General features: G+C 52.0%; 3 protein-coding genes across 3 annotated transcripts in view; 1 reads left to right on the top strand and 2 right to left on the bottom strand.

Moving 5' to 3' along the window:
* The first annotated feature begins 18,545 nt into the window (after positions 1–18,545).
* On the top strand, positions 18,546–43,988 carry LOC132321815 (syntabulin-like). Its single transcript, XM_059835245.1, is given in 9 exon segments — positions 18,546–18,657; positions 31,799–31,920; positions 33,571–33,670; positions 34,108–34,227; positions 36,384–36,486; positions 38,406–38,613; positions 39,536–39,717; positions 42,806–43,720; positions 43,722–43,988. Coding segments are annotated over 9 exon segments (2,016 nt in total). The 3' UTR covers positions 43,876–43,988.
* An 11,153-nt stretch (positions 43,989–55,141) lies between these two features.
* LOC132321814 (proline-rich protein 22-like) lies at positions 55,142–55,906 on the bottom strand. Its single transcript, XM_059835244.1, has one exon. It carries the CDS (start codon positions 55,904–55,906, stop codon positions 55,142–55,144), a length of 765 nt encoding a protein of 254 aa, XP_059691227.1.
* Positions 55,907–67,321: 11,415 nt separating this feature from the next.
* LOC132321813 (maestro heat-like repeat-containing protein family member 2B) overlaps positions 67,322–70,060 on the bottom strand; it is a 5,509-nt gene continuing 2,770 nt past the window's right edge. The window contains exons 6-11 of the mRNA XM_059835243.1: positions 69,550–69,695; positions 69,140–69,302; positions 68,647–68,843; positions 67,894–68,031; positions 67,591–67,702; positions 67,322–67,435 (exon numbers count right to left, since the gene is read on the bottom strand). Coding sequence (XP_059691226.1) covers positions 67,397–67,435; positions 67,591–67,702; positions 67,894–68,031; positions 68,647–68,843; positions 69,140–69,302; positions 69,550–69,695 — 795 coding nt within the window. The 3' untranslated portion in view covers positions 67,322–67,396. The remainder of the gene's footprint in view (positions 67,436–67,590; positions 67,703–67,893; positions 68,032–68,646; positions 68,844–69,139; positions 69,303–69,549; positions 69,696–70,060) is intronic.

The raw sequence follows: 70,060 nt of genomic DNA, 5'->3' as shown, positions 1-70,060 counted from the left end.
TCAGGAAGGGAGTCAGACGTCTTGAGACATCCTATTATCAACTCTACTCAGCAAATAACTAAAACTATGCAAGTAAAGCTTTTATGTATGACAGTAGGGTCTCAGCCAGGGACCGTCAGTGATTTAACCCTTCATTCAGTAGCAGATGACAAGATGACTCTTGTCTTCTCAAGGGACTGGAATTAAGCAGGCGGAGCAGATTTTTAAATTATTTAGAAGTGTACAAAAACCAAGGCAAGGGCCTATCATGCATTTTAAGGCTCACCAAACTGGACGAACCCCACGAGAAAGAGGCAATCAATTGGCCAATGGAACCGCTTGTAAGGTTGCAGGAAAGGGTAAAGGGATATATATTGGCGATAATACCTGAAAAGAAAATAGAATTAGGAGAATCCCCTAACTACGATAGTCAGGATAAGAATTTAATTAAGACGTTAAGAGCTGAAATACAGAAAAGTGGATGGGCTCTTACTGCCACGGGGAAGGTGATTCTAACCCCAGTTTTGATGCATGAAATAGTAAAGAAAGAATATAACAGTGTTGAGTGGGGAACTGAGAATTTACTGAAACATCTGCAGAAGTCAGTGGTGAGTCGTAATATGATAGAAATTACAAGGTCCGTAGTTGAAAGGTGTGAAACATGCCTTAGGAATAATCCAAAGACACAGAATAAAATTCAGTTTGGATTGACAAAACCAGGAAACATCCCAGGAGAACATTGGCAGAGAGATTCCACTGAACTGCCAAGGAAAGGAGGGCTGAGATATCTATTAGTATTGGTGGATACTTTCACAGGATGGCTTGAAGCCTTCCCATGTCGCACCAACAAAGCCTGATGGGGGGGCCACAATCTAGTGGATCAAACCTTAAAAATGCAATTGAGTAAGTTACTAAAGGTAGTACCTCCTGGGGTTTTGAAGAAATCTGGAATACTCTTACTTCTTAGCTTCCTAATTGGTCGTGGTTGAAAAGGCTGTTTTTATCAGTGATTTTTATTATCACAGTTTGTATTCTTGCCTGTATAATGGTTCAATGCTGTACCAACCTTGGTTCAAGATACAGTAAGTTTGTATAGTGAGGAACTGCAGCATGTAAGCTACAACTCCTCAAAAAGAAAAGGAGGGATTGATACCTGTACCAATGCAGGCAGTCAGGCAGTTAGAGCTGTTACTCACTAGATGTAACCAAAAGAAAAGGGGAATCTTTGTAACTTGGAAATAGTTAGAACAGTTGTAAGATAGGGAGCTCCGGAGTAATCTCACTTTAGGCAGCTCGGCCTTGGAAGAACAGATGCACGGAACCATAAAAATACGAAAGTTGCAAGATGAGTACAAAGCCAGCATTGAAGGACATGGTATACGTCATCCCAGGACTGAGCTTGCACAGAAATAGAGGTCACTTGGCAAACCCAGTGAAGAAGAGTACGAGCCTTCATCCGAATACCCCCGACGACCACCCAGAGGCACCAACAAGCATGCGCAAAGGGTATTAGCATATGCTAATGAGTTCTTGGAAATCCCTGAATATGACATGTAATTCTTGGAAATATAATGAGTATGTATGTAAACATAGTATAAAAACTCAGTAGTTTTGTCTTTGGGTATGCACGCTGGGTGGAATTATCCCCCGTGCATCCGGCGCCACAATAAAGAATGCCTGCTTTCTGAAACGTCACAACTAAGTTTTAGAGAGTGAATTATTTTGCCACCTTCCGGTAACAAAACCTCCGCTGGCGCAACTTGAGGCCATTCCCTCTGGTCCTATCACTTGTCACTTGGGAGAAAAGACCAACACCCACCTCTCTGCAATCCCCTTTCAGGTAATTGTAAAGAGCGAAAGGTCTCCCCTCAGCCTCCTCTTCTCCAGACTGGACAACCCCAGCTCCCTCAGCCGCTCCTCACAAGACTTGTGCTCCAGACCCCTCACCAGCTCCGTCGCCCTTCTCTGGACACGCTCCAGCACCTCAAGGTCCTTCTTGGAGTGGGGGGCCCCAAACTGAACACAGCATTCGAGGGGCGGCCTCACCAGCACCGAGTACAGGGGCACGATCACCTCCCTGCTCCTGCTGGCCACACCATTTCTGATACAGGCCAGGATGCCGTTGGCCTTCTTGGCCACCTGGGCACACTGCTGGCTCATCTTCAGCCGGCTGTCGATCAAAATCCCCAGGTCCTTTTCCGCCAGGCAGCTTTCCAGCCACTGGTCCCCAAGCCTGCAGCGTTGCCTGGGGTTGTTGTGACCCAAGTGCAGGACCCGGCACTTGGCCTTGTTGGACCTCATACAGTTGGCTTCGGCCCATTGATCCAGCCTGTCCAGATCCCTCTGCAGAGCCTTCCGACCCTCCAGCAGATCAACACTCCCGCCCAACTTGGTGTCATCTGCAACCCTTTTACAGGAAAGAATTTACATGATTCAGATGTATTTGAAGACTCTACTACCCTATTTGCACAACTACCAGGGCAATACTGGATAGGTGAGGAAAGGGCATTTGAGGATTTACCCTCAACCTGAGCTGAGAAGTGTATTCTAAGTGCACTAAGACCATGCACACAGGTTAGAGCCAGTATGTCTTCTGCCTCTGTAGCTCCTAGCTACTGATAGCTACAGGAGAAAGTGTTACAGCCCTCTGACAGAACGGGGCACTAAGTTCCACCTGTCTGTAACAGCTTTTACCCACAGTTAGGGGTTGCAAAACCGGAAAGAGCTATTGCAAATGTGTCCAGAGAATTAGAAAAAGCCATTAATGAAAGCGCAGATAGTATCACAGCCCTACAGGAAGAAATCAAATCCTTATCACAAATGGTAATATAGACTCGATTAGCCCTAGACCACCTTTTAGAAGTACAAGACAGAGTATGTGCATGATCGAATAACAGCTGCTGGGGGGGTTATTTAAATCAAGACCAGAAAAATGAAACTGAGAGAAACAAGAGAAAGACTCGTTGAACAATATTACATGAAGTAAGGCAGGGATCTCCCCTAAATCTATTTGGGTGGCTAACCTCTTGGCTCCCAGACTTAGGCAGAGGACCGTGAACTACAAGGATTTGCGTTGCTGTAGTCGTTCGCTTGTTTTGCTTTGTAATTCTATAGGTGTGTTTACAGTGTTGTATTACCTTATGAACTCGACTTACGACCTAAATAATGAAGAGTACAGTGTGAGCCTGATGGTCATAAGAAAAGGAGTGACTGTTAGGAAAATCTCATTCCCTAACTATGCTACCAATTAGGCTTAAGAGCATGACATTGTATAAACATAGGATATGCATCCCAGCCCCTCCGACACCTCTGGGAAACCCTCCCAACATCTGGCATCAGGGATACAGAACTGCAGCGAGACCGACTCCAGGGATGTCTAGATCAAGAAAGAAGCAGATGGATGATGACGCCGTAGAATTAGAGTTGCTTTGCAAAACAGCAGCGCGTGTGTGTGTGCGTGTGCGTGTGTATGTTAGGTAGTGATTGGTCAAATTGCTTTGTACTTGAATGCCTGGAAGGCATAAGAATCATGTGCAAAACCACCTTCGGGGTGCCCCAGTTGGAATGGGACACCTCATGTCCATGAATAAAGAATTACTTTTTTAAATCTACACTTTGTGCCCTAGCCTCTCTCCTTGGGCAGTACAGGCCAGTTGCTAAATTTTCCTGACAGCTCCCCATCTTGGCCCCAAGGTACCGGTACCGTCTCCGGTCCCACCACAGTTGGGAGCAGCAGTTGCCCCTCCGGGGCAGAGAGGGGGAGCACAAAAAAACCCCAAAAGCACCCCGACCCCCACCATCCCCACCACCGGGGCTGGATGGGGCAGCACACACAGGTTGGCATCGCAGGGCCTCTAGTGCTGGCCCCATCCCTTCCCCTTGGACAGGAAATTGAGCTCCTTGCAAAAACCATGCTTGGCATGGGAAATCGTGGGGGTGCGAGACCGTTGGCATAGGAAACCCTCACAGGGCTGAGAAATCGCTGTTGGGCTGGGAAACCACCGTGGGGATGGGAAATGATCATTGAGGATGGGAAATGATCATTGAGGATGGGAAATCACTGACATGGGAAGTTGTTGTGGTATGGAAAATCTGGCTGGTTGAAGCAGGTGCTGGCGGAATGATCGCCATGGGGACGGAAGCCCCAACAAACCCCACCCTGAGCAACCGCCATGGCAGGTACAGCAGCCGGCTCCCGCTCCTCCTGCTGTTCCTGCCCTCCAGGTAACCCCCCAGCCGGCGCTGCCTGCCAATATCTCACCTTATCACCCCTCTTTGCCTCCCCCAACAGAGAGGTTCCCTCTCCGGCTGCCAACGGCATCGGAGGTGCCCGGTGTGAGCTTCACCGTTCCGGCCATGCCACCACCGGTTGCTGCCTCTGTGCTGCCTTCTGTCCCGGGGCTGCCGGTGTCCTCTGAGCTTGCCCAGGTCCACCCCATCACCTTCCAGCTGGCGCCGGCCAGCGTCTGGCATGGGGTGCCAGGGCCCCTGGGGACCCCAGGGCAGCTGGTGCAGGTCCCCTCCATGGTGCAGCTCCCCCGGGGGGTGCAGCTCCCCTCTGTGCTGCAGCTCCCTTGCGGGGTGCAGCTTCCCCCTGGGGCGCAGCTCCCCCACGGGGCGCAGCCTTCACGTGGGGTGCAGCTCCCTTGCGTGCCTGCTCCCTGTCCCCCTGCCTATGGCTGGGGACAGCAGGTGGTGATGGGGACGCTGCTGCCCCAACAGCCCATGGGGCTGGGGCTGGGAGCCGTGGTCCAGGGCCAGCCCCTGTACCCCACGGGCTCCCACCTGCTGCACATCCCTGCCTACCCTGGCCCCCCACAACCCTGCTGCGCCGCAGCTCAGCATTGGGTGCAGGGCCCCCCTGTGCTCCACACCCTTCCTGGCAGCACCCAGAAGCCATCGGAGGCCTCCAACAAGGACGGGGCAGCCATCAAGGACAGCATCCCTGCCGCCAGCCCCCGCCAGCCCGCCTTGGCTTCGCCGACCGGCACAATCACAACAAAGGCCAAAGGTGTGTTTTGGGGGGTGCCAGAGCTCGCAGGTGGGCGGCCAAGCTGAGGAAAGCTTGCATCGCCACGGGGTTGGGTTGGCTTTTTTGCTTTTTCAGCAGCGGTGACCACCCTGGCGGCCCCGGGGAAGCCCTCCAATCTGCCCGAGCAGGGGCCAGCCGCCTTGGCCCAGGCCTTTCCTGAGCAGGCAGAGGACACCACTGTCAACCATACGCTCGCCTGGCTCGACACCGCAGACGGCGAGGACACCGTCCCTGATGTCCCCGACAGCCCCAGCTTGGCCTCCTTCCTCCACGAGCTCCCCGACCTCTCCGAGGACGTGGCGGAGGGCGACTGCCCCAAGGAGCGAGTGGCAGTGGTGGGGCTGGGGGACAGCAAGGACACCGTCCCTGATGTCCCCAACTTGACTGCCTTCCTCGATGAGATCCCTGACTTCTCCGAGTACGTGGTGGAGGATGGCTGCCCCAAGGAGCGAGTGGTGGCGGCAGGGCTGGGGGACAGCAAGGACACCTTCCCTGATGTCCTTCATTTGCCCAACAGCCTCGCCAGAGCCGCTTTCCTCAGTGAGAACCACGACTTCTCGGAGTACGTGGCGGACGGCGACTGCCCCCAGGACCAAGCGGTGGTGGCACGACCAGGGCACAGCGAAGGCGCCATCTTGACCGCCAGTGTCCCCAGCTTGACCGCCCAGGTCCTCGATGAGCTCCCCGACCTCTCCGGGTACGTGTCAGAGGGTGGCTGCCCCAAGGAGCGAGCAGTGGCGGCGGGGCTGGGGGATAGCGAGGACACTGTCCCCGATGTCCCCAACCTGACCACCTCCCTCAACAAGCTTCCTCACCTCTTGGACTACAGGGCAGAGGGCAGCTCCGACAAGGAGCAAGTGGCGGTGCTCATGCTGCTGGACGGCGAAAACACCTTCCCTGATGTCCACGACAGCCTTGCCAGCAGTGCCTCCTTCAACGAAGTCTCCGACTTCTTGGAGGACGGGGTGGAAGGTGACTGCCCTGAGGACCGCCTGGCGGCGGCGATGCTGGGGGACACCGACCCCTTCTGGGGGGTGGCGGCCTCCCCCTTGCAGGACCCCGAGGTGAAGCAGGGCGGACTTGCGGCAGACCTCCCCACCTGGCTGTCACTGTCTCCCTTGGAGACTTCCGAGGACAGCTCTCCACAGAGTTCTCTGGAGACTTCACAGGAGACTGCAGAGGACACTCCTGTGGAGAGTCCCTGGCAGGATCCGCTCAAGGCTCCTCCGGAGAGTGCCCTGCTGAGCCCCCTGCAGATCCCGCTGCCGAGTCCCCCGGCTGCCCGTCCGCGTCATCCACCTTGCATGGCCCAGCTGGTGGAGGAGGCGCTGCGGAGGCAGCCACAGGTAGTTATGACCCGCTTGCCGCTGCTGCCGGGCGTCATCTCCTGCCAGGCGGTGGCCAGATCGGGAGAGGCGGGCAGCAAGAAGGCCAAGCGCCCCGCACCAGCCAGCACCCCCAAGGCGCAGGAGACCACCCGCACCACTCAGACACAGTCAAAAACTCTCTGGCAGGGGAAGCTGGCTGGGGACGGCACAGCGGCGGGCAGCAGCGGGCAGCAGGCAGGAAGCAGCAAGCGGAGAGCATCCACCAACAACAAGGTGCTCTCCAAGCGACCTAGAACCTGGGGAGATGCCATGGGGCAAAGGTCCTTCATGCAGCCGGACGGGACAGGTTTTATGCAGCCGGTCCACCGTAACCCCACAGCACGGAGGCATTAAACCGCTGGACGGGGGCTCCGTCCCCACGCCCAGCCCAGCAACCTTCGCCCGCCGCAGTCCCCTGGCCCCCCGCGCTTTAAGCTATGGCTCCCCGCTGCCCAGGGACTGCGATATATGTTCAATGGAAGAGGCAGCACAGCGATGCCAGCTGCCAACACCGACAGTGTCAGGGCCTGGCTGGGCCCGCGGCTCCCGGCAGCACTGGGCCGCACACCGCTGCAGCGACCAGGGGCAGCCCCGGGAGGCCCCGGACCGGGAGGAAGCCGCCACTTCCGCTTCTGCCACCTCAGCCCCGCGCCCTCACCGGCCTTGCCCCCGGAGAGGTGGCCATGCCCCCTGCCTGGCACAGGCTGCAGCCGTGGCTCCACCTCGCCGGTACAAAAAGGAACAACTGATACGGATCCAGCGTCCCCACCCTGGCCTGGCACCAGCACCCCTGGTACCGCCGTCTCTCCCCCATCCTGCTACTGGCAGCCCCACCACCGGCAGCCCCACCTCAGCCTGGTACCGGCCTCCCCACAACAGCATCCCCGCCCTGGGGCTGAGGACGCCCCGCACCAACCTGAGGGTGTACTTGCTCAACTCCATCCAGAGTTTCCACCCACTGGGGCAAAGACTGATGGTGGTGGGGCCGGTGCGCCCACGGCCCAACCCGGAGCCCCAGGCCGGCCCCAGTGTGCCCCCCAGGGTCCCCAGTGCCCTGCTGGTGGCCTCGAGACCCAGCGCGGGGTCGGCTGCCTCCAAGGCCCCGGCTGATGGCAAGAAGGAGACGGCACCGGCAGCGGCATCGAGCAGCAAGGCGCGCACCAGGGAGTGTGCCAAAGCCAAGCAGCCGAGCTGGCTGCGCCTGTCACCCACGGGGGGCCAAACCCCATGTGAGGGGCTGCCGCAGCAGCTGCACGTGCCGCCGTGGCTGCCGCGACCTTCTGAAGAGTCTGTGCTACCCCTCGGGCCTTGGGGTCCTCACGGCTGCACCCACCCCACTGGAGGAGCAGGAGGAGTCGGTGCCCATCACACCTGAGCAGCGGCCCTAGCGCAGCGCATGAAGAAGCTGGCCCAGGAGAAGTGGGAGCGGGCGGCCCTGCAGAAGTCACTGGGCCAGCGGCAGTTTTTTGTGCAGAGGGAGACCAACATGGAGACAGCCAGCGAGTACGGTACCCATAACCCGCCACTCTGGCACCGTCCCCCGTAGCACCCGCATGCAGAGGACATCTGGAGGCAGAGACCTGCACCCACATGCTCCAGCCCCAGCCCTCTCCCAGATCCCCCTTTTTGGCTTAATTCATTAAAAGAGTTGGCTCTTTGCTTTGTAGTGCCTCTCTCTGCTGGCGGTCATTTGCACAGCGGGAGGGGGGATGGGGGGGTTAATGCAGCCCCTGCCCACCCCGCGGGTGGCTGAGCTGGGCTGGGGATGGCCACCGAGAGGATGGGTAGATGGAGCATTGCTCCGGGTGGCGGGCACCCGTGGGAGACATCACTCTGATCAGCATCAATGCCAGGAGGACAGAGGCCTCCATCGCTGCCCCAGTACCAGCATCACCGCCCCGGTACTGGCATCACTATCACTGCCCCAGCACCAGCATCACTGCCAGCGAGCTGGATCTGACCCTGGGAAGGAGCTGCGGGAGCCCCGGGGGAGCAGGCAGGGACTGGCTGAGTGCAGAAGACTCAGCTGGCACCTAGCTGGCGAGGGGGCATCACTGCCCGGGGCTAACACGCCGAGATCCCGGAGCTGCCCAGCTCTCTCCAGCCCCTCTACGGCCTTGGCCGGCACTGCTTGGACCTCGTCTGGCAAAATGCCCTGCCCACAGGTGAGCCCCGAGCCCCATTTGCTTGCAGTAAGCACACTGATCTTTCAGGAGGGCTTGATTTCCCCTAAGTGGGGCACTTACACCGCTTCTCATGGCCCCCCTCCCTCCAACAGTGTTGTTTCTTGATGGGTTCTGAGGGGGTACCTGGCCCCCCGTGGTACGTAAGGCAGCCACTGTAGCATTGGCAATTGTTTTGCTCATTACTCTTTCTTTCTGACTATCCCTATTCCGATACACTTGCCAGGCAGCCTCCAACAATTTCTCTAAATCTCTCATATCTGTCCCTTGCACTTTCTGTAACTTTCTCCTGATATCATCCACCGACTGTCCCAAAAGCAGGAATGTCAAATGACCCTTTCCCTCCTGAGAGGTAGGGTCTAAAGGGGTATATTTCTGCATTCCTTCTTTTAATCGGTTCAAAAAATCAGCAGGGGATTCTTTTCTATCTTGTTTAATTTCATACAATTTAGACCACTTCACTGATTTTGGGACAGCATTTCTCATTCCATAAGCAATCCATTCCCTGTACCGCGCTAACAAATTCCGGGCTCCCGTCTGATTAGGGGCCCAACCAGGATTAGTAATCGGAACATGGTTATCCACTGTTCCGGGCAGAGTTCCAGCCAAAACCAGAGCCTGTACCTGGGTTCTAGCCGCTCTCACAACCATCTGCTTCTCTGACTCACTAAACACCGCATCCAACATTGCATCCACATCTTCCCAATCAGGGCCCTGGGTTTTAACAATCAATTCAAAGCCTTTAGCAACCTTTTCGGGGTCATCCCGGTAATCACCTGCAGTAGCTCGCCATCCCTCTAAATCTGCTAAAGCGAAAGGTACTTTAATTCTGACAGGTCCTCCCATTGCCTGTCTTAGTGGAGCCTGTATGATAGGTCCCACTTTACTTTGCATTCTGGTAATGATGGGAGAAAACTTAACATTAATCTCTTCCCTTTCCCTTGCCTCTGATTCTTCACCCCCAACAGTGCCAGCATCTCCTTCTCTATCACCTTCTCCTTCTGGTGGAGGCAAGCAATCCTCTAATCTCTCATTCTGTGAACCAATCTTTAAACATCTTTGCCCAATGCTGCAAGCCGAGCAGCATCTTTTTAGCTTCCTATTTTGCTTCTTGTTCTCTTTTTCTATCGCCAGGACCATAGGGTCCTGGGGTGCTAAATTGATTCCGCATTCTTTTTGCCATTCAGGGTGATTTCGCAAAGTGAAAAACGTATCTGCATAAACCCCTTCATCCCATTTTCCTTCTCGGCGCAGAAATAACATAAGCTGCAACCAAGTGTTGTACCTTAAAGTTCCGTTAAAAGGCCATTTTTCTCCATCATCTAGCTTGTCTAAAGGCCACCACTGGTTACAATATTTAATGAAGGTCTCACGATTTACAGTCCCTCCAGGTGGTCCCCCGATATCTTTCTAAAGTGGTCTAAAATGCAGCCCAAAGGGCTCTTTTTCAACACTCCGCCTTGTTGGTTCCCCATTCTGAATTTATAGGACACAAGGACAGGGGTCGGGGCACGAACACTACACACAACTAACAATTACTATCACAGGTAAAATAACAACCATTAACTCCAACCATTAATTACCAGAGGTCCTTGTCTGCCCCCGCGAGGATCCGCCGAACCGGTGAGTCCCTCCAGAGAATTCTCCGGGGCCGGCCTAGGGAGTCGCCGACTCAGAGGTTCCTGCAGCCGGACAGAGATTGTCCCATCGGGGTCGCCGAAACTGAAACAACAAAGTAACTCAGTAACAACTAGTTGGTTATTAAGCAAGCATCCTTTAATGCAGCGCTGGGCAGCACTGGGGATTGTCCACCACGAGTGCTCCAACGGGTTAGCAAAGCACCTCAGTTCAGATACAGAAACATCATACATATTCATCAGGATTCTAAAAAGGGCTGTCTCATGTGGATGAGTTCCCGGAATTCATTTGCATAGTCCAAGCATGCGCAGTAAAATTAGGGTTAGGGTCTTTTCACCCTCCGGTGGTCGTTCATAGCCTTCCTCACACCGTCTGCTCGTTGAACTTCGGGCTTCCTTTGTCCATACATGGTCATGGAATTGGCCCATCCATCCTTTGGCCTCGGAATGTTACAAAAGGGTCACTTTGAACTAGTTCTTTGGCACTTATCTTGACACAAACGTCCCGAGTCCCTGTCATCAAGGATATACTCAGGAGGCATAATGAGCTACCTCAAGGCCCATTTGATCTTGTCAGGAAGGGAGTCAGACGTCTTGAGACATCCTATTATCAACTCTACTCAGCAAATAACTAAAACTATGCAAGTAAAGCTTTTATGTATGACAGTAGGGTCTCAGCCAGGGACCGTCAGTGATTTAACCCTTCATTCAGTAGCAGATGACAAGATGACTCTTGTCTTCTCAAGGGACTGGAATTAAGCAGGCGGAGCAGATTTTTAAATTATTTAGAAGTGTACAAAAACCAAGGCAAGGGCCTATCATGCATTTTAAGGCTCACCAAACTGGACGAACCCCACGAGAAAGAGGCAATCAATTGGCCAATGGAACCGCTTGTAAGGTTGCAGGAAAGGGTAAAGGGATATATATTGGCGATAATACCTGAAAAGAAAATAGAATTAGGAGAATCCCCTAACTACGATAGTCAGGATAAGAATTTAATTAAGACGTTAAGAGCTGAAATACAGAAAAGTGGATGGGCTCTTACTGCCACGGGGAAGGTGATTCTAACCCCAGTTTTGATGCATGAAATAGTAAAGAAAGAATATAACAGTGTTGAGTGGGGAACTGAGAATTTACTGAAACATCTGCAGAAGTCAGTGGTGAGTCGTAATATGATAGAAATTACAAGGTCCGTAGTTGAAAGGTGTGAAACATGCCTTAGGAATAATCCAAAGACACAGAATAAAATTCAGTTTGGATTGACAAAACCAGGAAACATCCCAGGAGAACATTGGCAGAGAGATTCCACTGAACTGCCAAGGAAAGGAGGGCTGAGATATCTATTAGTATTGGTGGATACTTTCACAGGATGGCTTGAAGCCTTCCCATGTCGCACCAACAAAGCCTGATGGGGGGGCCACAATCTAGTGGATCAAACCTTAAAAATGCAATTGAGTAAGTTACTAAAGGTAGTACCTCCTGGGGTTTTGAAGAAATCTGGAATACTCTTACTTCTTAGCTTCCTAATTGGTCGTGGTTGAAAAGGCTGTTTTTATCAGTGATTTTTATTATCACAGTTTGTATTCTTGCCTGTATAATGGTTCAATGCTGTACCAACCTTGGTTCAAGATACAGTAAGTTTGTATAGTGAGGAACTGCAGCATGTAAGCTACAACTCCTCAAAAAGAAAAGGAGGGATTGATACCTGTACCAATGCAGGCAGTCAGGCAGTTAGAGCTGTTACTCACTAGATGTAACCAAAAGAAAAGGGGAATCTTTGTAACTTGGAAATAGTTAGAACAGTTGTAAGATAGGGAGCTCCGGAGTAATCTCACTTTAGGCAGCTCGGCCTTGGAAGAACAGATGCACGGAACCATAAAAATACGAAAGTTGCAAGATGAGTACAAAGCCAGCATTGAAGGACATGGTATACGTCATCCCAGGACTGAGCTTGCACAGAAATAGAGGTCACTTGGCAAACCCAGTGAAGAAGAGTACGAGCCTTCATCTGAATACCCCCGACGACCACCCAGAGGCACCAACAAGCATGCGCAAAGGGTATTAGCATATGCTAATGAGTTCTTGGAAATCCCTGAATATGACATGTAATTCTTGGAAATATAATGAGTATGTATGTAAACATAGTATAAAAACTCAGTAGTTTTGTCTTTGGGTATGCACGCTGGGTGGAATTATCCCCCGTGCATCCGGCGCCACAATAAAGAATGCCTGCTTTCTGAAACGTCACAACTAAGTTTTAGAGAGTGAATTATTTTGCCACCTTCCGGTAACAAAACCTCCGCTGGCGCAACTTGAGGCCATTCCCTCTGGTCCTGTCGCTAGTCACTTGGGAGAAAAGACCAACACCCACCTCTCTGCAATCCCCTTTCAGGTAATTGTAAAGAGCGAAAGGTCTCCCCTCAGCCTCCTCTTCTCCAGACTGGACAACCCCAGCTCCCTCAGCCGCTCCTCACAAGACTTGTGCTCCAGACCCCTCACCAGCTCCGTCGCCCTTCTCTGGACACGCTCCAGCACCTCAATGTCCTTCTTGTAGTGGGGGGCCCCAAACTGAACACAGCATTCGAGGGGCGGCCTCACCAGCACCGAGTACAGGGGCACGATCACCTCCCTGCTCCTGCTGGCCACACTGTTTCTGATACAGGCCAGGATGCCATTGGCCTTCTTGGCCACCTGGGCACACTGCTGGCTCATCTTCAGCCGGCTGTCGATCAAAATCCCCAGGTCCTTTTCCGCCAGGCAGCTTTCCAGCCACTGGTCCCCAAGCCTGCAGCGTTGCCTGGGGTTGTTGTGACCCAAGTGCAGGACCCGGCACTTGGCCTTGTTGAACCTCATACAGTTGGCTTCGGCCCATTGATCCAGCCTGTCCAGATCCCTCTGCAGAGCCTTCCGACCCTCCAGCAGATCAACACTCCCGCCCAACTTGGTGTCATCTGCAACCCTTTTACAGGAAAGAATTTACATGATTCAGATGTATTTGAAGACTCTACTACCCTATTTGCACAACTACCAGGGCAATACTGGATAGGTGAGGAAAGGGCATTTGAGGATTTACCCTCAACCTGAGCTGAGAAGTGTATTCTAAGTGCACTAAGACCATGCACACAGGTTAGAGCCAGTATGTCTTCTGCCTCTGTAGCTCCTAGCTACTGATAGCTACAGGAGAAAGTGTTACAGCCCTCTGACAGAACGGGGCACTAAGTTCCACCTGTCTGTAACAGCTTTTACCCACAGTTAGGGGTTGCAAAACCGGAAAGAGCTATTGCAAATGTGTCCAGAGAATTAGAAAAAGCCATTAATGAAAGCGCAGATAGTATCACAGCCCTACAGGAAGAAATCAAATCCTTATCACAAATGGTAATATAGACTCGATTAGCCCTAGACCACCTTTTAGAAGTACAAGACAGAGTATGTGCATGATCGAATAACAGCTGCTGGGGGGGTTATTTAAATCAAGACCAGAAAAATGAAACTGAGAGAAACAAGAGAAAGACTCGTTGAACAATATTACATGAAGTAAGGCAGGGATCTCCCCTAAATCTATTTGGGTGGCTAACCTCTTGGCTCCCAGACTTAGGCAGAGGACCGTGAACTACAAGGATTTGCGTTGCTGTAGTCGTTCGCTTGTTTTGCTTTGTAATTCTATAGGTGTGTTTACAGTGTTGTATTACCTTATGAACTCGACTTACGACCTAAATAATGAAGAGTACAGTGTGAGCCTGATGGTCATAAGAAAAGGAGTGACTGTTAGGAAAATCTCATTCCCTAACTATGCTACCAATTAGGCTTAAGAGCATGACATTGTATAAACATAGGATATGCATCCCAGCCCCTCCGACACCTCTGGGAAACCCTCCCAACATCTGGCATCAGGGATACAGAACTGCAGCGAGACCGACTCCAGGGATGTCTAGATCAAGAAAGAAGCAGATGGATGATGACGCCGTAGAATTAGAGTTGCTTTGCAAAACAGCAGCGCGTGTGTGTGTGCGTGTGCGTGTGTATGTTAGGTAGTGATTGGTCAAATTGCTTTGTACTTGAATGCCTGGAAGGCATAAGAATCATGTGCAAAACCACCTTCGGGGTGCCCCAGTTGGATTGGGACACCTCATGTCCATGAATAAAGAATTACTTTTTTAAATCTACACTTTGTGCCCTAGCCTCTCTCCTTGGGCAGTACAGGCCAGTTGCTAAATTTTCCTGACAGCTCCCCATCTTGGCCCCAAGGTACCGGTACCGTCTCCGGTCCCACCACAGTTGGGAGCAGCAGTTGCCCCTCCGGGGCAGAGAGGGGGAGCACAAAAAAACCCCAAAAGCACCCCGACCCCCACCATCCCCACCACCGGGGCTGGATGGGGCAGCACACACAGGTTGGCATCGCAGGGCCTCTAGTGCTGGCCCCATCCCTTCCCCTTGGACAGGAAATTGAGCTCCTTGCAAAAACCATGCTTGGCATGGGAAATCGTGGGGGTGCGAGACCGTTGGCATAGGAAACCCTCACAGGGCTGAGAAATCACTGTTGGGCTGGGAAACCACCGTGGGGATGGGAAATGATCATTGAGGATGGGAAATGATCATTGAGGATGGGAAATCACTGACATGGGAAGTTGTTGTGGTATGGAAAATCTGGCTGGTTGAAGCAGGTGCTGGCGGAATGATCGCCATGGGGACGGAAGCCCCAACAAACCCCACCCTGAGCAACCGCCATGGCAGGTACAGCAGCCGGCTCCCGCTCCTCCTGCTGTTCCTGCCCTCCAGGTAACCCCCCAGCCGGCGCTGCCTGCCAATATCTCACCTTATCACCCCTCTTTGCCTCCCCCAACAGAGAGGTTCCCTCTCCGGCTGCCAACGGCATCGGAGGTGCCCGGTGTGAGCTTCACCGTTCCGGCCATGCCACCACCGGTTGCTGCCTCTGTGCTGCCTTCTGTCCCGGGGCTGCCGGTGTCCTCTGAGCTTGCCCAGGTCCACCCCATCACCTTCCAGCTGGCGCCGGCCAGCGTCTGGCATGGGGTGCCAGGGCCCCTGGGGACCCCAGGGCAGCTGGTGCAGGTCCCCTCCATGGTGCAGCTCCCCCGGGGGGTGCAGCTCCCCTCTGTGCTGCAGCTCCCTTGCGGGGTGCAGCTTCCCCCTGGGGCGCAGCTCCCCCACGGGGCGCAGCCTTCACGTGGGGTGCAGCTCCCTTGCGTGCCTGCTCCCTGTCCCCCTGCCTATGGCTGGGGACAGCAGGTGGTGATGGGGACGCTGCTGCCCCAACAGCCCATGGGGCTGGGGCTGGGAGCCGTGGTCCAGGGCCAGCCCCTGTACCCCACGGGCTCCCACCTGCTGCACATCCCTGCCTACCCTGGCCCCCCACAACCCTGCTGCGCCGCAGCTCAGCATTGGGTGCAGGGCCCCCCTGTGCTCCACACCCTTCCTGGCAGCACCCAGAAGCCATCGGAGGCCTCCAACAAGGACGGGGCAGCCATCAAGGACAGCATCCCTGCCGCCAGCCCCCGCCAGCCCGCCTTGGCTTCGCCGACCGGCACAATCACAACAAAGGCCAAAGGTGTGTTTTGGGGGGTGCCAGAGCTCGCAGGTGGGCGGCCAAGCTGAGGAAAGCTTGCATCGCCACGGGGTTGGGTTGGCTTTTTTGCTTTTTCAGCAGCGGTGACCACCCTGGCGGCCCCGGGGAAGCCCTCCAATCTGCCCGAGCAGGGGCCAGCCGCCTTGGCCCAGGCCTTTCCTGAGCAGGCAGAGGACACCACTGTCAACCATACGCTCGCCTGGCTCGACACCGCAGACGGCGAGGACACCGTCCCTGATGTCCCCGACAGCCCCAGCTTGGCCTCCTTCCTCCACGAGCTCCCCGACCTCTCCGAGGACGTGGCGGAGGGCGACTGCCCCAAGGAGCGAGTGGCAGTGGTGGGGCTGGGGGACAGCAAGGACACCGTCCCTGATGTCCCCAACTTGACTGCCTTCCTCGATGAGATCCCTGACTTCTCCGAGTACGTGGTGGAGGATGGCTGCCCCAAGGAGCGAGTGGTGGCGGCAGGGCTGGGGGACAGCAAGGACACCTTCCCTGATGTCCTTCATTTGCCCAACAGCCTCGCCAGAGCCGCTTTCCTCAGTGAGAACCACGACTTCTCGGAGTACGTGGCGGACGGCGACTGCCCCCAGGACCAAGCGGTGGTGGCACGACCAGGGCACAGCGAAGGCGCCATCTTGACCGCCAGTGTCCCCAGCTTGACCGCCCAGGTCCTCGATGAGCTCCCCGACCTCTCCGGGTACGTGTCAGAGGGTGGCTGCCCCAAGGAGCGAGCAGTGGCGGCGGGGCTGGGGGATAGCGAGGACACTGTCCCCGATGTCCCCAACCTGACCACCTCCCTCAACAAGCTTCCTCACCTCTTGGACTACAGGGCAGAGGGCAGCTCCGACAAGGAGCAAGTGGCGGTGCTCATGCTGCTGGACGGCGAAAACACCTTCCCTGATGTCCACGACAGCCTTGCCAGCAGTGCCTCCTTCAACGAAGTCTCCGACTTCTTGGAGGACGGGGTGGAAGGTGACTGCCCTGAGGACCGCCTGGCGGCGGCGATGCTGGGGGACACCGACCCCTTCTGGGGGGTGGCGGCCTCCCCCTTGCAGGACCCCGAGGTGAAGCAGGGCGGACTTGCGGCAGACCTCCCCACCTGGCTGTCACTGTCTCCCTTGGAGACTTCCGAGGACAGCTCTCCACAGAGTTCTCTGGAGACTTCACAGGAGACTGCAGAGGACACTCCTGTGGAGAGTCCCTGGCAGGATCCGCTCAAGGCTCCTCCGGAGAGTGCCCTGCTGAGCCCCCTGCAGATCCCGCTGCCGAGTCCCCCGGCTGCCCGTCCGCGTCATCCACCTTGCATGGCCCAGCTGGTGGAGGAGGCGCTGCGGAGGCAGCCACAGGTAGTTATGACCCGCTTGCCGCTGCTGCCGGGCGTCATCTCCTGCCGGGCGGTGCCCAGATCGGGAGAGGCGGGCAGCAAGAAGGCCAAGCGCCCCGCACCAGCCAGCACCCCCAAGGCGCAGGAGACCACCCGCACCACTCAGACACAGTCAAAAACTCTCTGGCAGGGGAAGCTGGCTGGGGACGGCACAGCGGCGGGCAGCAGCGGGCAGCAGGCAGGAAGCAGCAAGCGGAGAGCATCCACCAACAACAAGGTGCTCTCCAAGCGACCTAGAACCTGGGGAGATGCCATGGGGCAAAGGTCCTTCATGCAGCCGGACGGGACAGGTTTTATGCAGCCGGTCCACCGTAACCCCACAGCACGGAGGCATTAAACCGCTGGACGGGGGCTCCGTCCCCACGCCCAGCCCAGCAACCTTCGCCCGCCGCAGTCCCCTGGCCCCCCGCGCTTTAAGCTATGGCTCCCCGCTGCCCAGGGACTGCGATATATGTTCAATGGAAGAGGCAGCACAGCGATGCCAGCTGCCAACACCGACAGTGTCAGGGCCTGGCTGGGCCCGCGGCTCCCGGCAGCACTGGGCCGCACACCGCTGCAGCGACCAGGGGCAGCCCCGGGAGGCCCCGGACCGGGAGGAAGCCGCCACTTCTGCTTCTGCCACCTCAGCCCCGCGCCCTCACCGGCCTTGCCCCCGGAGAGGTGGCCATGCCCCCTGCCTGGCACAGGCTGCAGCCGTGGCTCCACCTCGCCGGTACAAAAAGGAACAACTGATACGGATCCAGCGTCCCCACCCTGGCCTGGCACCAGCACCCCTGGTACCGCCGTCTCTCCCCCATCCTGCTACTGGCAGCCCCACCACCGGCAGCCCCACCTCAGCCTGGTACCGGCCTCCCCACAACAGCATCCCCGCCCTGGGGCTGAGGACGCCCCGCACCAACCTGAGGGTGTACTTGCTCAACTCCATCCAGAGTTTCCACCCACTGGGGCAAAGACTGATGGTGGTGGGGCCGGTGCGCCCACGGCCCAACCCGGAGCCCCAGGCCGGCCCCAGTGTGCCCCCCAGGGTCCCCAGTGCCCTGCTGGTGGCCTCGAGACCCAGCGCGGGGTCGGCTGCCTCCAAGGCCCCGGCTGATGGCAAGAAGGAGACGGCACCGGCAGCGGCATCGAGCAGCAAGGCGCGCACCAGGGAGTGTGCCAAAGCCAAGCAGCCGAGCTGGCTGCGCCTGTCACCCACGGGGGGCCAAACCCCATGTGAGGGGCTGCCGCAGCAGCTGCACGTGCCGCCGTGGCTGCCGCGACCTTCTGAAGAGTCTGTGCTACCCCTCGGGCCTTGGGGTCCTCACGGCTGCACCCACCCCACTGGAGGAGCAGGAGGAGTCGGTGCCCATCACACCTGAGCAGCGGCCCTAGCGCAGCGCATGAAGAAGCTGGCCCAGGAGAAGTGGGAGCGGGCGGCCCTGCAGAAGTCACTGGGCCAGCGGCAGTTTTTTGTGCAGAGGGAGACCAACATGGAGACAGCCAGCGAGTACGGTACCCATAACCCGCCACTCTGGCACCGTCCCCCGTAGCACCCGCATGCAGAGGACATCTGGAGGCAGAGACCTGCACCCACATGCTCCAGCCCCAGCCCTCTCCCAGATCCCCCTTTTTGGCTTAATTCATTAAAAGAGTTGGCTCTTTGCTTTGTAGTGCCTCTCTCTGCTGGCGGTCATTTGCACAGCGGGAGGGGGGATGGGGGGGTTAATGCAGCCCCTGCCCACCCCGCGGGTGGCTGAGCTGGGCTGGGGATGGCCACCGAGAGGATGGGTAGATGGAGCATTGCTCCGGGTGGCGGGCACCCGTGGGAGACATCACGCTGATCAGCATCAATGCCAGGAGGACAGAGGCCTCCATCGCTGCCCCAGTACCAGCATCACCGCCCCGGTACTGGCATCACTATCACTGCCCCAGCACCAGCATCACTGCCAGCGAGCTGGATCTGACCCTGGGAAGGAGCTGCGGGAGCCCCGGGGGAGCAGGCAGGGACTGGCTGAGTGCAGAAGACTCAGCTGGCACCTAGCTGGCGAGGGGGCATCACTGCCCGGGGCTAACACGCCGAGATCCCGGAGCTGCCCAGCTCTCTCCAGCCCCTCTACGGCCTTGGCCGGCACTGCTTGGACCTCGTCTGGCAAAATGCCCTGCCCACAGGTGAGCCCCGAGCCCCATTTGCTTGCAGTAAGCACACTGATCTTTCAGGAGGGCTTGATTTCCCCTAAGTGGGGCACTTACACCGCTTCTCATGGCCCCCCTCCCTCCAACAGTGTTGTTTCTTGATGGGTTCTGAGGGGGTACCTGGCCCCCCGTGGTACGTAAGGCAGCCACTGTAGCATTGGCAATTGTTTTGCTCATTACTCTCTCTTTCTGACTATCCCTATTCCGATACACTTGCCAGGCAGCCTCCAACAATTTCTCTAAATCTCTCATATCTGTCCCTTGCACTTTCTGTAACTTTCTCCTGATATCATCCACCGACTGTCCCAAAAGCAGGAATGTCAAATGACCCTTTCCCTCCCGAGAGGTAGGGTCTAAAGGGGTATATTTCTGCATTCCTTCTTTTAATCGGTTCAAAAAATCAGCAGGGGATTCTTTTCTATCTTGTTTAATTTCATACAATTTAGACCACTTCACTGATTTTGGGACAGCATTTCTCATTCCATAAGCAATCCATTCCCTGTACCGCGCTAACAAATTCCGGGCTCCCGTCTGATTAGGGGCCCAACCAGGATTAGTAATCGGAACATGGTTATCCACTGTTCCGGGCAGAGTTCCAGCCAAAACCAGAGCCTGTACCTGGGTTCTAGCCGCTCTCACAACCATCTGCTTCTCTGACTCACTAAACACCGCATCCAACATTGCATCCACATCTTCCCAATCAGGGCCCTGGGTTTTAACAATCAATTCAAAGCCTTTAGCAACCTTTTCGGGGTCATCCCGGTAATCACCTGCAGTAGCTCGCCATCCCTCTAAATCTGCTAAAGCGAAAGGTACTTTAATTCTGACAGGTCCTCCCATTGCCTGTCTTAGTGGAGCCTGTATGATAGGTCCCACTTTACTTTGCATTCTGGTAATGATGGGAGAAAACTTAACATTAATCTCTTCCCTTTCCCTTGCCTCTGATTCTTCACCCCCAACAGTGCCAGCATCTCCTTCTCTATCACCTTCTCCTTCTGGTGGAGGCAAGCAATCCTCTAATCTCTCATTCTGTGAACCAATCTTTAAACATCTTTGCCCAATGCTGCAAGCCGAGCAGCATCTTTTTAGCTTCCTATTTTGCTTCTTGTTCTCTTTTTCTATCGCCAGGACCATAGGGTCCTGGGGTGCTAAATTGATTCCGCATTCTTTTTGCCATTCAGGGTGATTTCGCAAAGTGAAAAACGTATCTGCATAAACCCCTTCATCCCATTTTCCTTCTCGGCGCAGAAATAACATAAGCTGCAACCAAGTGTTGTACCTTAAAGTTCCGTTAAAAGGCCATTTTTCTCCATCATCTAGCTTGTCTAAAGGCCACCACTGGTTACAATATTTAATGAAGGTCTCACGATTTACAGTCCCTCCAGGTGGTCCCCCGATATCTTTCTAAAGTGGTCTAAAATGCAGCCCAAAGGGCTCTTTTTCAACACTCCGCCTTGTTGGTTCCCCATTCTGAATTTATAGGACACAAGGACAGGGGTCGGGGCACGAACACTACACACAACTAACAATTACTATCACAGGTAAAATAACAACCATTAACTCCAACCATTAATTACCAGAGGTCCTTGTCTGCCCCCGCGAGGATCCGCCGAACCGGTGAGTCCCTCCAGAGAATTCTCCGGGGCCGGCCTAGGGAGTCGCCGACTCAGAGGTTCCTGCAGCCGGACAGAGATTGTCCCATCGGGGTCGCCGAAACTGAAACAACAAAGTAACTCAGTAACAACTAGTTGGTTATTAAGCAGGCATCCTTTAATACAGCGCTGGGCAGCACTGGGGATTTGTCCACCACGAGTGCTCCAACGGGTTAGCAAAGCACCTCAGTTCAGATACAGAAACATCATACATATTCATCAGGATTCTAAAAAGGGCGGTCTCATGTGGATGAGTTCCCGGAATTCATTTGCATAGTCCAAGCATGCGCAGTAAAATTAGGGTTAGGGTCTTTTCACCCTCCGGTGGTCGTTCATAGCCTTCCTCACACCGTCTGCTCGTTGAACTTCGGGCTTCCTTTGTCCATACATGGTCATGGAATTGGCCCATCCATCCTTTGGCCTCGGAATGTTACAAAAGGGTCACTTTGAACTAGTTCTTTGGCACTTATCTTGACACAAACGTCCCGAGTCCCTGTCATCAAGGATATACTCAGGAGGCATAATGAGCTACCTCAAGGCCCATTTGATCTTGTCAGGAAGGGAGTCAGACGTCTTGAGACATCCTATTATCAACTCTACTCAGCAAATAACTAAAACTATGCAAGTAAAGCTTTTATGTATGACAGTAGGGTCTCAGCCAGGGACCGTCAGTGATTTAACCCTTCATTCACACTCACTTTGTCAAATGTTTTTCAGCTGCAGTGAGACTCAGTTACTGTGATTTGTATGCTCCTTATCTAACATATTGACAAAAATGCCATATGGCAAGTGGATATTTTCATGAGTTTCGTAGGTTTTATTGAGAATTAAAGATGGTATAGTGTGGTATTACTGGATCTCTGTATTCTGCTCCCCCCATCCAGAGCTGGAGTATCACAATGAAAACAGGGAATATATTTAGGTGTTACCGAAGTGTTTCTCAGCATTTCAAATGGCTACTGCAGTAAATTATTTCTATAGCTTTTCTCCCATCCCCGTAGTAAAATGTGTGCACAGAAATGGATTTCATACTTAATTTTTATTCTTATTTTTCTTTTGATAGGCAATCCTCAGGTAACACACAATTCTAAAGTCTTGGCATGCTCTAAAACAAATATTGCAAGCATGCCTGCCATCTTTTTTTTCTGTTTTAAAATCTTTCTTTGGACCAGGGATTTTCTTGCTGAGAGAACACACTTTTGCGTGGGTGTTCTCCTGAGGCTTGGAGGGAATATAATTAAAACTGAGTCTGAGGTTTTATTCTAAAATGTTCTAGTCTTTCATATTCCAGTAAGTAGACTTGTTGAAAAACAGAGGAGGATGTACTGTTTACATTTTGTCTGTTCTTCAAGAATTCAAAGAGATACTTTGCATTTTTTGGTGCTTTTCCTTGATTATTGGACTTGGAGATTTTTTCCACTTGAAATCTCAATGCAATAAACAATACTACAGAGCAGAGCACAGCAGTCATGGAAATGTAATTATAATGTATTTTACTTCAAAGAATCAGGATTATGACATTATTAAGGAGAAATTGCATTTATGGAAACAATGGTTTAAAATATTTAAATCCTTTGAAATACACAAATTTTCTGTTTAAGAATAAAAATACCAGTCTTGATGACATTTTTCTAGGGAAGGAATGGTTCATAATTGCAATTAGAGCAGTTTATCTGGGTAATCTTTCAGGAATCATTCAATACAAAACAGGGATTTTTTGTGTGGGAGGGTAGTTTTTGTCCTACAGTACAGTATTTATTTTAATAGGTCAGTCTTTCATTGTAGCACCCTCTATGAATGACACTTCTGCTGGTCTGTGCTGTGTCCTGACTAACTTTCCTTTCTTTAGTAACCAAAAGAGGAACCTGACAGCAAACTTCAAAGAATGCTATGTTCTTAGGTGATGAACCTAATCACAGGATGCCCTGGAATGAACGGGCACATCAGCATGGGACACAGCTGATCTGCTTTGGTTTTTTGGGCATTTGAGAGTGCTGGAGATGCTTGATAATACTTACCTGAGGAGAAAGCCGTCCTTATTTCATTTTAGTAAAACCCTGCTTGCTTTTTAACAAGTGGCAGTGCTGAAGGGTATGGAGTATGGTGGTATGTAGTCATCTTTTCAGAGCAGTGTCATGAGCGTGTCTTTGCTTGTGGTGTGGGTGCCTGTTGCTGTCCCATCTCTGCTGCTCACGGTGGGAGGAGGGGACTCGCTTTCAGAGAAGCCTCCCTGCCCTCCTGCTTGTGAAAGTCTTGTAGGGTCTAGTTTAAAGTGCATTGGCTTGCACATTGCTTTCCCTGCTAAGTACCCGCTTGCAGAATTTGCTGCATTCTGGTGTTTGGCAGCCCAGAAATGAGTCGCTCTGCTTTATTTTTCTTCTGTATCGCAGTGTAGTAATGCTGTTCGTCTGTTGCAGCATCTTCTGACGAGCTTGAAGCTAAGGTGAGGAAACTAGAGCAGACTGGTCACCAAGTGGGCTTCTCTGTGATACAGAGTGGGGACCCGTTCTCAGATGTCTTTCAAGCTTGATGGTAAGAAACTCAAGTTGCAAAGCAAGAGTATTGTGGAGGTGAAAAGTTGAACAGAAGCAAAATGTGGTAGAAACGAATGCCGTGGTTAGCTGACACCTAGTCCAGATTTCACAAGCTAGTGTAGCGGTAGCTTGTGTTCACACTCGTGCTCAGTGGCGATGCGGGATGCTTTGACCTGACTGAAACCCATGTGTAGCCTGTTCTCCCTTCTCCTAGCTTTTGTGATGTGCGTATCCTGCCAGTACCAGTACCTGGCACCTCCTGTCTGTCTGTCTGACAGGTCTGCTTGCACCCAGCCACACAAAATGGGGACATCCAGCAGCAGCACCTCAGATTATTCTAGAATAACCTTTGCTTTGAAATGCATTACTTCTTGCTAGAAAGTGGGAAAAGGCCAAGAACAAAATACCTTCCGCTTGATGCATTTAATAAAAATTCATCTCTGTTCTTAGATCTGCCTATTCTATCCAAGGCTTATTGCATTCCTGAAGGGCAATCTCCTTGGTTCTTTCCTCTCTGCCTTCCCAAGGTGAATTCATTTGGTAGGGTGGAGGGATTCCCCTTTCTGCTTGGTAAAGTCAGTGTCGTATCTGGTGCTTATGGTAGCATCTTGCATTTGGGAAAAGCAAGCGAGGAACACTTGTTGCCTGGGGGGAGGCCAGTAGCGAGGTTTGTAGTTGTTATGGACCCTTGCAGAGCAATATCGCATCTGAGCCATCCTGAGATAGCTGTCCTGAGTCCACATGCTTTCCCTTTGCTGTATGTGGTTCTCTGTGCTTGAAGCGTAGTCCTGCCGGCAGTTATATTTAAATGGGAATGCTTTTAGGAAAGATATTTCTGTAAAAGTACTGATATTTTATAATTCTGTAAATAATGATATCTGTCTGTAGATTTCTATAAAATAGATATAAAGACTCTTCTATTTAGCCCGAAGGGGTATGTCTCTGTATCAGATACTGCCCAAGAGTCTGACCTGTTCACTGAGTTCCTGGGTGCCCTCCACAACAGGGTGAAAGCAAGGTTAGCTGAATGTGCTTCCTTCTTCCTGCCAGGGGAAAGAAAGGTGGGGGGAGGAACTTGAGCTGAACACGGCCAGCTTTCCCCAGGAGGAGCTGTCCTGTGTCTTCTCATGTTCCTGCCAGCCCTGTGCTTTCCAGAACTGTTTTACTTGCCCCATCTGGCCTCAGATGGCTTCAGATGGGAAGACCTAGCCTTGAAACTCTGCCTTCCTTTCTGTTACCTGTTTGCAATGGCTTTAGTGTGCCCTAGGCTTGCCATGCTTTTGTTCTCTAGAAGTGATGGAAGGTAACGGTGGTTGTCTCCAGCAACTCCCCTGATGTCCTCGGAGCAAGTGTAGTGCTCCGCAAACGCTTTTGTAGAGGTCTTAACATGAGCAGTTGCTGGTGATGAATTGGGAGAATACTGGAGTGACGTGAGAAATCTCTGGGGATTCATAGAATTTGGTAGGTGCGGGGGGTGTCCTCCTGATGCCATCTGGTCTGATTTCCTGCTCGGAGCAGGTCCAGTCAGATCATGTTGCTCAGGGCTGTGTCCAGTCCCGTTTGGGGTATCTCCAAGGAGGGAGATCAGCATCATCTCTGGCAACTTGTTCCAGGGCTTGGGCACCCTCGTGGTGAGCAACTTTCTTTGTCTTGAGTCAGAATCTGCACCTTGTCCATTGCCCCTTGTCCATCCAGTGTGCCCCTCAAGAAGAGTCTGGCTTTGTTTCCTCCAGTGAGGGAGAGAAGTAGGAGAGAGAAGTGGGGCAAACACCCCCCCAAAACACACACCCAACCCCCTGCCCACACACCTCTGCCCCGTGTAGCATCTTCTCTAGCTTTTCCTTTGTCCTTTGCCAGTAAGTTCCCTTGCTGTTGAGCAGTGGCTTGCATTTCCCTTAGCTTCCAGTAGCCTTCCAGAAGTCCTTCCTGTTGTCCTTCATCTCTTCCTAGTTTGCCTCCAGCGGCTTTCCACAGTCCATTCCTGTATGCTTGCGCGATGTCCCTCTGTTCCTCCTGGGTATCCCATCTCTGTCTGTGCCTCGTGTGTTCTTCCTTTTTGGCGTTTGAGCTGGCTCAGGAGTTTCCTGTCCGTCAGTGCTGGCCTTCTGCTACTTGTGACGGACCCTGTGTTTTGGCATGGACCCTTCTGGTGCCTGGGGAGGTGGGGGCTGTGGTCCTTGAAGTTCAACCAGTTGCCCTGGGCCCCTTTGCCCTCCAGGCCGGTCTCCTGTTGACTCTTGCCTAGAAGCTCTTCAGGAAGCGGCAGTCTACTCTGCTGAAGTCCAGCATTGTGATCCTGCTGGTTTGCTCACTTCCCTCAGTTTTTTAAATTCTACAGCCGAATGGTGGCCGCAGCCCAGCATGCCCTTAACCTTGGTCAGTTTTTCTGTGTCTGTGGACAGGGAGTCCAGCGGAGGGTGGAGACAGTGGCCCCGTCATTCTGCTTTCACACATGGGGTGTGAGACGATGTTGCTCTGTGCTGCTGTCCCCTGGACGCCTCCTCGCTGCCCCCGGCACCGTGCCTGCAGGGTCGGAGAAGGCTGTGGTGGTGTATGTGGTTGCAGGCCTTCCTCACTGGGTTAGCCAGCCTGCTCGCAGAGACTCTCTTGTGCGCTCAGTCAAGGGAGCCGTGTCCCTGGGCCGGCAGTCCTTATTCCTTGTGCTCCTTGAGGAAGGGTCCTGTGGTCATAGGAGCCGAAGCCCTGACTGTGCCACCAGCCCAGTGGTGCTAAGCAGCAGGATGTGTTTGCTCCTACTTGAGTCTTCCTGAGGACAATCCTGCCAGAGCCCCGGGCTCTTCCCCCTGGATGTCATTGGGATGAGGGCCTGATGAGCCTCCTCAGCCTCCCTGGAGCATCGTGGCCCTGAGCACCCAGTGAGCTGCAAGCCACTGGAAACTTCAGGCCGGGTTGGCAGGAGGGTGCCTCTACCTGGCTGCAAGAGGAGGGCTCTGATAGCTGCCAGCCCCCCGGCAGCCTTGCCTTGCCTTGCCTCACCCTTCTGCCTGTGCTCTACAAAGAGGGCATTGCCTGTGTATGGGCAGGAGCGCCCCACCTTCCCCTGCCTCTCTGGGTCTGTTGTGCAGATGAGCAGTGTATGTTCTAAGTACAGAGATACCTCTCTGCTCTATAGACAGCCTGTATTCCACATACAGGCAGAAGAGCCTCATACTTACTACCTGCATGCACCAAGTCTTTGCTCTGCAAAGAGAAAAGCCTCACCTCCCCTGTTTGTGTGCTTCTATAGGCAGAGTGTGCCTGATGTACGGAGACACTCCCCAGATGTCACACACAGGTGGGTGGGAAGGCCCTGCCTCACCTGGCCCGTCTCTGCTCCATCACCAGAATACGTTTTGCATCCCAACAGGAAAGTGGTGTGTAGTGCTCTCCATATGTATTCTCTGTATAGCCATTTTATAGTCTGTATGGTGACAGAAAGCTATTGCCCCACCTTCATATTCTGTTGGTTTCTGTTCTTTATACGGCCAGTTTTCATTGCATAAGCAGACCCAAAAGCCCTGCCTTGGCAGTATCTAGTCCATGAGTAGACATGCTTTGCCTGCATGCAGTCTATCTACAGAAGAAATAGAGTCTGTATCTGGAGAGAAAAGCCTCACCATCTCTTTTCTGATAGGCAAAGTATATCCTGGTATACGCTGCATACTGAGAAAGCAAGCCTGGCTTTGCCCGTCCATGCGTAGTCTTGAGGAAGACAGTATGTAGTCTGTATAGTGACAGAAAAGCCTCCCCTTGTTGCTGGCATGTCGTGTGCACACAGATGGTCGTTATTAGATGTAGAGGTAGGTGAGGCACTGCCTTTCTATGTACATGTGTTATATTGAGCCCATATATTCTCTGTGCAGACAGAAAAGCCTCTCATCACCTTGCCTGCCTGTATTCCACATATGCATAGGCTGTATTCAAAGAAAAGACTGACAAGCCTTCCTCTCCTGTCGAATATATTCCATAGAGATAAACCAAATCCTCTCTTCAGCCCTGTGTGTATTTGGTAGTTAGGATCTCTTGTGCATAAAGACAGAAAAGCGTGACTGTATGGGTCTTCTATAGTCTTCTATGGAAAGAGGCTCTCTTCTGGAAGCAGAGAAGACCTGCCTCAGCTCTTTGGATCTACTCTACACAGAGTTAGGACATATTCTATATAACGGCAATACGTGAGCTCTATGCAGAGAGAAAAAACATACCTTGCCTTTCTCTCTGTGTATGTCTGCATGTAAAGTGTGCGTATTCATGTGCATGTGTTCCAAGTCAGGACAGCGTATGCTCCACACACAGAGAAAAATGACCTTCCTCCCTTGACCTTGAAAATGTCTGTGTTCCGTGCAGAGACAGTATCGATTCAACATGAAGACATCGACATTCGTATTCAACATAAAGACATAAAGCGTAGCTTCCCCTTACCTGACTGTTTTGTGTAGTATGTACACAATTAACACATTGTATGTCTATTCTGCATGTTCTATGTGTCTGTTCTGTGTAGAGAGTGCATCTACGGAGAGAAAAACATGGTTGTGCTTCCTGTGTCTGTATACTCTTTTTATGCGTAGATAATCTATCTTCTGAATCAAGAGAGGAAAAAAGCCTCAGCGAGGTGAGGTCAGCTGAGGCTTCTCTTCCTGCAGGCAGAGAATATAGTGTCTGTGGGTGTTCTGTATAGACCGTGCATGGGGGGGTGTGTATCTGAGTTTGCAAAAGACATATATTTATGTGTATCTCTATGCGTCTATGCGTATGATTCTGTTTATACTTGCTGCATGTTTTCTGTGTATATTCTATGCCTATAAAGGTACCGAGATGGTGTCATACCTGTGTGTATTTTATATCCAGACAGAAGTTCCCTCGCTTGGGCAATGCAGGACTTGTTCTGTATGTAGACTATACGCAACCTACAGATATTGTAACTAAAATGAAGAAAGCTTCAGCTAAGCAAGGTGAGGCTTTTTTGCTTCAGTGCAAAATACACACTTTCTTGTTTATGCCCTGTTCACTGGTGCAAAAACCTCAGCCAGACTCTTCTGAGTGTAGGCAGTAAACATAGTGTCTAGTTCTATTCAAGCTGTAGATGGAAAGCAGGGACATAGTCGAAACCCTTTTGTCAGTCTGCCAAGTCTCTGCTGTCTGAATGTCTTCTACCTTCAGCCTGGGGAGCTCGGCTGAGCCTTCTGTGTTGCCACAGACGTGGACTTTGTGCTGCTTGTGTATCTCTTAGGTAGCGGGTGAGGGCGAGGTGAGAGTGACCAGAGGAGCAGGGAGGTGGCTCCCAGGTGAAACAGGAGCTCTCCAGGTGGTCATTTAAAGGGGCTGAGGGGAATGTTTTGGGGGCCACCTTTTATCTCGGCCAGAAGGGGCCTTCTGTGAGTTGCAGGTTTCTTCAAAGGCAGAGAAGTGGATTGCACCCCTGCGCCAATGCCACCTGTGAAGGGTGAAAGCTCACTAGGAAGCATTAAGAGCGGTGGGCCGCAGAGCTGACTAATCCCTGTGCAATAAACAGGAGGGGTCTGGGAAGAGGTGCGGCATTTGTGTCCTCATCAGGTGTAGTCCGACTCTGCGCAGGCAGCCTTTCCGTTGTGGGAATGTGCAGTGTGGCTTTTTGGCACAGCAAAACGAGGGAGAAATGAGGACTTTCCCAGGAAGCCCTAGGAGATGAAGAACTGGGATGCATTCAAGGACTTTCACAGGACTTGCTAGGAATGACTGTCTCTAGGAGACTGCAGGAACGTTGTACAGCTGTTGGCTAGGAATTTCCAAATGGGAATAAAAATACCTGTTCCACTGCTGTTTTCTAGGATTGCCCACAGTCTGGGATTGCCCACACTAGTTTTGAAGCGTGTGAGGAGCACATCACCATATGGCTCTGGAGGAGGGCTTCACCACCTGGTTGTTTTTCTTGCAGTCCTGTGCTGTTTGGTTTTTTGGGAGCTGTCCAGCCTGGGACTTTCTGGGAATGTAGTGGTTCAATGAATCCTCCAAACACCATGAGCAAACGTGGCAAGCAAAAAGAGAAGTCCCAGACTGCCACTTCCAAGAGACTCTTTTCCACCCCCTTGCTGGTCTTCTCTTTGTGCCCGTGCAGCTGTCTTCTGCAGATGTCTTCTCAGCAAACAGAACCCATGAAGCAACCAGCTCAAAACCAACCCACCAAACCGAGGCTTATTTTTGGAAGCCTCATTTTGTTAGCCTGCCTAGTCAAGCTCTTCAGGTCCTCCTCCTCCTCCTCAAAACCAGATGGCCCAAGGACTATTTCATCCAGTCCTGAAAGTGACAGAGAGAATCTGAATCCTTTTTTCTGAAAGGTAGGTCAGAACTTTTATACAGTATTTTTAGGCTATAGGAGTAGATTTGTTGCCCCCTTCCCTGCAGATCATGCCACTTTTCTGACTTGCACAATTATAGCTACTCTGTTTCTTGTAGTGAGATAGTCAGTCTGTCATTTAGTCAGAGAAAAGACGCAGGTCAATCAGGCATGCTCCTTCTTAAGTGAATGCACGTAGGACTCCATCTGCTTAGTTTGATGGTGTTGATTAATTCTTTCCTTTGCAAATTCTCCAGAGCCTTGCATACTACTGATGTCAAACCCATTAGGCTATAGCTGTGCAGCTGCCTGACTCCAGTTCTTTGGGGAAATGTTTTCTGTAGCTCACTAACAAATCTGCAAAGTCAGAGGTAGAAGATGTCGGAAGTTCTTGCTCTGAGATAGGACTTCAGTTGCATGGGCAAGTTCTTTCTGAATTCTGAAACAAGTTCCCTGACTGCTTTGATCCAGCCTGCTGAACTCAGTCCTTGCTTCCTTGTCCCACATGTACATTCCTGCTCAATATCATTCTTTTTGTTTAAAAAGGAGACAAAGGATTTGTTTGAAGATCATCTACATACAACTCAAAACTGGGAATCTCCCTGCCTGCCTCCTGACCTCTTTCCTCCTGTCCTTTCTTTTCATCTTGGTGAGGCTGAAGACTGCTCTAGTTTGATTTCTCTTAGGACATTCCCCTGGCTGTTTGTGGTTCTAACGCTTGTCATTCTATTCCTGCAGTTCTTCTCCCTGTGACACGGCTAACTCGTCCCCATTCCCAACTGCCTTCCTCTCCACCTGCTGGAGTTGCTTAAAGAAGACTTTGGTTCGGAGATCTTCCCCCCAAAACCTGAACCAGGTGAGGGCAAAAATGCGTCTGCCAGACGGCCAGTTGCTGCTTCCAGAATTGCCCCCGGTATCTTTTGTTTTGTTCTCTGCTCCCTTTGCACATGGGACTGTGGCCTCTCCCCGTTTGTCTTTCTGTTGCTGAATTTGACTAGAAATCATCTGGTAGCACTGAGCAGAGCTTTTCAGTGGCCAGTGTGTGCAGACCTTCCAGAGCACTTCAGCTCCAGTCATAAATACCAGACTGGCCAGCATGGGCCTGTATGTCAGGGGAAGGATCCATACAGGAGATGTCTCTGGATCTGGCAGCCTTACATACTGCTGGACTCTGCCTCTCTTGAAAATGGTGATTGCCTGAGCCGTTGGGCAGCTCCTTCAGGCTCTGTAGGGGAAGAGAGCGAGCAGCAAGGTCGTGTTCTCGAGGATCTCGGCTTGAGAATGCCGTTTATGGAAGAGCCTCAAGTGGGGCTCTTGTTCTTGTCCAGACTTTTGCTCTGACACCATCAAGTGCGGAGGACTGGGATTTTTCAAAAGCATCATGTTTCTCTTTGGGCTTCCTGGGGAGGGGTTGCAGTTGTGCAAGGCATGTTGGGGAGCTCAGTCTTCTTTTGGGATGCTCTCTGTGGGACTGGAGGACAACTTATTTGAGCTGCCTGTATTTCTGGAAGGCTTACCCACATTTGCCTTCCATTGGAAATACTGCTTAGTGGAACTTGGTTTTAATTAATAAAAAAGGGCGGGGAGGGAGGGGTGTGTGAATAGCAGAGTGTGAGTGTACAATGAATGATCTTCTCCTGTTTAGAGTAAATGGTTTTATCATTAAAAATATCCCTTCAGTGTTCCAAAATCAGTTCCCTTAAAGATTGAAGTGCTTGCTGATGGATTCCTAGCTGACAAAATCCCCTCCCAGCTTGCTTCAATATGAAATCCTCTTGAAAGTGGCATTGAGATTATCTGGCGTGATTTCCTTCAACTAATCATACTTGTCTAAAGCCTGTATTTTTGTTCCTAAATACTAGGATCAGAAGTTCATAGAAACATCTTCTGTGTCTGGTTTAAATGAGTTAAAGCTATTGTCGTGTCAGGTTGAGGGTTTCTAAAGTTATTTTTTCCTCTTTCAGAGGGAGATGAACACGCATATCTCGCCCTCCAGGAGCGAGGACGCCATGTCCGGGTTCAAGCCCGTGCTATCCTCAAAGCTTGCGTCCTGGAGTTGGGCATGGAGGGGCGTCACCCTGGGAAGGTGTGGTGTGCTGTAGCAGTTGGAGCTGTGAGGTCCGGAAGGCACCAGCGCTGTGAAGTCTGGTGGGTGGTGGAGGGTGGATGCGGCTGTTGGGGGGTCCGTCATTTGCATAGCCCCGCCCTCCCCCGCACGCTTCGGAACGTTTGGGTTCCGGTGGCAGTTTGTGAGTGGTCCCTCCCAGGTGGCTCAACGGACCCAGCACAGCCAGTGGATCCCGTTGGAGCTCCTCTCTCTGGCATAAACCCCTCCGTGTTTGTGATTTAGAAGAGGTGACATTTGAATCTCCAGGTCTCCTTAGATGACGTTCAGGAGCTGTGGGCCGTAGATGGGGACTGTCTCTCTTTCCACTTCCTAAGTGGAAGAGCTTTAAGAGGTGAATCTGCCATTTCCCTTCTTCTGGGGGTTACGGGAGCTGTTGGGAGGTGAGGGAGATGTAAATTCACGGTCTTGAGCCAAATTGGATAGAGCAGAGATGGACTGTCATTTGTCTGACCTCAGTTGTGTATCTGTAATGTAGCTGTAATCGTCTCCGCCTGCAGAAGTGGACTGAGGTCCTATTTTGTTTTAAAGGAGATATAACAAATAAAATCAGTGAGTCTAGTGTGCGGTCTTTCTGCCCAAATATGTAAGCATTTACTTTAGGATAAGGTAAGCAGTGCCTTGAACTCACTGGTTCTACTGACTAACTCTCTGTTGTCTATAAATGGGACCGAGGTTGGCTCAGACGTGGGTGTCTACGTTAGAGACATTCGTGTTTAGTCAGATGAATCCCACCCCAGTCTCCTGTGGTCCTCATCAGGTCTCTGACAGCTCTGCTGTTAGCCCTTATGGAAGCCAAGTACAGTCTCTGTCTCTTCTATTTCTCCTTTTTTTAGGGAGGTTTATTTGGGTTTTTTTTTCGTTGAACAGAAAGTCAGTCTTGGGCATTCAGCTGCAGAAGAAAGTTTGTGTTTGAAGATCACGCTTGGATCTTTCAAGTAGGTCTAATTAGATGCCTTTTCCTCTTCCGTTGATCCCTGATAAGCTTAGGCACTCTCTGTTTTTTTGTCCTGTTTCTGAGGACCGCTGCCCAAGGCGCCTAGCATTGCACAGGGAAATTTCTGTATCATCTCATTTCGCACCATGAGCTTTGTTAGTCAGCAGGAATGAATTATTTTTAGGACATAAGCTAACTAAATTGCACTGAAGTGAAAAAGGTGCTCTGTAGCTTCCAAGAGGTAATATTAGAATATAATCGGAATATAAATATTTTGAGCAAAAGATGCTTAAAAATTTGGTAAAAATTAGTAGCATAGTGCTATTTTTTTAGTTTGGATTTTTATACGTTTTAGATTTTAAAGTTTGAATTTAAACCAATTTAGTTGAATTGATGTGGAAAACATGTTCAAATAGCCAAGCATTTCTTTCAAACGAGAATAAGCAAAGTAGCACCTACAAAGAGTGTTTCGGCTTTAAAGTGTTTTGTATTTTTGAACCCAAATCTACAAGTTCCTGTTGGATTAAAGTGGCCTGGAAAAATGATCTTTTAATTCTGTGTTGCAATATTTATGAGCCACCCCTGTCTCAAAATGGCTGCTGTTGCTTAGTGGAGACGTAGGCAATTCGTGGTTGGGCTGTGGCCTCTCAAGACATGTATCTCCTTTTGTTCAGAAGACTCTCAGGCTGCAGGAAGCACCCAGACGTCACAGCAAAAATGGAGAATGCAAAAAAGAAGTCAGCAAGTTACAAAGGAGGAATGGGCAAGTAAAAGGCAAAAGCCTGAATCCCATCTGTCCTAAACAATGAACTGCTCAGCCCTGGGCTGGCGGCACAGGCCACCTGCAATTCAGGGTGTCGGGCACAAATCTTCCGCAGTTGGGTACTTATCTCCTTCCTCACAGAAAAAAAAAAAAAAATAAAAAGAGATCCCTTTTACTTAGTTCAGTAAAGGGAAAAGAAACTTCTATTTAGATGTGTTTGCCTCTTGGAGGATGGACTTGAGGACAGAGGAGAAGGGTGCCCTAACAGCAGGCTGCTTGGCAGGCTGAGGGGATGTGGGGAGTCTGCTCCAGGGAAGCTGTTCCACTTCATATCATTCAGTAACGGTTTTATTGAGGGTTTGAAGCCGAGTTCCCAGCAGGCACACCATAACTCCTTTCTCTCTCTCTCTCTCTCTCTGGCCCATTGATGGTCTCGATACTGCTCCAGATGTACAGAAAGTGGGATGCCCACCGTTAAAGGGAGGTTCTCGCCTCAGGATGCCTGCCACCTCGAGCTTAGCCTCGCGCTTGGTCCATGAGAAAGCCACGGCTCCGACTGCAAAGCTGAGTGAGTAGGGGATGCAGAGATGGGACTTTTGCAGGGAGCGCCTGAGCCGCCGGGCTGCTGGACAGGGTGAGACCCATGCCAGCCAATTCATCTTTTAGCTCCACATGCCTTTTGGTAGAGATGCAGGTCTCGTGGGGATTGTGGGGACGTGCTCCTGCATCTGGAAAAGATGGCTGAGTTCTGGCATAAGAAGGGCCCTGGGGTTTTGAGGTCAGAGTTGAGGCAGGTATGGAAGATGGCAATAGCTGTGATCTTTAGTCAAAAAAATTCCTTTTTGTATATTCAAGCAGGTTTTTTTTTCTCTCCTCTGCTAATCCAGTCTGGAAGATGAGTCAAAAAAGAGAAGCCGATGCTACACACACTGCGCACTCTTAAGTATTTGTTTTAAAATAGGTGTGAGGTCAAGCTAGAACATGGTTTGCAATTTGGGTATTTACTGCAGCAAATTTTCTGCTCTTTCTGACTGTTTTCTGTGACTTTCAGCCAGTTCCACCTCCACAGAAAGAAATACTGTGCATATGAAAGAGGCCATTATGAATCTTCCCTTAGGAGATTTGTGTGTGTGTGTGTGTGTGTGTGTGTGTGCTCTGCTTGTAAACTACAATCTTCATTATTTATGCCAGTGTTTAAAACAGCTTTCTGATTCTCTGGTTCAAATATTCCAAACCTACTCCAGCTACATTTTACTATGCACAACTCCCACCGACCATCAGATTTTATTTCAAGTCATTTTTCATGAAATAACACGCATCACAGCCAGAATCCTGTGTTGCTGTTACCTGGTTTTCTTCACAGTTTTCCAGCTGTATTCCTCCTCCTTGTGACAAACTGTGGCCAGTATTTCTTTTTATCTTAGAATACACAAATTCCCGTCATCTCCCTTCCTAAACAGTGCCCTGTAATCCTGTTATAATTGTTGTTGACATTTTTGGGATTCCTGCAGGTTATTAACGCCTTTTTAATGAGAATCCTGGGATTGGAACTGTTTTCTGAACAATGTTTACTCAGGAATTGGTAGATTATTTCTTTTTCTATTTTCCTTTACATCCCCTATTTTTTTTTTTTGTCTGACACCTTGTTATGTTCAAAGTGGAACTATGGGACTAACTGATTCGGGGCTTTGCTGCCAAATCAATACATTAAAGAAAACCTCTGTTTCAGACTGAGCAAAGATGATACTCAACCTAAAATATTTAGAATGACTGGGGAGATTTTTTAATGTTTTCACCCCTTTTTAAAAGAAGAAAGAAATTTGACAGTTTTCAAAATTAAACTGTCGTTTCAGACAGAAAGAAAATTCTGGTTTTCCATTTTCTGTCCATGTTTGACTTCAAATCATAAATAGTTTCAGTGTTCGCTGAACTTTGTTTTTTGGTGGCCAAATTACTTCCCTAAAAGTTTTTGTTTCCCTCAGAGCGATTCCTTTTAATACTTTTTGAGCAGTGTTGAGTAGATATGTCTGTACGTTCCTTCTGTTTACGTATCTGTATTTATATGTAGGCATAGAAAGCAAAGGGAATGTCTTTATCTTAGTCATGCACATCTCACTTACTTGATTCCACTGTGGTATAAGGCCATGGGGTAAGTGGTGGTTACTGGGCTCAAAAGTGGAAGCTCGACCATAAAGACCTAAGCAGGTCTTTGCAGAGAGATAGTAGTGGCATTTTGAACATTTGGCCCCTTTAAACACTGGGATTTTACTTGCGTTTATGTACCTAGATACCTAAATCCTGGGGAGGTTGTGTTTTAGATGCCTTCACTCTATGTTTGGTTCTCATTTGACATCACAATTGTGTGTTCCGAATCACTGGGCTTCTGAAGGAGCCACGTGAGCAGCCTCATTCACGTGCTGATGGCTGTGAGAAAGCAAAAAGGTTGTCACAACAAATGTTCCTAGCTACATCCTAAAATGGTTTCTGTAGTGTGAGGGTTTTGTGTTCAAATGTTTTTTTCTGCTCTTGTTGAAGTGCCAGATCTGAAGACATGTTGAAAATCTGGAACAAGCCCAGCGCTTGTCCTCAGGGATGTTTGAAAATTCATGCCACTTCTAAAATTCACTCAGGACGGACAAAGGAAGGATGCTTGTGATTCATTGTTATTTTGAAAACAGACTTTGAGTTATCATCATGTTTTTACTCTTCCCTTTTCCTTGCCAGGGAGTGAAGCCGATTTCAGTGCTTCAGGCAGCATGGGCGGTATTTCAGCGCCTGAAGTCCATGTGTCTGCTGCTGGAAGCAAAAGATCTTCTTTTTCTCTCAAGTAAGCAAAGCAATCTTTCATGAATAGTGCAAGTGTCACTAGTGCAGAGGTAGACTACTCTGTAAGGTCTTGCAGCTAATACAGACAATAGCAGTATTGTGAGTTTTAAAACAATTTGGGTGATGCTGTGCTCTCGGGCAGTACTTATGTTGATGAGAACTGTGATATGAGAAAGAAGAAAAAAAAATACAAATGCTGTGTTTGGAGACCAAAACCAAAGAGTTCAAACAGACAGGACTGGTTTCCTGCCCTTTGTGGAAGAGCTGGCAGGCAGGCTGGGACTGGCAGTGGGATAGCCCTGTGCTTAAGGCACACACGTCTCCAAGGTCGCAGCGTGCCCCAGTGTACAGAGGTTGGCAGAATGATGCTTAATGAGCAGTTTCCTGTCTGTGTCATGAGACTGTTGGAAAAATAAATGTTACTTAAGTGCTCTCTAGGTTATACCTAAAAAGTAAAGGTACTGGCTGGGGGAAAAAGCAATACTAGATATAATATGAAGCCCTAAAATCACCTTACTTGCAGTAAGATGATGTATCATTTCATAGATTATTGTGCATTTAAATATAACTTTACGTTAGAGCATACTGACCTACTTAATTGGACAGAAGTCCTCTGTAAGAATGCTCCTTCCAATGCATGGCTGTGTTACGCACAGTCTGGGCAAATTCTGCCTCACACAAGAGTTGATGCTGTACTGTACCGAGTGGAAAGAGATGTCTCCTTTGCAATATGTTCTCTTTTAACTGTTTGGCTTAAGTCGCTGTGAAACGTTTCCACGTTGTCACAAGCCACAGTCCTGCACTTCATTGTGAAATGGTTATAAAATGAGTGAAATGGTTATAAAATGACCCAAACGGCAGCAGTGCGATGAAGGTCTGCAGCAGCCACTCAACCACCTGTTCCTTATAAACGGTTCCATTTTCGGAGAAGGGAGGAAACCAAGTCAGATGATTTTGAGAAGAGAGCTTGCTTCATAATTCTGTGGTATTTCAATTTTTATGTTTAAGCTTTCTCTTTTGCTGGCTAGATTTGCCTTTTACCATATTTTTTTGAAAACAGCCCTTCCGTTACAGTTTAGAAGAACAACTGGCATGAGAGGATGAAGTTAGCAGCGTAGTAGTGCAGAAGGCAAAGCAAGTGAGCAACTGAGGAATGCCCCTCGAGAAGCTGTCCTCAGAGCACCCCAGCCCTTTGGCAGCTGTCGGGCAATGCAGATACCAATTGCTGTCAAGCACAAAGCTGACAGTCCGATTCTTTAGTAAAGAGTGGGAAAAGAAAGGTAGATATGTACGAGGGAAACTGGAAGGAAGAAAGAAAAGGCTGTGCTTTTCTAATACTCTTTCAGACTGCTCACAGTGGGTTTTGAACTATATCTAAGCAAGTGAATAGCTGACAATGGCAGCTGAAGCAGCCGGTATGCCAAAGGCAGGAAAGAACAGTGGCTCAACCAAAATCTGTTTTCACTGCACGCTGTGATCCTTCAGGCTGCTTGCTGAGGAGCTTGAAAGCAGTCTTACAGCAGACCTCCGTGGACAGGCATCTCTATGCAGACTTGGCTGGGAAAGGCTGAAGCGTGGTTCTTCTGGCACTAGTCCAGGCTGCAGTTCTCTCATTACTTAATGGAGTCAGAGGTTCAGGGAACGTGGATGATCTGATGGAATCACTGGGAATTGTGCTGTCCACTGAGAAATGTGAAAATGGCCGAGGTTTTCCTAGATCACGTAATTCAGACTGAGTGCCCCACAGTCAGTGAAAGAACGTGCAGTGGCTGATGACTTTGGGACTGACTTTCTTCACAGCCACTCACAGTTTCCTGTCTGTTTTAGTGTTTAGACAACTTTGTGTGTAAAATAAGACGCATAATGGGTTGCGTGATGAGGATAATCCAATATGTCTTAACCGTGTTGCTTCCCCTGCAGCCGTGGCCCTTATGGTCGGAATGATGGATCCTTATCCTACAAGTTCTTAGCCAGCCCACCTGCTTCCTGTGAAAAGGACCCTTTGTCAAGACTGGGCAAAAGCCAGCTGTGTCCTGCTAACGTCCGCCAGAATCACGGGGCTTCTTCAGCCAGCAGGAGCAAGTCAGGCTCATGCAAAGGAAGCGACAGCAGCTCAGTGATGAGGCAAGTCTTTATTTCAGCATGCCAGTGTTCAGCGCACTGACTTACCGTCTCTGCACTGTAATGTGGCATTGGCTGTCTCGGTTGCCGTGCAGGTCAACTTGCTCCTCAGCATAGGTGTGACTCCTCATATTGGTGGCTCGCCAGTCAACAGGGTGCTCCATCCCCTGTAAAACCTTTATTGTTTCAGCACTGTAAAATTCAAGGTTACTTACTTTTAGTCAAAGCCCTTTGTAGTTGGTTGTCACTCCAAGGCAAGCTCCTTCATGGGGTTTCATGGCATCAATTCCCATGTGGATTTACTGGTTCTTTTGTATAAGGGTCCTTTCGCTTTGGAGAGTCTTGGCTGGGGTAGTATAGAAAATATGATACACTCAGGTGAAAATTCACCCTGCCCAGCCTTAGGCACCTCTCTGTGCAGTTTCCTGTACAGGAAAGAAAACAGATACCTGTCAGAGCATGCAACCCGTATTGCAGAGAAGAAATTGCCACCACACTGCTGCTGTTTCCCTCTCTCTCTCTTAACAGCCAAGCATTATCAGATGCGCACCTAAAGCTAGACAGGATGAATCTAGGTTTCAGGGTGCTCAGCTTCCTACCTGACATGTGGAGCTGAACTCAGTCCCTACACTACCTCACCTGACCGTGTCTGCAGCTGGGTGCCTTTGCCGGTGGCCCGGCTGCCTGCCCTTGGGCACACCACACCTGTTTAGGGTGAGGGGTTGGCTGGGTGTTTTAAAGTTAAATGTCTCCCTACACTGAAAACAAGTACAATAAATAGCAGATTTTGCACTATAGCCACAAATCAGCCATTTCCTCAAGTACTTTGATTTGCCAGAGGGAGTCACTAGTGCGGACACTGAGGAGCCCCAAATGAGTCAAGCTTTGTATCAGTCTATGGGATGTTTTTCTTTTTGCCAGGACTGAAGAACTGTAGGAGTGATGTTATGTGATGTTTGTTTTTTTTTCTTGTCACCATTTCTTGTGGTGACAATCACAGCATGAAGCCAGAAAATCCAGAGCAGTATTTAAATTCTCTGCAGCAGAAAGAAGTTACAGTACGGCATTTGAAAACAAAGCTGAAGGAATCTGAGGGCAGACTTAAAGAAAGGTATATTTCACTTCAGAAATCAGAGGCAGAAAGATTTATGCAGGAGCATTTAGGGGTGGGAATCCTGAATGTTTTTACTCATTTCTTGGCCACATAAAGTCTTCATTAAGAAATTTGAAATGTGATCAATCTGATTTGGTTGGTTTCAGATATTTCAGGTTTCATAGCGTGCTCCGTGAATACGTACCATGCAGTTTAGTTATGAATATGGCTGTCTCTTTTTCCCTTTTTTGAACTTCCCTAGCAGAATATTTTTAAAGGATCATTTTTTACCAGTCTGATTTAGCATTGAGACCTTTTCTACATAAACCAGTTTCTACCTGCAGGCATGTCTTAGCTTAGTCTCCTGTTCTGCCTTACTCAGTGAAATATGACTACAGCTGTCCCCCTTCTCCCCTAATGAAAGAAAAGCTCTTACACAAACCAGTGTGCCCGCTTGTGGTTTTGTCGCTTAGATACTGAATTTTTTGCAAGAGCCCTTTGTATGGATGCTGAGCAAAGAAGCGACAACGTGCATTCCACAGCAACAGACGTCATCTCTTTTGCTAAAGCTGCACTCTGAGAGCTGGCTCTCCAGCACACACAGCCCAAGCGGGCACAAAGGGGTGTTTGAGTGGAGCCCCAAGGCAGAGTCCCAGGGACAACTTGGACCAGCTCGGGATAGCCCGACCTCTGCATCTGGGAGGGCTGGATCTCAGTAAGGGCCCCCTCTCCCCACTTGCTTGCAAGTCAAGGCAGCAGCCTCTGGCTCCACGCTGGGCTGGGTGGGTGCAAAGCAAGCCAGGTGCCTGCAGCCCCGAGCCCTCCTGCTGTCTGAGGCCAGTGTTGGCTCTGGCTGTACGTGACGAGCTGCTGGCAGGCACGGGGGACGCATCCAGGCAGCAGTTCCTCATTTCATAGAATCACAGAATCATTAAGGTTGGAAATGACCTGTAAGATCATCAAGTCCAACCATCAACCCCACACCACCATGCCCACTAAACCGTGTCCCACAATGCCACATCCACACATTCCTTGAACACCTCCGGCGATGGTGACTCCACCACCTCCCTGGGCAGCCTGTTCCAATGCTTCACCACTTTCTCAGTATAGAAGTTTTTCCTAATATCCAACCTGAACCTCCCCTGGCGCAACTTGAGGCCATTTCCTCTTATCCTATCACTTGTCACCTGGAAGAAGAGACCAACACCCACCTCACCACAACCCCCTTTCAGGTAGCTGTAGAGAGCGATGAGGTCTCCCCTCAGCCTCCTCTTCTCCAGACTGAACAACCCCAGCTCCCTCAGCCGCTCTTCATCAGGCTTGTGCTCCAGACCCCTCACCAGATTCCTTGCCCTTCCTTCTCTGGGCACGCTCCAGCACCTCAATGTCCTTCTTGTAGTGAGGGGCCCACAACTGAACACAGCATTCGAGGTGCGGCCTCACCAGCGCCCAGTACAGGGGCACGATCACCTCCCTGCTCCTGCTGGCCACACCATTTCTGATACAGGCCAGGATGGCGTTGGCCGTCTTGGCCACCTGGGCACACTGCTGGCTCATCTTCAGCCGGCTGTCGATCAACAGCCCCAGGTCCTTTTCTGCCGGGCAGCTTTCCAGCCTCCAGCTTTCCATTTCCTCCAGGGGGAGGCAGTAGGTGAGATGTTAAGCGCTGCACTGGTTGGACCTTACCTAGAGCCAGCACTTGCACCTCAGACTGTCCAGGATCACGGCACAGCCCACAAGGCTGCTGGCTGTGTGGCGAGGTCGGTGACTCTAGTGTTGTGGTTTAAGCCCAGCCGGACTAATCACCACACAGCTGCTCACTCACTCCCCTTCCTCAGCTGGACAGGGGAGAGAAAATATGAGGAAAAGGCTCGTAGGTCAAGATAAGGACATAGGGAGATCACTCACCAATTACCATCATGGGCAAAATAGACTTGACTTGGGGAAATTAGTTTAATTTATTACCAATCAAAATCAGAGTAGGATAATGAGAAGTAAAACCAAATCTTAAAAAGCAACACCTTCCCCCCACCCCTCCCTTCTTCCCGGGCTCAACTTCACTCCCGAACCTCTTCCCCCCCGAGCGGCACAGGGGGATGGGGAATGGGGGTTGCGGTCAGTTCATCACACGTTGTTTCTGCCGCTCCTTCCTCCTCACACTCTTCCCCTGCTCCAGCGTGGGGTCCCTCCCACAGGAGACAGTTCTCCACGAACTTCTCCAACGTGGGTTCTTCCCACGGGCTGCAGTTCTTCACGAACTGCTCCAGCATGGGTCCGTTCCACGGGGTGCAGTCCTTCAGGAACCGACTGCTCCAATGTGGGTCCCCTGCGGGATCGCAAGTCCTGCCAGCAAACCTGCTCCAGCGTGGGCTCCTCTCTCCACGGCTCCACAGGTCCTGCCAGGAGCCTGCTCCAGCATGGGCTTCCCACAGGACCACAGCCTCCTTCGGGCATCCACCTGCTCCAGCGTGGGGTCCTCCACGGGCTGCAGGTGGATATCTGCTCCACCGTGGACCTCCATGGGCTGCAGGGGGACAACCTGCTTCACCATGGTCTTCACCACGGGCTGCAGGGGAATCTCTGCTCCAGCGCCTGGAGCCTCTCCTCCCCCTCCTTCTTCACTGACCTTGGTGTCTGCAGAGTTGTTTCTCTCACATATTCTCACTCCTCTCTTCTCCGGCTGCCGCTTCCCGGTTTTTTTCCCCCTTCTTAAATATGTTATCACAGAGGCGCTACCACTGTTGCTGATTAGCTCAGCCTTAGCCAGTGGCAGATCCGTCTTGAAGTCTGCTGGCATTGGCTCTATCAGACATAGGAGAAGCTTCTAGCAGCTTCTCGCAGAAGCCACCCCTGTAGCCCCCCCCTGCTACCAAAGCGCTGCCACGCAAACCCAATACACTCTAGTTAGCAATCAGCCGGCGTGTCTGGGCAGCCGACTTACATCTCTGCCAGCTCCGTCGAAGGCAGCAGCAAGTGCTGCATGGAAAAACTTGCTTCTTTCTTGGAGCATCTCTGCAGCATAGCCATCCCAGTGCAGTGGAGCCTCACGTTGACTCTTTAACTGACCGGTCAGCAGAAGCGTTATAACTTTTTTATTTTGCTACAGGGAAGTGGAAATAGAAGAACTCAAAGCTCAGCTGGGACGGATGAAGGAAGACTGGGTTGAGGAAGAGTGTCATCGTGTGGAGGCAGAGCTGGCCGCCTTGGAAGCAAGAAGGGAAGTTAAACAACTCAAGCAGGTTATTGAAAGCATGAAAAACAGCTTGGCTGAGAAAGACAAAAAAATGCAGCAATACTTCATAGACATAAGCATTGAAAACAAGAAACTGGAGTCTTTGCTGCAGAGCATGGAGATGGCTCAGAGCAGCTCTGTGAGAGATGAGCAGTGCCTGGAGCACAGGTGTGACTCAGAGGGGAAGCCGTTGGTGTTGTGTGCCACAATGCCAGACAGCCTCACCACAGAGGACCAAGCTCTGGAGGAGGTGGCAGATAGTGGGCTGCTTCTTAATGAGGGCACAGCTAACGGGACTGATTCCTGTGAAGACAGTTTGACCACCATAACCTCTGAGTTGAGTGATCCAGCTCCCTCCAGTTCTGCTGTGACTCAAGAGATGCTTGAAAGTGTTCTGGATGAGAAAGTAACTTCTTTCCAGGAGGAGGAGAAAGTCAGCAATGTGATGGTGGAACAGGCCATCCAGACTGACGTGGTGCCATCTAGCCTAGATGTGGAGCAGCTCATTCAAAACATCTTCAGAGCTCAAGACGCCTGTCCTCTAAGCCCACCATCTTCACTGAAGGAACTGGGTGAATTCTCTCCTGGAAGGTTCAGTGACTCTGGTATCGTAGTGGACTTAACTCCAAGTCATCTAAACGCTGCCATCCTTTTGTCTCCTGTGGAGTCTCCCTGCAGGAAGGTGGAGCACGGAGTTAATGAAAACCATTTCGTGAAAGAACGTGATTTTACAGAACCTCATGATGATGAAGCCTTTGGGTATGTCAAGACAGGAATAAAGAAGAGATACTGTAGCAGCCCCTGTTGTACCAACTATCCTGTGGGCTTTCCGTACTCGGAGAGGAGGAACAGATCCCGTTTACAGTATTGGAGCATTGTTTTGTGTTTGCGGCCTGGTGGCCCTGCACTCTTTACACCATATACCCTTCAAGATGAGAACCTGAAGTCCACTCCATCCCTGGGCACCGGCTGGCTGAGGCAGAGAGAAAGAGGGATGAGAGAGATCGTAAAAAGTTATTGTCTATTCTGGTAGTCCACCATTTTGCTCCTGACTATTTGATTGGCACTATAAATTGTTTCGAAAACACATTTCTTGTTTCAAAATGAAAAAGCTGAACGCTGTAGTTCCACAAGATGGTTTTAACTGGTGTTTTTAACAGTACTGCTGCCTACAGAAATAGTCTTCCTGCTCCCAGGCACTGTGTCCCTCCCCTGTGCTGGTGTCTTTCTGGTGCCAGCACATCTGCACAGTGAACATGACCAGGGAAATCAAGGAGAATTACAGCTAGCGCTCTGCCATGTTTGTTTGCTGAATTAGCTTGAAGGTCAATCAGTTTCCCTGGCTGGTTCACTGAGCAAACGTACAAGTGCTTTGCACTGGCTCAAGGGTAGCAGGAGATGCGCATGGGAACAGATGGCCGGAGAAAGGTGGGGTATGTCTTTAGGCAGCACTAACCTGAAACATTTGTGAAACTACAGTGTTAAGTGAGGGACGTGGAGACTGGTTCCCACTAAGGGTATCACTCATGTACTCCAGAAAGGCTGCTAGTGTTTACAATTTGTTGTCCAAAGAGTCAATTCAATTTATAGGTAAAACCCGTATTTCCCAGGAAGCTTCAAGCACATCATTCATGCCTGTCTCGTGTAGTGCTCTTAATCGTTGTTGGGAGTCTTCAAAAGTGTTACAATGCTAAGTATGGGTGTGGATACACTTTGAAGATTGATGTTGTTTTGAAGTCTTAATGAGTTGGAACCTGATAGTCATTTGAGCCCTTTGAAATACTTTGTATAAATGTGTGGTGTTTTAACTTACTGTTTGTTTAATCGCTTTATTGTAAATTGCCTTTATAATCACAAGTTCAGCAAAGCATGTTAAAAATGTTAAACATGTGTGAGTGTTTTCTTGTAGCAAAGCTATATAAAATAGACCGTCTCAGCTGAGCTATCAGGCACAGGCAGAGCTGGAGGGGGCACTGTGTCAGGGCATAAGGAACCATCAGGACCCGGAGAACACCTCATTTCAGCTCCAAGCGTAAGCACTCAGCCAGAGAAAAAGGCTCCAGCCGGTCTGTGGACACACAGGCCACCTGCTCTGCCGCATCCACGCTGCATTAAAGATGCAAGTGACCTCATCTTTAACCCAATGCAATCTTCCAGAAGCTTGCAACTTCTCCTTTCTGCACTGCCAGGAGAGTATCAGTCTTCCTGGCATTTAACAGAAGTCCAGAAGGCCTCGTTTAACCCGGCCGAGAGGCATGCAGTCTCCATGTGCCCAATGAGATGCCACTGTGACCATCAAACCACGAATTCTCCGTGTCCCAAACTTGAGATCTGTGCCTAGGTCAGATGAGGGCAATGCTATCCAACAGATGAAATAGTGGAGTTTGTCTGGCTCCACCCAACCTTTCATCAACACCTTACAAAGAAGGTAATTCTTACTGTCTTGCTTGCTCAATTACTTCTCTTTTAAACAAAACTTGTGTCAGAACCTACTTATGACTTAGTTAAAATTTCTGGTTTTCTAGGCAGAGATGATCTAGGCAGATAGCTCCCCCCACCCCTTCCCATTCTTTTACAACTTCACTGTTCCCTGTGTTACAAATCTGTAATATAAAAACTCACCTACACACTGTACGTAGGTGAGCAGACACTTCTTTATTGCAGCGCTGGACGCACAGGGGATCACTCCACCTCGTGTGCGTGCTTAGTTTCTCCGCTACAAAAGTTATATACAATCAAAGTATACATATTCATCACATTTCCAAGAAACAATTAACATACTCATACCATTTCTGAGAACTCATTAATATATGTAAATGCTCGTGACGCATGCGCCTCCAGGGACACAGGTGGTCGTCTAAGGTCCTCTGGTGGTCGTCCATAGTCTTCCTCATGGTGTCCTTTAGTTGAACCCAATCTTTGCGCATGCTCAGGTTGGTTGTAAAATTCCATTCTTGGAATCTTCTTAAGTTTTCCTCGGTTTACTGACCAGGCCTACAACTTATCATTGTCTTGACAAGCAAATTCTACCTATTCACGATGCTACATTGTTCAGCAGTTAGTTTATGATTAAATCACAGATAAATCATACCTAGTTACCTTCATACAGAATATATATAATTTAATTTTTATTAATCGCTCTCTGGATTATACCATTCTACCAATATCCATCCTTAAAACAATCAATGGTTATTTCTATTAATATCGATTGATTGGCATTCTTGATATTCGAATCAAGGTGGGAAAGGTAAGGAACTTTCCAAGCAGCATCACTGGTGCATATCAGGTCACATTGTCACAGGACTCAGATGAAACTTTTCTATTCCATTCTTCATCGTTCCATCTCGTTACTGTTAGTTCCTTAATATGCAACAGCGACTCCCTGGTGAGGTTCCTATGGTTATTGTTTCTAACTTAACAATCCTAACTTATGCCTTTGTATTTTATTATTTTATTTGTTAATCAAATTTAACCTTTCTATATGATCATATTTTGATTATTTTAGAAAATCAGAGTATTTACAATACCTGTATGCACAGGGACTAAGGCTCAGGCACAGAATTTGCTGCCTTCACTCATCTGTCACAAGATAGGAAATCCATACAACCCATGAATTCAGGGATAATAGCATCCACACAGCAGAAGATGGAGAAGGTATTCACCGAAGCTCTGAGCGGCACCTAAGAACCACAGGGACTCCCCTCTTCCTACACACTTTTCCTTCCCCCAGACATTAACTTTTCCTCTTCATTAAAGCACTGTTGCCTTCTACTGCATATTTACCTTGCACACTTTTCCAAGAGGAATTCCACTGTAAATACACATAGTAAGTGTACCAAAATTGCATTTGAGAAATGCTGTTAACTGAACTGAGTTTTCACAGTACCTTTATGAACAGGAGGATGCAAATTTTTTTCAGTTATGCTACCTATGTAACGAGTATAAGGTGGGAGGATTTTTTTCCCTAACTGTAGGAAATAAAAGAATTTCTGCTAGAAATACGAATTTACCAATAGAAGTAAGTGGTTAAATCGCTCCCCTACGTTCACAACATCAACCTTCCTCAGAAAGGAGCGGTGTGCACCACTGTTCTGTGGTGATGCCCCTGCTGGTAACCACTGCAGTGTTGTAAATGGCCATGGTAGCGCAGGAAGCTGCAAGTGACAAAGTGACAAGAAATCCACTTTAGTCTTCAGCTCTAACTTGTGCTCTACCATAGTGGCCTCTACCAGGAGTACATTCAGAGTTGCAGGTCAGCCATAACAAGTCATTTTCTTCTGCACACGTCACTATGATCTCCCATGGAAAACGGTGAAGTATTTAGAAACACTTTGATCAAAAAGCAAAAGCAGACATTCTTCATCAGGCAGGAAGCAAAGGGTTCTTTAAAACTCTTTAATGACATGTTTCAGGTAAGCACAGCTTCTCAGATTAATCTAGTCTTAGGCAGTAATATTTGTTCAAATACTGTACAGCCTAAAGCCACTCAATTCTCAAAGATTCAGAGTAAGTGAATCAGTGAGGGCACAGGACAGTTACAAGGCCTCGAGCCTATTTAGAAAAATCTATCAAATGCTTTGAGTAACACGATTATCCGTATTGTCGCATTCAGACCAAAACAATTTGACTTGTCTAGAACATCGAGTTGTGTTCCCCCCGCTTTCCCTCAGCAGAGGCATCAGCAGCTCTCCTCTTTGTAACGCAAGTACTACAAACATTTTCCTCATGGTCAGATGAGACGATAACTTCTAATATTCCCTTTCACGTGTTCAGGATCTGTGTTGTAGTCTATTGTTCAGTACAAATATATACAAGGTATTTCTACTTCTCGTTTAGAATCACGGTTACATTTGATCCTCAAAGCTGAAGACCATCTGTGATCTCCCAAATAAAATCCCAGCAGCAGGCAGACATCAATCCGTCTTACTTTAAATTCTTATTCCGGCACCGGCAGAGGATGTGACCTGAGTAGCTGAGGTTTACAAGAAGTCTGTGCGCTCAACAGTGAAGTGACACAGGATATACATCTGGACCCACGTCGCCTGAAAGAAAATGACTCGCTGCTAAAAGGCACACAAGGGGTTCAGAACTGGACTTCAGTTTCAGGGGGGAGCGGGGTTTTTTTTTGGGGGGGTGGTGTTACACAAAGACGTACGTGTCCAGTGCCAGTGCCAGCAGAACACAAGCTGTCGAGATCTCCGTTTCAAACGTTTTTGAAGCCCTTTTCAGCACTAAGAAAGCATCGCAAACACACGACGGTGAAGGATCCTTCAGAACCGATGACTGCCAACTAGCACTGCAGCCGTCAGTAACTAAACGAAGTAAATCAGACACGAATTTCACACCTGGGACTTGAACTGGGGCTCCTCGCCCCGCGCACCCCCCCCGCGAGCAAACCCGAGGGGTGGCCCGAGGGAAGTGGCAGGGCCCCCCTTCTCTCCAGCACCTCCAGCCGGGACTTCTTCCGCAGCCGCTCCCCAGCCCCGCGTCTGCTCCGCCCGCCCGCCCCGCTCCGTGCGGAGAAGACCTTTCCCGGACGCCGTCCACCCGGGAAGAAGCGGAGCCGAACCCCCGCGGGAAGGCGCCGCCCCCCCCACCTCCGCCGAGCCGCGCCCGCCCCTCCCGCGCCGGGGAGGGCTCCGGCAGCGCCCCGCCGCCCTCAGCGCGGGCCGGGGGGCCCGGCGGGACCGGCCCTCCGCGGCGGGGCCCCTCCTCGGGGGCGGCTCTCCCCTCTCGTCGGGGCTGGCGGGAGTCGCTCGGCAGCGCCCGCGCCGTGCGGGAGGGCAGTCTGCGAACCCCCCCGCGAGGGGTTCCGCGGCCCGGGGGGAAGCGCCGGGAGGGCAGCCGGCAGCTCCCCCCCGCCGGCGAGCGTCTCTGCCAACCCCAACCCCAAACTATCCCCAACCCAGCAAGGGATAGAAAAAATGGGAATGAAATGCTTTCAGCTGCTGTAAGTGAAGGACACTGCATTTGCAGCTTGCTGCGTATTACGCTGCGCTCTCGCCTGTCTGAAGGTTGAGGTCTCGCCCTTGTCTGCGATGAGGTTGCTTGGCCGCTGCGAACTTGCGCTCGCTTTGTCAAATGTTTTCCAGCTGCGGTGAGACACAACTGATGCGGTTTGTACGCTCCTGTGTCTTACGTATTGACAAAAAAGCTGTGTGGCAAGTGGATATTTTCATGAGTTTTGTAGGTTTTGTTGAGAATTAAAGATGGTATAGTGTGGTATTACCGGATCTCTGTATTCTGCTTCCCCCCGTTCACAGCTGGAGTCTCACAGTGAAAACAGAGAATATATTCAGGTGTTACTGAACTGTTTCTCAGCATTTCCAATGGACACTTTGCCTTTTTTGGTGCTTTTTCTTGATGATTGGACTTGGAGGTTTTTTCCGCTTGAAATCCCGGTGCAGTAAACAATTCAGAGCAGAGCAGAGCCGTCACGGCAATTTAATGATAATGTGCTTTACTGCAAAGAATCGGGATTATGACATTATTAAGGAGAAATTGCACCCCGGCTGGGCCCCGTTATTACAAACTGCTGCGAAACGAGGAAAAGCAAATGCACACGCGGGTGCCGAAACGACCCGAGCTTAGCCGAGTCCCGCCGAGCCGAAACGACCCGAGCCCAGCCCAGCTAGCGAGGCGGAGCAGAGCCAAAACGAGCCGAGCCGAGCCGGGACGAGCCGAGCCGGGCCGGTCGGGCAGCGCTGCCCACGGGCTCCTCCCGCCGCAGGCGATGGCGGGCAGGAACCGGCCCCTCGGCACCGCGCACCGGGCGCTGCAGCTCCGCGTCCTGCCCCGCTCCGGCGGCGGTGGGGGAGCGGGACGCTGCCGGGGGCCGGGGAGCGCCCCGGGGGTCCCCGTGTCCCGGGCGGCGACAAGGACGCCGAGGCCGAGGGGCCGAGCCGGCTGCCGCCGTCCCGGCGCTCCCCGGAGGCGCACGGTGCCGGCCGGGACGAAGCCCGCGCCGGCCCTCGGCCGCACCCGCGGCAGACTGCGCCCGGTGCTCGGCGCTGCCGGCCGGCCCGGCCCCGCCGCCGCGCTCGGTAGCCAGCCGGGCTCGGTAGCCAGCCGGGCTCGGTAGCCAGCCGCGCCCGGGCTCGCCCCGCTCCCGGGGGCGCGCCCCGCTCGGGAAGCCCGGCCCGGGCCGGCCCCGGGAGGGGACCGGCTCGGGAGCGTTTTCCTGCTGCCGCCGCTCCCGCCCGTCCCCCGCGCAGGTCTCCGCCGGGCTCTGCCCGACGGGACGGGACCCCTCGGGCTCCGTGTGCGCAGCCCTGCCCCGCACGCTGGGGACGGGCAGCAGCGCGATCCCGCTGCAGCTGCCGCGGGGACAGACCCGCGGGGGAGAAGGGGCGGGCGGGGGCGCGGGTGGGGGCCGCGGGAGGCGGCGGGGCCGGGCGGGCTGCGGGTGCGGTCCCTGTCCCTACACCGGGGCTCTTCGCCCGCTGTGCACAACGCCCGTCAGCACCGGGGGCCGAGACCTCGGTCCGTATCGCCGCTCTGCAGAGCGGGGTGCCGGGCACTGCCCATCAGCCAGCGCACCCCTGGGACACACGCGGGGTCCTTCGTACGGAACAGCGACAGAGACAGAATCACGTCGCAGTCACGGACTGGTCGCTCACACCAAAGTCCGTCTGCGCCTGTCTTCATTTTAATGTCACTCGATACACTGAGGCGGACCTGTACTTGCACTTAAAATCTCCTCCGAGGGGGGCATCTTTTACTATTAAAATCACTAACTGAGGTTAGTTTAGGATACGGGTCTTGATGAAATCCCAGACTCCTTCTCCACAACAACTCCCACGTCCCCACACGCCATCGCACACACTCAGCAGGTTGTTGCCCACTCGAAGGCCCTCGCACAGCACCGTTGTCTTTGCCAGGACACGTATCCCAGCGACCAGGGTAAGTCTCCGTCCCCGTCCTCAGGGAGACCTGAATTCCGTTGCTCTAATCTGGTTCCAGATACAGCAATTTTCCCCCTTTTGAGGCTTATGGATATGTTTTACAATTCCCACAAGTCTCAACCTCCTTAATTTCCATTGCCTTCTGTTCGATCTTGTCAACAAAGGGGTTAATTTCTTTTTGCACCATTAAAATATTATTTGAAGGCTTTTTCTGAGAGATTATTTCAGCCAATTAGAACCTAAAGGTGAGCATTGTATCATGCAACAGCTGATCAGAATCCTAAATACCAGGAGGAGGCCAGCTATAAACAGCTGCTTTAACCATCCAAAACTGGGCAACCAGGATGTCAGCCAAGAAAAATCCAAGCCTTCTCTCTCTTTGGTGTTTTCCGCTAATTCTTTCAGCTGTTGGATCTTTTCTTCTGTGATCTGAGAATCGTCTGTCAAATTAAAACAACACATTCCTTTAAATTCCTCACATCCATGGGTATGTCTTAAAAGCAGAGAGTCCATAGTTACTCGGTTTTCTGATGTGGCTTCTCTAATTTGTGTCATCTCTTCTCCCAAGGCAGCGAGCACCTGGGAAGGAAAGTTAGTAGTTTTGGCTAATTCACAAGCTAGTCTCTTTATACTGTGATAATTCATAGCTACCCCAACTGCAGGTGCAAGGATGGCAGCTGCCATGATTTCACTAGGGCTCCATAATGTCAATTGAGAGTTACAATCTGGAGACAGAGTAGAGACTTGTCTCTTCTGGCTAACAGTTTTCTTTTCATGTGAGCCTTCCTTTTTTTGGTAACATTGCTGTTAACCTTCCCATTGCGCATGGTCCTCCAGTGACGTTTGCAGGGATATAGGCATATGATCTCTTTCCACAGAGAAGAAACCATCCTACTGGCAATTTAGCATGGGCCCAAGCATAACTCACTGTCTCAGTTTTATTACGTTTCAGTGGGGACTCGAATCTTGAAAGATTTTCACATTTAGACCGTGGAGTGCAGTTCACAAACTGAACACAACTTTCAGCTGGAAACATGCCCTTAACTCTCACTCTTAGCTTACCTTTTTCCCTGATTTTAGTTGGTTTTCCCCAACTATACATGCTGCCGTATGTCATATTGATACTAAAAAATCTTAAAATGTTACAATTTTTCAAAAGCGTCGGAGGAGTAGGTACTCCTAACAGGCAGGAGGTGAAAACTTCCTTTACCGAGGTTCCTCCGGCTAGACAGAAGGTGGTGGTATTTATTACTTTTCTTGCCAAGCTTTCCCAGACATTTCCAGATCTGTCCCATTTGGGGAAAAACACATTTGTACCTCCAACCTGGAAAAGAAACAAAACCAGATAGCTTTTCATTTTGCAACCCGATTACGCAATAGTACAGTTTTCAAGGGTCCCGCCGGAATGGCTCTCCACTTGTCTTTGGGTTCTGGCGGAGGAGCTGGTTCGACTCCCGTGTAGTGGATCCAGGAGTTGATTCCTTCTACCTTCACAGCGCTCTAGGTGGTCAGTAGGGTTGTAGAGGGTCCTTTCCACTTCTCTCTCAGTGGCTCATCCTTCCAGGTGCGAATATAAACCAAGTCTCCAGGTTGGAAATTGTGTACTGGCGAATCCAGGGGCAAAGGAGCTCCCTGACTGAAGTACCTCTGTAAGGATGATAAAACACGCGAAAGGGACAGCGAATCATTTCTCAACATTCCTTCTCCTATAACACGCATTTGGTCACTTCGGTTACCTGTGCTTCTGACCGTATGGGGTTTTCCCTTAATATTTCAAAAGGGCTTACTCCTTCCCTTGCTCGAGGGGTAATTGTAATTCTCATTAAAGCCATTGGTCAAACATCCACCCGCTTAAGCTGAGTTTCTTGACGTAGCAAGGGAAAGCTTCTGGCCACCCTGAAAACACGTCTGCTAACACTAACCTAAACAGGTTACTGTCTACTTGAAGGTTCTTGTACAGCACCATTGTCTTCACCAGGATGCGGATCCTAGTGACCAGGGTGAGTTTCCATCTCCGTCCTCAAGGATACCTGAATTCCGTTGCTATGATCTGGTTCCAGATACAGCACATGTAACTGTCACCTGAACGATTCCCACTTGCACAGTGATCAGTAGTGATTTTGCTTGAGCGATTTTTCACTGCGTAAGCAAACTCAAATGAATGCAACAATAATAAGAACTCCCAGCAGAGCAGTTGTCATCGCAAGAAAGTCTCCAGAAGTGCGCGTGTGCACACAGACACACACACGCGCAAGGTCTATCAGTATTATTAAATTATTATTCTTCTCCCCTTCTCAAACACTTCCTCCACTGTGTTGCCCCACACAATGATGTCATCAATGCACTGCAGGTGTTCGGGAGCTTCACCTTGCTCCAGTGCAGTCTGTATCCATCCATGACAAATGGCAGCCTTGGGGCAGTCGATTCCAGGTGTAGTGGACACCCCTCCATGTGAAAGCAAATTGTGGCCTGCACTCTGCTGCTAGAGGGATCGAGAAAAATGTGTTGGCACCCAGCCGGGATGCCGGCACTGAGGAGTTCTTCTACAGGCAATTAGGAGAAATCTCTGGATGGGCAGCCCGTGTCTGTATGGGGGATTTCAACTTCCTGGGCACCAGCGGGGAATACCGGTCGCCTGCGGCGTTCCTCAGGGCTCAGTCCTAGGGCCGGTGCTGTTCACTGTTTTGATCCATGGTCTGGATGCGGGAGGTGAACGCCCCGTTGGCAAGCTTGCTGACGCTCCCAAACTGGGCGGTGCTGTTGACTCTCTTGAGGGACAAGAGGCCTTGCAGAGGGATCTAGAGAGATGGGAGCATTGGGCAATCGTCAGCGGCACGATACTGAACAAGTCCAAGTGCTGGCTTCTGCAGCTGGGAGAGTATTACGCCGGGCACAAGTCTAAACTGGGAGAGGAGTGGCTGGAGAGCAGCCCTGCAGAAAGGGTTCTGGGGGTGCTGGTGGGCAGCAGGCTCAGGATAGGAGTCAATTTGGACAATGTCCTTAAGAAGATGCTTTAACTTTTGGTCCGCCCTGAAGTTTGGGTTGTGGGCTTTTTCTTTTCTGCTGTTTTCCTCCTTCCCTGGAGTAGAAGAAGTCTCTGTGGCCCCCGAGAGCTGTGGGCGGTGGCAGTGCAGCTGCTCCAGGGGACAGGAGTTTTGGGGCGAGGAGGATGCTCGGGGCGGGTCAGCGTGCGAGGCGAGACGCTGAGCAGCAGCGGCAGCGGGAGCTGCGCCGTGCCATGCTGACGCCAACGGGACTGTGCCTGCCCGCGGTCCCGAGCGGCTCCCACCACCCCAGCGGGATCCCTGGGACTGCCCTAAGGAAGGGGCTTATCCCCCCGACCCCTGGCACTGGGGGACTGCCCCGACGGGGACCTCACCCTGCACTTTCTGCAAGCCAGAGCCGGAAAGGTGAGGCCACTTCCCGAAGGCACCGTTGGCTGCATTGGCCCCAGGTTGTGGAGCTGGGATGGGAAAAGGGGGACAAAGAGAGATGAAGTTTCCAGGCACTTTCTGGCTGGTGCAGTGATTTTTTTTCTTCCTTTTTTTTTTTGCCACCTTCCTGGTCTTGCGTCTGCCCAAGGTGCAGCCAGACAAGGGGAGGAGGGTCCCTGCCTGGCCTGCAGCTCCCTCCCTCGCCATTCTTGGGGTGATTTGGGGTTATTTTGCTGGGCAGTGAGGCAGAGCTGGCTCCGGAGTGGAGCACGGTGGGACCCAAGGAAGGGTGTGATTATCTTGAGGCTTTGAAGGGCTTTGCACCGAGCCCTGTCCCTGCTGGAGGGGACACTGGTTGTGTTCGGGACGAAGGCATTGCAGCCCCCGTTGTCATGTGTGTCCGTCCCCAGCCTGGCCCCCAAGGTCTGTCCTTGTCCCGGGGACTCCATGCTGCTTTCTGCGTGGGGCCGTGTCCGTGTGTCGTGCAGGGACCCGTCTGTCCTGGCTCCCCTGCCAAATGGCTGCTTCCCCTGGGGAAGGGGACAGGGCAGTCCCCCGGCTGCCGCCATTGTCTGCCCCGCTGCTGGTGACTCAGCCCTGGGGACGGCTCGGTGCCCTTCGGGGCTCGCCGGCTCTGCTGTGGGGCTCTGCGGGGCTTTTGCACCTCTTGGGTGCCCTTTCCCGGTGCCCCCTGCGCTTCCTCCCGCTCCCACACAGGCACGGAGTAGTTCAGGAGAAATGGCTTTTAATGAAGAAAACAAGAGAAGCGGCCTCATCAAATCTACTATAACACACCCCCCCCCTCCCCAAATACCCAGCCCTCCTCCCCCACCCCCCACTCCCCCCATCTCCATCTCACCCCTGCTGTGGGTCTAATCCCCCCCCGCCACCCCCCTGCTGCCGGCGAGAGCCCTGCGTTTGCTGGCTGGCTTTGGCGAGGTGCTCTTGGCGCGCTTCTTCCCCCGCTTCTCTGCCGTGGCAGGCTGGGACGGTGGCAGGTCCCTGCCCTCATCCCCCCACGGCTCCTGGGGCTCCAGCCCCATGACGAACTCGTCCAGGCTGAGGATGGCGCCGGCGGTCTCGGGGACGCTGTAGTCGGGGCTGAGCAGCTCCTCGGGCAGGGAGAGCGAGGCGAAGTCGCAGTGGGGGATGGCTGCGCCGGTGCCACCAGGGTCCCCAGGCCTGGGGCCGCTGCTGGGAGCGTCCTGGCTGACCCCCACCGCGTCCGGGGAGCAACCAAAGAGCCTCAGGGCCTCCTCAAGAAGGACCTCCTCGGCCACAGCGAGGTCGCCTGTGGGGTCCCCCAGGGCTTGCTCGTGGGGGGCAGCAGAGGGGCTGGGGGGGACGTCGCTGCCCGGGGAGATGTTGCTTCCCGGGGGTGCTGCCCTGGGGGTGGCACTGCCGGAGGTCTTGGTCTCTGCGGGCTGCCCCTGGATCTGCTGGTAGCCGGGGATGGACGTCGGCAGCAGCGGGGGGGCTGGGGTCACCGCTCTCCCCTGCTGGGTGTAGGGTGGGAGGTGTTGCGGCTGTCCCTGGGGGCTCCGAGGGGCTGCCCAGGCCAGGGGGGTCCCGCAGTCTCCGGGACCCCACAGAGCAGCACCCGGCAGAGAAGCGGCAGCGCGGCCAAGCGTGGCCATGGCCAGTGGAGGCAGGTGGGTGCTCGTCCATGGGATGTGGAAGAGCCGGGGGTGGAAGCAGCAGCCACATGGAGCCCTCTGCAGACCTGTGGGGGGGAGAGGGAGCCGTGCTGGGCCGGGGGGACCTTCCAAGGGCACCCGCCGAGCCAGCCCCGATGGCCGAGGTCCCCCGGCTCTGCACCAGGCACGTGGGGAGCTTGTGGCTGGGGCACTCGCCATGGGGTGAGCTGCTGTGCCAGCGGGACGGGATTGCAAATCGGGGAAGGAGACTCACTTCCAGGGGGCTGAAATGGGAGAGGTGGCCCCAAGGATTTGGGAAGTTCTGTGGAAATGGGATTTAGTGGGCACCCGTCACCCAGGCAAGGGCAGGGGATGGTCGCCCGGGCTTGCTGAAGCCCTGTGCCATATCTGCCGGGGGTGACGGGGGTGGTGGGGATGCTGGGAGTGCTTGGGGGTGGTGGGGGGATCCTGGGCATGCCCAGGGGTCGGGGGTGCTGAAGGTGCCGAAGGTGGCGGGGTGCCCGAGCAGAGAGGGGTGCCATACCTGCTGGTGGTGCCTGGGGGGCCTGGGGGGCCACCCCCACTGGGGGTGCCCAGGCTGCAGGGAAGAGCTGCTCCTGCCCGGGCAGTTGGCACAGGTTGGGTGAGCCTGCAAGAGAGACAGGAGCGATGGCCATCGGTCACCTCCGCTCTTGCCCCCAAGAGCGTCCCGGGCTGCAGGGGTCGGGGTGGGTCCCTACCTCGGGGGTAGAAGGTTTTGGGGAGCACAAAAGGCTGAAGGAGCCAGGGTGCCGGGGGGGCCTGGGGCCCATGCGCTGGGAGCCGCAGCGGTGGCCGCGCCATGGTCCGTTGTGGCTGTTGGCTGCTAAGGACTCTCTGGCGTCTCCCAGGAGGGAATGCGGGGGCTCCCCGTGTTCCGCCCCGCCCCAACAGCCTCCCCAGCTCCTCCTGGGGAGGGAAAGGGTTAAGGGGGGCTGGGCCACCCCGGCCCTGGTAGGCGGCTGTCAGGGGCTGTGGGTGTAAGTGCCTTTGGCTGGAAGCCTTGGTGCCTTCCCAGAGCTGGGATATCCTTGGGATTAGTGGGACTTGGTGGAAGGGGTCCTGCTGGGATGGAGGGTCCAGGCTGTTCAGGAGGGGTGGGCAGGGCAGGCGAGGTGGAGGTGTCGCGCTGTATGCGAGGGAGAGGTTTGATGGTGGAGCCCTTACAGGCAGCGATGACGTGATCGAGAGCCTCTGGGTGAGGATGAGTGGGATGGAAAGCAAAGCAGATGTTGTAGTGGGTGTCTGCTAGCCATCGCCCAGCCGGGATGCCAGCGCTGGGGAGTTATTCTACAGGCAATTAGGAGGAATCTCTGGATGGGCAGCCCGTGTCCGTATGGGGGATTTCAAGTCCCCAGGCCCCAGCGGGGAATACCATACTGCTGTGAGGAGCAGGTCTGGGAAGTTCCTGAAGTTTGTGGGACAGAACTTCTTGTCACAAGTACTCAGGGAGCCAACTAGGAAAGATGCCCTGCTAGACTTGCTGGTTGGGAATGGAGGAGGACTCGTGGGAGATGGGATGCTCTTGGCCACAGTGATCATGAAACGGTTGAGTTTAAAATTGTCAGTGTCATGAGAAAGAAGGACAGCAGAGTTGCTACACTGCATTTTGAGAGAGCAAACCTTCCGTTATTCAGGGAGGTACTTAGCAGAGTCCCCTGGGTGAGGGCTGTTGAGGGCTCAGGAGTCGGCGAGTGCTGGTCAGTCTTTAAGAAGCACCTTTGATAAGGTCAGAAGCAGGCAATTCCCCTGTGTCGGAAATCAAGCGAGCGGGGCAGAAGACCACTTGTTGAAGATGGTGGCCTGACTGATAGGGACGGAGAAAAAGCAGAGGCATTCAATGCATTTTTTTGCCTCAGCCTTTAATAATACTGATAGACCTTGGGCTGCCCGGTCCCCTGACTCGGTGGAGCACGAGTGTGGGAACAGTGACTTTCCATTTGTGGAATAGTGAAGCTGTCAGGGGCCCGCTGTATCAGCTGAATGCTCACAAGTCCATGGGGCCTGATGGGATTCACCGCAGAGTACTGAAGGAGATGGCAGATGTTATGGCAGGACCCCTCTCGGTCATCTGCCAAAGGTCTTGGGACCCAGGAACCTACAGACCTGTGAGTCTAACCTCAGTTCCTGGAAAACTTCTGGAGACGATGGTACTGGGTCCTCTTGAAAGGCTTTAAAAGAATAATGCAATCACCAGGCACAGTCAACATGGGTTCACAAAGGGAAAGTCCTGTTTCACTCATTAGATACCCTTCTAGGATAAGGTCACCCCGCCAGCGGATGAAGAGACGGCGGTGGTGTCGTGGTTTAAGCCCAGCTGGCAACTAATCACCACACAGCCGCTCGCTCACTCCCCCCCTGCCCCAGCGGGGTGGGGGAGAGAATCGGAAAAGTAAAAGTGAGAAAGCTCGTGGGTTGAGATAAGAGCAGTTTCATAAATGGAATTGAACAAAATAAAATAATAATGATAATAATACTGAACATTGTAATGAAAAGGAAAATAACAACAACAACAAATAAAAGCCAAGAAAGACAAGCGATGCAAAGGAAAACAATTGCTCACCACCCTCAGACCGATGCCCAGCCTGTGCCCAAGCAGCGGTCCTCTGGCCAGCTTTCCCGCTAGTTCATATACTGAGTATGACGTCATATGGTATGGAATATCCCCTCGGTCAGTTGGGATCAGCTGTCCCGGCTGTGTCCCCTCCCAGCTTCTTGCACACCCCCATCCTCCTGGCTGGTGGGGTGGTGTGAGGAGCAGAAAAGGCCATGACGCTGTGCAAGCACTGCTCAGCAGTAACAAAAACACCTCTGCGTTGTCAACGCTGTTTTCAACACAAATCCAAAACATGGCCCCATACTCGCTACCATGAAGAAAACTAACTCTATCCCAGCCAAAACCAGCACGACAGGTCAAAACATTCCAGGAGATGCCTGGGAGGAGTCTCGGGTGCATCCCTGAGGAGAGAGCTTCCTCTAAAGAACAAAAACCGTCTTGGGAAGCTTTCTTGGAGGAGTCTGGGGCTGCTACCCGAGATCTCAGGTCCCTAAAGGAGAGGAGAAATACTCCGGGATGTGCCTGGGAGGCGTCTCAGGTGGATCCCGGAGGAGGGAGCTTCCTCCAAAAGAGTCCCAACACCTCAGGCAGCTGCCTGGGAGGAGCCCTTGGTTGCTGCCTGGGCTTACAGACACCTGCCAGAGGATGAAAACCACCTCGGCTGTCCGTGCTGGGAAGCCCCTGAGGTGCCTCCAGTGGAGGGAGGGAAGGGCTCAGGCAGCGCTGGTGTTCCCTGCAGCCGGGGCAGCCCTGGGCCCTGGGCGGCAGCTCTGGCTCCTGTTACAGGGCATCGTGAGAAACAAGGGTTAAAAGTAAGAAAGAAAAGTGTAGAGAAGATACTTTGTAACAGCTGCACCTGCTACTTAGACATATTAGAGATAAAGACTGTCTCCACTGACTCTCTGCTGATAAAGTTTGTCGTCACTGACTCTCTGCTAACTAGCAATAATGATTAGCACAAGGACGAATCGTAGAAAAATAGAAAAGACTGCCAAAATAGTGCCCTAGAGTTAACTTGTCTCATTATAATCTCATTTTAATACTAAAAAACACACCTCCTAGCTAGAGAAGCCCCAACCCAATTAAGCCCCCTACTCTCTGAGCGTGCGTGGTGAACTAAAAGAGAACTGTAACTTTAAGATGAAGTAAGAAAAGTATTAACCAATAGTTATTAAGAAGTAGCATCAGTAGGCGTAACTAACTTTGTTAACTGTTTTAAATACCTGTCATGATTTTAACCCTGCGTGCAAGCTTTGTGGAGAAATCCCCTTGCACCCGGCGCCGCAATAAACATGCCTCTTTATAACTCTGTGTGAGTTGTGAAGTTTGTTTCCGCGTGTCACTCCCGTGCTCAGGGAGCAATCGCCAGTTCTGGGCTCAGGAAGGAGGTTTTTTTCCCCCAGGCAGATTGGCACAGGTCCCCGGGGGTTTTCCGCCTTCCCCCCCAGCACTGAGCAGGGCCCCTCGCCCGCGCTCCTCAGGGCCGTTTCTGGCCAGCGGTTCCCCGCTGTTGCAGGAGCAGGAGTCCGGCTGTGCCCTCCATCCCGCCGCCTCTCTTCCCTGTGCCAGGCGGGCAGGGGAGCCTCCAGGACTTCCCCGCATGAGGTCCCCTGGGGCTCTTCTGCCCTGTGCCGGACGTGGCCCGCTTGGAAAAGCTGCAGGCGTGCTGCTCCGTCGGGAAGGAGCCGCCGCTCGCTGCGCGGCCGTGCGTGAAATAAAAGCGAAGCGTCCGTCTCCTCTGCCGGAGCTGCCGTGTGTGTCTCGTCTGTCCTGGTCGCGCTGCCCGGAGCTGTCTGTACCCTCCTCCGAGGGGGGCATCTTTTATTATTAAAATCACTAACTGAGCGTAGTTTAGCATCCCAGTCTTGATGAAATCCCAGACTCCTTCTCCACAACAACTCCCACGTCCCCACACGCCATCGCACACACTCAGTACGTTGTTGCTGTTACAGGACATGTTGAAAAACAAGGTTAAAAGTAAGTGAGAAGAATGTAAAGAAGATGCTTCATAACAATTGCACCTGGCACTTAGACATATTAGAGATAAAGACTGCCTCACTAACTCTCTGCTAACTAGCAATAACGATTAGCACAAGGACGAATAGAATGGACTGCCAAAATAGTGCCCTAGAGTTAACTCGTCTCATTATAATCTCATTCTAATGCTAAGGCACACACCTCCTGGCTAGAAAAGCCCCAACCCAATTAAGCCCCCTACTCTCTGAGCATGCGTGGTGAATTAAAAGAGAACTGTAACTTTAAGATGAAGTAAGAAAAGTATTAACCAAGAGTTAATTACGGGGTAGGACCAGGAGGCGTAACTAACTTTGTTAACTGTTTTAAATACCTGTCATGATTTTAACCCGCTGTGCATGTTAGGAGGAGAAATCCCCTTGCACCCGGGACCGCAATAAACCAATGTCAGCTTTATACCTCTGTGTGAGCTGTGAAGTTTGTTTCCACGTGTCAATTTTGGCACCCCAGGTGGGACCCTCTCTGCCCGGCTGCGGGACCGGCTGAGAGGGGGACATCCTCGGCGCGCCCCAAGATTTCTCGGAGGACCTCCCTCGCTCGCCCGATCACTGCAGGGACAGACACGGACCATCAGCGGACCCGGTGTGTTAAGGGAGGGGAACCTGTAAGTCGTGAGGAGACGTCCTACGGGAGGTAAAGAGCGTTGTGCTCGCCCTGGGTGGGATTCGAATCCAGCAGTGAGGGCGCGGGAACCCCTGGTTAGGGAAGTACGCGGGCGCGGGAATCCCTGGATCGGGAAGTACGCAGGGGGGTGCTCTTCGCTGAAATTGCAGGAGTGAAGGATACCTACACGAACGCGGGAATCCCTGATTAAGGGAAGTACGCGGGGGTGCTGTCGTTTGTACCAACTATTATAACCCATGGGAACTGAAATTCATATTATTGTGGCTATAATTGACATTTTATGATAGTCATTACAATCTATATACTTAGGAAGTTTTGTGCCCGGTACCATGTATTCTGTGAAAAGTGCTTCATTATACAATTAATGTTGTTGTAAGTTGGGTGAGTGTTTGAGTGAGTGAGGCGCAGTCGGATTGCGGGGCGAGTGCGGAGTCCTGATCCGCGGTTCCGCGTTCTCCGCGAGGAGAGCGGCCGGAGACGGACGAAGCGTATGACGGACTGTGTTAATCGAACCGATTGTTAACCCTTATTGTCCTATACGCAGGTATCAGGATTTTTCATGCAACCCAATATATGTTTTTGAATGTTTTGGTTGTAAACAGAACGTTTGAGTACGGTTTGGGGACGAGACGATTTTTGGTGTAGTGGGTGTCAAGGAAACTGGTCTAAATGGAATAAGATTGAGCGCTCAGGCCAGCTTAAGCAAGTGCTTTGTAGAAGTATAAAAGGTATAAGGAATTAGTAAGAATGTCGCTGGTATGGAGGGGGATGTAGAACAGAATAGTGACGGGTTTATTTGGCGTGGAACACTGATTTGCCATTGGTGTTGCTTGTTTGTTCGTGCTAAGTGTTTGGAGTGTCATAAGTACATTATTTCCTTTTCAACAATTGTCTTGAATTTCGGTGCATTCGCTGTGGGGCGAGTACGCCCTTGTGTCTTTTGCCTTGGATAGGGTAGTATTGCTGTCAGTTCAATCAGGTGGTGTTCTTAGGCTGAGGAATAAGCCCCTGCGGGCAGGGTGTTCATTATGGGAGGTAAACAAAGGGGCGGAATCTTGAAAAGGAGCCCTCTAGGCTGTATTTTAGCTCACTGGGAGGAGATAGGAGAGCTGCCAGGAGGAAGCGTGAGCAGAAAGACTTTAATAAAATATTGTCATCAATGGTGGCCTTTGTATAAATTGGATGATGAGGAGAAATGGCCCTTCAATGGAACCTTGAATTAGAATACCTTGTTGCAATTGATGTTGGTTTTGAGGGGGAGCCGGTACCGCGTTTCCCGGATGGGGGGGAAGCAGGGAAACGTCCCCGTGGCCTCCCCCGGCTGGGGAGGGAGCTGGAGCCCAAAAAAACCGCTGTGACGAGGCCCGAGCGCGGTGCTGCGTGGTGTGTGCCCCAACCAGCGCCCAAGGGGGCCCCTCCCGCCTCAGCGGTGCTTCTCGGAGGCAGCAGCCCCGCTGCTCAGAATGACAGAGAAAGGGCAGACCCCGTCCTTGATTTTATTTTCTCAAGATGAAACCTATCAACCAAGCTTTAACACCTACGGATGATGGTTTTGTAACGGTACAGGAGCTACTGGCCAAAGTGAAAAGGGGTATTTTTTAAAAACCTCTTTAATTTAGATTGGGAAAAGAATTGGGAATACACAAATTCTTATCTGTGCCTAACTCACCAAAACCTCTGTTGGGGTGAGACTTATTGGAACAACTAAAAGTGGAGATAAAATTTGAGAAAGGAAAAATAGAACTTCGAGTGGGGATGACCAGCTAATTGAACTTCTGAGTCTGGCCCTCAGAGATACTCCTGTTAGCTCAGAAGTACCTGAGGAAATCCAGAACCAAGTATATCCAGGGGTATGGTCCTCAGAAATACCAGGAAAAGCGAAAAATGCCTCCCCAGTAATGGTCAGGCTCAAATCAGGGGCGCGGCCTGTAAGAATTAAGCAATATCCCCTCAGAACTGAAAGTAGGGAAGGAATCCGACCAGTAATCAACCGATTATCAAATAGAGTAAGAACAGAGGAGGGGATAGAGGGTCTTCAGTGGCTGCAGTTTTGATCAGTTTTCTTCCCAGGGGCGCTGGTGCTTTGTGGGCAGAAAACTCTCCCTGGAAGTCCTCCTCCTGAAAGGTCTGTTAGGCACTGTACCTCCCACCTAATTTTTGATCTTTCTTTAATAAACCTTTTTTGTTGTTGTTGTTTGGGGTGTTTCCCCCCTCTCCAGGATGTGATATGCCTCTGTTTTGGAGAAAAGCAAGTAAAAGAGCAGAAGCTGGGACAGGACTAGGTAAGTCGGAGGAGCGGTAGAATATCATGGGCAAAAGTGCGTTTGGATTTTGGTCTGCTCCGAAATTTTCGTACTGGCCTTCCAACTCGCTTGTTACTAATGTGGAGGTGATTGTGAATGAAGAGAGGAGGGGAGAGACAAAGGAGTGGAGGGAGTGAGGAAGGGCTCAGGGGATTTGCAACACCTCGTGCTGCATTAATCCATTCAGCAGGAGATCCTCCCCACTGCTCCCGGAGCTGTAATGTGCCGCTCCTCTAGTGTCAGAAGGGGTGACTTGCCAGTGACACTGGAGCTGTCACTCCTCGCCCCTGACTTCATAATTCCCTTGGAAGCCAGGGCTACAGCCTCTCTCTTAAGAACGTGTGTTAGAGGTGCGAGTGCACAGGGGCAGCAACGTGAACGGCGGGCAGTGCGAACAGGCAACGTCTCAGTCCATGGACAGGGAACTTGTTATTCCTGTCTTCTGGTGACGGGATGTCGTGGGCTTTAGCATCTTGCAGAAGGTTGTTCTTGAGAGGATGAGAAACAGGGAAGTGCTCGTCCGTCTTCCTAAGGTGCGGCATTGGGGAGGCACAGTTGGGCTCCCAGCGTGTGGGAGAATCTGCTTTCATACTAATTAGTTAGTATGTATTAAAATGAATTTGTCCTATCCTGCCCATGTGAAACCAAAGTGGGGCTGGTCCCCGTGTGGAGCTGCTCCAGGCAATGCTGAGGCAGCCTAGTGACTTCATCCCCAAGGCTTTTCCTTATTTACCTTTTTGGTTCAGACTTCCCACCCTGTTTCCTGAAGTTTAAGACCCATCCCGAAGACCGTGTTGCCGTAACTGTGGTTTGAAGAATACCCAGTGTTCTTGCAAGTGGTTGCAGAAATTGTTGAAGTGATGTCCAGCTTCCTCATTCAGGGCTGTTCTGGATGGAGTAGAAGGGGTGGAAAATTATGATTCCTGTCCTGGAGTTTTCCTGGGGAAGGTTTCCCAAACCCCACATGTTAAGGTTGAAAATTTTCACGGTGGAAATTCATTTACAAATAATCTGGTTCTCCTGAAATCAGAGCGCTCTGTGTTATGCCTCAGTTTTGATGTTTTTCAACGTTGGTGAGTCACTACAACGTTAAAGACATATTTTGGTTTGTGGCACACTTGCTTCCCTCTCAGGCTTTCCCCTCCTGACCCCAGGCTGTACTTTCCTCCCTGTTACCACCTGCGTGAGGGTCCCTGCGGCAGTGTCCGAGGGAAAGGCTGTGCAGGTTTGTGTGTTGCAAGCCCTGCGGCTGGCCTGGCCCACAGCGGTGGGTCTGAGCCAAAAGTCTATTTTTCATAAGGCGATGGAGGTGATTTGGGAAAAAAACTCCACTTTTTCATGAGACTTGATATGAAATTTTTCAAGGTGTTTCAGGAAAGGAAGTAATTTGAGTTGGAGCTACTGTGTCAAGTATTTCTGATTGGTGAAAGTCTAATGATTTTCTCGCAAATACAAAACTTTCCCACAAAAAGCTTAAGCTTTGCAGAATATAAAATCTCTGTCAGGAAGATCTTACCGGTTGGTAATCTGCTCCCGCGCTGTGCATATACACCCTCATAGCACAGATCGGTTTATTCTATCATTCTGCATCTGCTCGTTGAGCGTTACAATCTCTGTCCAAGAGTAATTGAGCGTGCATTTGCAAGATAAGCGTAAGTGACAGTATCACATTTGTGACAGCAAATAACCCTGTCTTGGCCCTATTGCTGGGAGATGGGCCTGTTTGCAGGGAGATGTAATTTGAGATGGCAGACACCGTGCTTCAGAACAGGAGTGGTGCATGGTGGAAATGGAGGCAAGCTTTGTTTACTTCTTCATTTCTAAGCCCTGCAGCTGAGTTCCTACCTTAGAGATGGCAATTCCGGTCGCAGCAACAATGCGGCACAAGGTTCTTGTTCTGGAGGTGCAGCAAGGTCAGTAAGGGACCCAGCCGAGGAGCCTGTCCGGCCGTCTGGGCCGTCTTTCCCCAGCTGACGGCAGGGTCGTGGCCTTTGACAGATGTGGAGTTGTTGTCGTTGGCAATCAATACCTCCCCTGCTCAAAGTGTGAGCAGCAGCCAGCCTGCCTCTGTTACGATCCCAGGTGGAGCGGGTCTTTGCAGCTGAGCGGCCGTGCTGTAAATGCAGCTCTACCTCCTGCCCGGTCTGTCTGGCCATGTTCTGGTCTGGGGCAGGAGCCTCAGTTCACATCTGGGGGGTTTGGGCAGCTGGGTGCAGGCTTTCTGTCCTGGCTTTGGGTGAGACGTGCTGTGCCGTCGGTTTCAGCCACTCTGTTTTAGTGTCTTGGAGGCTGCACCCCCACGAGCCAGCCCCGTTCAAGAGCAAACGTGTGCAGGTCCATGCATCTGGACTCTGCTCTCCTCGCCTGTCCTCTTGCAGTGTGGAGGAAGGTTACTTTAATAAAGTGAGAAGCCTCTTCCATGGCTTAGTCTGCTCCTCTCTGGTTACACCCAGGGATGATCTCCAGGGACTCCACTCTGCAGGGACCTCTCTCCCCATGTCTCTGGCTTCTTGGTCCTTTGCTTTCTTTCAGGAGATGCAGCTGAACCAAGGCGTCTGGTCCGTGCGAGCGGCAAGTCAGGGGGAAATAGGAGTTACCGGCAGGGCTGAGAAGCTCTGTGGGGTTGGGAGGAGGCTCAGACCGTTTGAGGGCAGCGCAAAGCCCGATGTGCAGGGAGCCAGGGCTCACACGTGCCTCAGACTGACCTGCAGCAGTGGGGCAGGACATGGGTCCCTCTGAGCCCCCCTCATACAAATGCCTGCTGCTGGAGAAGGTCCAGCTCAGTCGCTTGCCCCGTGCCTGGCACACTCACCTCCCAGGATTACCAGAGCCCTCAGCACTGCTGGTGCCCAGGGAAACCCCCAGCACCTCGGCCCTTGCTGGTGCCCCCTCCACAGCAGGACCCTCCCCAGGCCTGGTGTTCCACCCAGTCAGGGGCTCGACTCCCTCTTCCAGCTCCAGCCCCACCTCTGTCAAGGAACGTGACTGTGCAAGGCAGGAGCACGTGTTTGAGCAATCTTTGCAGGGTCTTCAGTTAGGAACACACGGATGGTGGGACCCCCGGGACAGGGGACCAGAGGCTTACATGGGCTCACAGCGGGGCCAGGGTGCCCAGCAGCCTGAGGGATGAAACTGCATCTCTGCTGGTGGGCTCCCTGTGTGGAGCTGCCCCTGCCCCACGCAGATGTGCCCAGGCCCGCCGGGGCTGGGGACCAGCACCAGTGGGGCCTGTGTTAGTGGGCAGGGGTCCGATGGGCCAGCCAGAGCCCTCCGCTACACTCTGTCCCTCTGCTCAGCCCCTGAGCCATAGCTGACCCTTTAAGATCCCCCGACATTCCCTACTTGTCCCCCAGTGCCCCCCTTCTGCCCCCTGACCACACCCCTCTAAACTGCTGTGCCTCCCTTGGTTCTCCCCACCCATCCTCCAGTGCCCCCTACTCCCCCCAGTGCCCCCCTTTTCCCCTGATACCCCCCCACTGTGTCCCTGGGCAAGTGCTGTGGGGGGGCCCAGCATGGCAGGACACCGGGGAGGGCAAAGCCTGCTGTGGTGGTATGGTCAGGGCTCTCCTGGGCTGTTCCCTGCGCCAGCCCTTGCTGGTGCCAGAGGTGGTCATGCCGTGGTGGGAGGGGTGGCAAGGGGATCCCCATGGGCAGTGGGAGGCAAGGCCCCAGGACCCCATGGGGAGACCCCTGCTCTGGGGTCTGTCCCGGCATGACTGCGTTGTGCCCAGCCCATGAAGATCCGGGAGGGGCCATGCAGCTGGCAGCCCCCAGCCTCGGTGTCACCCACATGTGGTCCCGCCAAGCACAAGGGTGCCATCGGTGGAAAAAAGATACACTGCCCTTTAGGCATCTTGTGCTGAGCTTTATTTAATTAACTCCTTGGTGCTGGCTGGGGACAGGTATCGTGCAGAGACTCCTCTAGTGCCTGCTTCACTCGCGGGTCCTTGTTGTGCTGCAGTCCCAAGAGAGCTGGAAGGACACAGGCAGTGCTGTGGGGACCTGGTCCTGGCCAGGCGCTCCCCTGTCTGCTCCGCTCCAGGGATCTTCCCACAAAAACAGACGTCCCAAGGAGCCGGATCTCACTAAAACCCTCTGAACCCTTCCTTCCCCACCCCCTGCCTTACCTCAGCAAAGAAGGCTGTAGCTGTCACCCGCAGCTTAACTGAGCAGGAATCCAGCCATGGGAAGAGGGTCTGCTTCAGACAGGGTGATAGAAGCCCAGCATGGACCAGGACGCTGTGCAAGGGAGCACAAGCGAGGGACACACAGTTACCCAGGAAGGCCAGGTTGCCAAAATTCATGTACACCAATGCAGATACTATTCTTCAGCTCAGGACGGCTTCCCAGGCATGCTGGAAGGGTCCTGCAGGCATTTCCCTGGGCACAGCCCCGCAGGAGGCAGCCATGTGCATCCCTGCGACTCTTACCTGGTCAGGAGACGCACCCCATCAGAATGGGTCAGGGGGTCTTCAAGGAGAGCCCACGCTGCCCGATTCATGAGCAGCCGCATCCACTTCTCTGCCATGCATTTGCCTAGCACCAACTCTAAAGCCATAAGGAAAACCCTGGCAAAAGAAACAAAACACAAACCCAGTCAAAACACAGTCAAACAAAACAAGAAAAAAATCAAAACAGCAGCAGCACCACAAAACCAAAGAAAGATCAAATCACTGCAGTTTAGGGGAAGATTTCTCTTTAGCAGAGCTAAATACCCCGGGAATGATGCTTCGTAGACTGCAGCTAACGACACTGGCATTTTCATCATGCCCCAAACCCACTGAAGCAGAAGAAACTCCACGCCCCTGGACTGACTCCATGCTAGAGAACCAAGGCAACACCTAATACCTCTTCCCACCAGCATTTTGTGAAGAATGATGCCATTGCCCGCAAGAGTCATGCTCCCCCCCGGTGGGGGTCCGCTGAGGGAGTGCAAAGCTATCATGCATGCAAGGGTATGCAGAAGGCAAGATGACAGCCGTCCACAGCACGAGCTGCCTCAGACCTTCCTGCCTGGGAGCTGGAGTTTCCCCATGAAGGAGCAGAAGTAAACCCAACCACGACGAGCAGTTTGCTCATCTAGGAAGCGGGGCAGGCAAAGCCCTCCCTCAACCCCACAAAGGCACGTGCCTTGGCGAGGGGAACCGAAGCCAGCCCCTCCATCTGCCCCTTCGGCTCCTTACCTGCACGGCTTCTCCTCAAGCACCTGGCCCTTGAGGAACAGTTGTCTTCCGCCTTCTCCCAGGGGGGAAAGCAGCCGCTCCTCGCCCAGGGTTTCACTGGCCCACCTCAGGAGGCTGGGAAGGAGGTGGGGAAGCAGCTGCCTGAGCTCCTCTGTGCTCCTCAGGGCAAGCACCACTTCGGAGATGGCATGGGTGATCTGCAGAGAACCGTGACCAAGAAGCCCCTCTTCAGGCAAGGCCTTTTCCCACCAGCCTGGTTCCCCTGCCTGCCTGGGGCAGGGGGGTTACTGTCCGCAATTGTCACTTCTGCAACAGCCTTGTGGCTCAGGAGCACAACACTGTCCCAGCTCCCCACACTGCTTGAGGCCGGCCCAGCACAGCGCCCTGGGAGTCTCCAGGGGCATCTGCAAAGGGCACCTGACTCCCCCTTTTCCGAAGCAGGAGTTACAAAGCAGATGCAAAGCTACAGAAACGTGTCTGCCATTGAACGTACCATCAAAGTCTCCAGAGCAGTCTCATGGTTGTGCCACTCACAAGCGGAGGAGTTGGTCCCCAGGCAGTTGTTTCGTGCTCTGTTTAGTTTCTCCACTAAGCACCTCAGGACCTGAATCCCAATGGTGCTTCTCCCCAGGCTCCTCCACAGCTCCACTGTGTCACTGCAAGGGAACAGATGTTCACCCCTGAGCCCGTATCTTCGCAGTCCTGCAGTGCCCTCAAACCTTCTCCTCCTCTGCAATGGGGCTTACAACGCCCCAGTCACGGCAGAGACACAAGCACGCAGTCTTGCAACACTCAAGACAGCTCAGGCAGAAAAAAGACCTGCTTCTTAACTGGGCCACCCCAGTGCACGCAAGCTGTGGGGTCTCTGTTTGACTACAGTGGGGAAGTGGCTGGTGCACGTACCTGTCCATGGGCAGACCTTTCCGGAGGAGACTGCTGATGACGGGCTCCTGGTGAAAGTGGGCGAGGAGAAACACGGCCCAGAGCAGGAAGGGCCTGTGGGTGCTCTGCCGCATGTAGGTGCAAAGGGTCTTCAGGATTTTTGGCACCTGAATGGAAATGGAGGAGAAAGAAGGGCTCGGTGCATCCTTTACCCCCTCCTGCGGGGCCCAGACACAGTCATTCAGCACAGGACCAGTGCCTGCTCCCGTGACACAGAGTCCAGACCTAGCTTGAAACCTCACCCCTTCCACCCTGCCTGGCCCTGGCTCACGTCTGGAGCTGGGTGTGCTCTTGGCAACTGTGCACACGTACGCACACATGCACGCGCTCACACGCACAGACTCAGTCACTGCATGTGCCTGGGCCCAACCGTACGAGCAGCTGCGTGCCCTTGTGCACACAGAGGACACGGGCACGTTTCACACCCAACGCTTGAAGAACTCTCCCCACATGTGTGTAGTGATGCAAGAGC

This window comes from Gavia stellata, unplaced genomic scaffold (genome assembly GCF_030936135.1).
Source record: "Gavia stellata isolate bGavSte3 unplaced genomic scaffold, bGavSte3.hap2 HAP2_SCAFFOLD_120, whole genome shotgun sequence".
Classification (NCBI taxonomy): domain Eukaryota; kingdom Metazoa; phylum Chordata; class Aves; order Gaviiformes; family Gaviidae; genus Gavia; species Gavia stellata.
The sequence above is the reverse complement of the archived record's forward strand: the minus strand, read 5'-3'. Positions and strand labels throughout refer to the sequence as shown.

Bases quoted from the DNA above. Each gene is read 5' to 3' on its own strand.
- LOC132321814 (XM_059835244.1), bottom strand. From the start codon at position 55,906: ATGGCCACGCTTGGCCGCGCTGCCGCTTCTCTGCCGGGTGCTGCTCTG.